The sequence below is a fragment of the Mobula birostris genome, chromosome 15 (genome assembly GCF_030028105.1).
Source record: "Mobula birostris isolate sMobBir1 chromosome 15, sMobBir1.hap1, whole genome shotgun sequence".
In the NCBI taxonomy this organism is placed as follows: domain Eukaryota; kingdom Metazoa; phylum Chordata; class Chondrichthyes; order Myliobatiformes; family Myliobatidae; genus Mobula; species Mobula birostris.
The window spans coordinates 22,109,905-22,181,993 of NC_092384.1; the positions used below are offsets into that span (position 1 = coordinate 22,109,905).

At 46.5% G+C, this 72,089-nt stretch overlaps 2 protein-coding genes across 4 annotated transcripts; one reads left to right on the forward strand and one right to left on the reverse strand.

Annotated features, from left to right (window-relative positions):
- The first annotated feature begins 1,419 nt into the window (after nt 1–1,419).
- Nucleotides 1,420–45,188, forward strand: LOC140210464 (receptor-interacting serine/threonine-protein kinase 2-like). Of its 3 annotated transcripts, none has more exons than XM_072279438.1 (11): nt 1,420–2,000; nt 7,378–7,690; nt 13,968–14,116; nt 17,547–17,596; nt 18,511–18,669; nt 19,314–19,390; nt 22,902–22,968; nt 26,948–26,986; nt 28,337–28,375; nt 30,963–31,001; nt 44,861–45,188. In XM_072279438.1, exons 1-11 carry the CDS (start codon nt 1,771–1,773, stop codon nt 44,926–44,928), a joined length of 1,230 nt encoding a protein of 409 aa, XP_072135539.1. In that variant the 5' UTR covers nt 1,420–1,770; the 3' UTR covers nt 44,929–45,188. The 3 variants fall into 3 exon arrangements, with proteins under 3 accessions (XP_072135539.1, XP_072135537.1, XP_072135538.1); XM_072279436.1 differs by lacking the exon at nt 44,861–45,188 and adding an exon at nt 38,261–41,147 and having other exon boundaries at nt 1,422–2,000; XM_072279437.1 differs by lacking the exons at nt 28,337–28,375; nt 44,861–45,188 and adding an exon at nt 38,261–41,147 and having other exon boundaries at nt 1,422–2,000.
- A 1,276-nt stretch (nt 45,189–46,464) lies between these two features.
- LOC140210446 (adhesion G-protein coupled receptor G2-like) lies at nt 46,465–54,545 on the reverse strand. The gene is made up of 4 exons (XM_072279412.1): nt 54,541–54,545; nt 53,224–53,492; nt 48,186–48,285; nt 46,465–46,747 (listed from the first exon to the last, which is right to left on the reverse strand). Exons 1-4 carry the CDS (start codon nt 54,543–54,545, stop codon nt 46,465–46,467), a joined length of 657 nt encoding a protein of 218 aa, XP_072135513.1.
- Between the last annotated feature and the right edge of the window lie 17,544 nt (nt 54,546–72,089).

Sequence of the window (72,089 nt, forward strand, 5' to 3'; positions counted from 1 at the left end):
TTGCTGGTGAATGCAGCACCTATAGGAAGAGGCACAGTTGACGTTTCGGGCCGAGACCCTTCGTCAGGACTAAGGGTCTCTGCCCGAAACATTATACCTCTTCCTAGAGATGCTGCCTGGCCTGCTGCGTTCACAAGCAACTTTTATGTGTGACACTTCTGGAAATAAGGTTTTGTTATAAGGGGAAAATACATGGACAAAATATTTACATGAGCAAGAACAATTCAAAATTCAAACATCCTGTCTAGGTTTCAAATCTTAGATATCAACAAAAGCCAAATTCCTGTTTAGTTAGAATCAGTGATATTCATTAGAATAACCTTTGTTACTCCAATTTCTCTGACTCATTAGTGTTATTCTCTATTTAAAAGATTTGAGACTAAACTTTTTACTTATCCCTACTTAGAAAACCAAATATAATTCATATTCTCAAGTATTATGGTTAACTTTAGTTTCAGTTCCAGGCAGTATATCTACAAGTTTAAATACAAATTCAAAAATTATATATACACAGTTTAATTCCTTTCACGACAATTCTCCAACATCACAACTCTTAAAGTAAATCTCATTCAGTAACTTATCAAAGTCTTTGCAAAAATAATCAGTTCTTTCAGAAAATCAAATTTGGATTCTTTGAATGAAAACAGCTTGTGCATCAAACCATATTGAATCAAACTTTGACAATCTTCTGTAGTGTGGTGGAGAGTATATTGGCTGCTGCATCACGGCCTGCTATGGAAAATCCTACAAAAAGTAGTGGATATTGTCCGTTCTATCACGGGTAAAACCCTCCCCACCATTGAGCACATCTACGCAGTCGCAGGAAAGCAGCATCCATCATTAAGGACCCCCACCGCATAGTCTATGCTCTCTGCTCGCTACTGCCACTACGGAGAAGGTACAGGAGGCTCAGGACCCACATCACCCGGTTCAGGAACAGTTATTACCCCTCAGCCGTCAGCCCCCTGAACCAGCCCATCACTGAATTGTTCCGACAACCTACAGGCTCACTTTGAAGGACTCCTTGTCTCATGTTCTCGATGTTTATTGCTTGTTTATTTATCATTATTATATTTCTTTTTACTTATTTTGTATTTGCTCAGTCTGTCTTTTGCTTGTTGGTTATTTGACGGTCCTGTTGGGTGAGGTCTTTCGTTGATTCGATTCTGCTTTCCGGATTTACTGGGCATGCCCGTGAAAGAACGGACCTCAGGATTGTATATGGTGACATACGTACCTTGATAATAAATTAACTTGGTTCTCTGTCCGAAAATCCCGACTGTCTATTCATATTCATAGGTGCTGCCTGGTTGATTATGTGGTTAATCTGACTCCAGCGAAGGGCTGTTTCCCTTGCTGAATTTCTTTCTGAATTGTCATCTGTTGGACTGTATATTTTAATGAATAATACTAAGTGTCGATTCAGACTCCTGAAGAGTAATTCTGTATTCGCAGAGAAGCGACCAAGCAGCGGGTCTGTGTGCTGTGGGAGCCAACGAGAGAACCCCGAGCGGGGAGAGAGAGAGAGGGAGAGGGAGGGGGGAGAGAGAGAGACAGACTGTGTGTGTGTGTGTGTGTGTCTGTGTCCCCACACAGACAGCTCCGGCACTCAAACTCTGCAAGCAAACTTCCTTCCTACCTGTCAACGGAGAAAGAAGGAACACATGTACACAGGGCGATCATCATGTATTTCCGCCAAGGGGCGGGATTTTGCTGAAAGATTTGCGGCAGGACTCGGCGAACGCCGGCAGTGGAGCTGGTTTGGGAAGAATGGAGAGCGAGTGCGGGCAGAAGCGCCGCCCGGGAGCTGAAGCGTACGGCCCGGAGGGGCCTGTGTGCAGGTCTGGGCACTCCTCGGCTCCTCAGTTCACTCGCATCCGTCCCCAGGATTTGCAGCTGATCACGGAGGTGGGATCTGGAGGCTTCGGCGTAGTTTACAAAGCGCAGCACGAAGTCTGGAGGATACCCGTGGCTGTAAAGTACATGAAGCTGGATGGAAGGTAATCCGGGAGCGGGCCGAGTCTCACCAGTGTAAATGGGACATGAGCAACACGCTAGCTCCCCCTCGAACGGTGAAGGGTTGTTGTGTGGACTTTCTCTGCAGTGAGAGCGGCGCAGCCCCGGTTGTCGTTTGAGTCTAATCGAAGTGGATTACGAAATCCCTCTTTCGGAGCAGGGTGTGATTGCCGGTTTCTCCTGTGTCTCCAGTTTGCGCCCCTCTTCCCATTCCCTACAACTAACTGTAGGAAAGAGTAACCCAGGTCTTCTTGTGAGATCGGTTGGTGTGAGCTTGTCCTGCACCGACCCAGGGTTTCTGCATGAGTGATTCCAAACATTTCGGTTTCTATTCTGGAGTTCCAGCATCTGTTTTTTTAAGATCTCACTTCCCTGTCCCTGGTGTGTCAAAAGTAACGGATTTAGAAATCCGAAGCAACACACACAAAATGCTGGAGAAACTCAGCAGGCCAGGCAGCGTCTATGGAAAAGAGCACAGTCGACGTTTCGGGCCGAGCCCCTTCATCAGGACTGGGAAGAAAGAGAGGTCAGAGTAAGAGGGTGGCGCAGGGGAGGAAGAAGTGTAGGGTGGTCGGTGATAGTAAGGAGATAAAGTGAGAGAGGGAAACAGGAATGGGGGAATGGTGAGGGGGTGGGGGGTTCAGTTACTGGAAGTTCGAGACGTCAGTGTTCATGCCGTCAGGTTGGAGACTACCCAGACGGAACATAAGGTGTTGCTGCTCCAACCTGAGAGTGTGGCCTCATCGCGGCAGCAGAGGAGGCCGTGGACTGACACGTCAGAATGGGAATGGGAAGTAGAGTTGAAATGGGTGGCTCCCGGGCGATCAGGCTTTTTCTGGCGGACTAAGCATAGGCGAGGATGTCCTTCACAGGGCACCTGGCTTCTCAGTGACCACCGTTCAGCTAAACTGTGAGAGCAGTAGCCTGGCGTCTGCTGCACGTTGGACAGCATTGATCACAGCTCAGAAACCGGACCACGACATCCTACCACCCCACCAGCCTCCGGGTCCAACATATTATTCTCCGTAATTTCCGCCACCTCCAACGGGATCCCACCACTAAGCACATCTTTCCCCCCCCCCCCCCCGCCTGCTTTCCGCAGGGATCGCTCCCTACACGACTCCCTTGTCCATTCGTCCCCCCCCCCATCCCTCCCCACTGATCTCCCTCCTGGCACTTATCTTTGTAAGCGGAACAAGTGCTACACATGCCCTTACACTTCCTCCCTTACCACCATTCAGGGCCCCAGACAGTCCTTCCAGGTGAGGCGACACTTCACCTGTGAGTCGACTGGGGTGATATACTGCGTCCGGTGCTCCCGATGCGGCCTTTTATATATTGGCGAGACCCGACGCAGACTGAAAGACCGCTTTGCTGAACACCTACGCTCTGTCCGCCAGAGAAAGCAGGATCTCCCAGTGGCCACACATTTTAATTCCACATCCTATTCCCATTCTGACATGTATATCCACGGCCTCCTCTATTGTAAAGATGAAGCCACACTCAGGTTGGAGGAACAACACCTTATATTCCATCTGGGTAGCCTCCAACCTGATGGCATGAACATCGACTTCTCTAACTTCCACTAATGCCTCACCTCCCCCTCGTACCCCATCTGTTATGTATTTTTATACACACATTCTTTCTCTCACTCTCCTTTTTCTCCCTCTGTCCCTCTGAATATACACCTTGTCCATCCTCTGGGTTCCCCCCGCCCTTGTCTTTCTTCCCGGACCTCCTGTCCCATGATCCTCTCGTATCCCCTTTGCCTATCACCTGTCCAGCTCTTGGCTCCATCCCTCCCCCTCCTGTCTTCTCCTATCATTTTGGATCTCCCCTCCCCCTTCCACTTTCAAATCTCTTACTAACTCTTCCTTCAGTTAGTCCTGACGAAGGGTCTCGGCCTGAAACGTCGACTGTACCTCTTCCTAGAGATGCTGCCTGGCCGGCTGCATTCACCAGCAACTTTGATGTGTGTTCCACGACATCTGTGCTGGGTGACGAGTACCAGTCCAGTCACAGTCTCCTGTGCCTCCACGGTTCAGGTGCTTTTCGTGATGCATACACATGGGTGTGACCACCTCCTACAACACGTACACGACGCCGACACTAACCACTGACTGGGTGGAAAAAACCTTACTGAAATCCGGTCCAAATTGTCCCTCATTTCCCCTTGAAATCTGCTACCTCATACTTTAAACTCACAGTATATCTACTAGTTATAGACACATTCGTAGAGTGTCTTGCTACATAATTTTGTATCTGGGAGATACAAAATCTGTTTGTGATAACCCAGCTGGTATTGTTTTAAAATAGTTTTTAAAAAAGTAAGACCATAAGATATAGGAGTAGAACAAGGCCATTCAGCACATCGAGTCCGCTCTGCCTTTCCATCATGGCTGATTTATTATCCCTCTGAATCCCATTCTCTGGCTACTTCCCATCGTCTCTGACGCCCTGACTAATCAAGAACCTATCAACTGCCGCTTTAAGTACACTCAATGACTTGTCCTCCACAGCTGTCTGCTGCAATGAATTCCACAGATTCACTACCCTGGCTAAAGAAATGCCTCGTTATCTCTGTTATCAATGGACGTCCCTCTGTTTGGAAGCTATGCCCCCAGTCCTGGACTCCCCCACTATACGAAACATCCACTCTGCCTGGGCCTTCTGTTATTCGATAGGTTTCAATGAGATCCCCTCCCCTCATTCCTTTAAACTCCTGTGAGTACAGGCCCAGAGCCATCAAACAACCCTCATACATTAACCCTTTTGTTCCCAGAATAATTCTTGTGAGCCTCCTCTGGACCTTCCCCAGCACATCTTAGATAAGCGGCCGAAAACTGCTCACAATACTCCCAAGTGCGATCTGATTAATGCCTTACAAAGCCTCAGCGTTACGTCCTTGCTCTTTACTCCAGTCCTCTCATAAAGAATGCTAACATCGCATTTGGCTTCCTTACAACCCACTCAGCCTGTAAATTAACCTTAATTTTTGAATTTTCTCCCCGTTTATCATTTCCCACTGTAACTCAGCAGTGCAGTCTGAGACAGGCCTTTCCTGTCAGTACACCTCGGCTCAGGTTTATGGTTAGCTGTGAGAAAGTGAACATGTAAGTTGGCTGCCACCTTTCTCTCTTTCGGAGACTCTCAGCTCTCGGGAAACCCCAGTGTTCAGCAACAATGACGTCTGCAAGCAGGCGGACCAATCAAGGTCAAAGAAACATTCGCCTTGGTAGTTAGTCAGACCAAATACTCAACTAACTAATTAAACATTTTGCAGAGAGTGAGCTAAAAATTGGAACAGGCGCATGAGATTACAGTACAAAGTGTAATATACATTTTAAAATAAAATAAAAACACATGTTTGTTAATTTAAAGTCCATTACTCTGAGATAACAATGTACATTTAATAATAAACTAGTTTTAAGGATCAAGAATTTGTTATGAAATAGTTATTGAGTGGCACCACAATAAACATTCAATTGCACTTCATGCAGAACTTTGTTTTAATCGGCAAATTCCTGAAATAACTGACATCTAAAAGCATCATTCCTGCAAAGGGAAAAGGATGAGGGAAAGAGAGCTTTTGGCCCATCAATTCTATGCTGGTTCAAAGTTAAAGATTTTTTTATTATCAAAGTAGGTATACGTTACCATATAGAGTACTATCTTGAAATTCATTTTCTTGCAGGTATTTTGCCGGAAAAAGAAAATACAACAGACTTTTACAAAAAAACTATACATAAACAGAAAAGACAACAAGGTAGAAAAGAAGGCCAACGGCAAAAAAAGTTATACAGAGAATGTCAGTTGTAAAGGGGCTGGAGGACTGTGTGTGTGTGTGTGTGTGTGTGGGAGAATGGAGCTTGTTTTGCTGTTGTTTTGTTGCTTGTGTTAGATGTTGTTCTGCCGAGCATTGTGGGTAATCTAGGTTGCCAACAGAATGTGTGGCGTGACGTCTGTGCTGTCCCGGCACAATGTTCGGGTGGGTTTGCTGTTAATGCAAGCATTGCATTTCACTGTATGTATCCATGTACACGCCATAACTAAATCTGATATCCTGAGTTCTTCAAAGTTAGCCTGCGGGTGGTAGAATCTGTTCAGAGTTGTAGTGACTGAAGTTTTCAACATTGCTTCAGGAGCCTGATGGTTGTGGGGTGATACCTGTTTCTGAACCTGGTGGGTGGGACCCAAGGTGTGGTGCCCCCTGCCCGATGATAGGGAGAAGAGACCATGGACTGGATGGTGAGGCCTTTGATGATGGATGCTACTTTCTTGTGACTGCACTCCAAGTAAACATAATCAGTTCTCCGGCTCGTGGAACAACCCCACTGATCCCATTCCCTGAATTTACCTTTCTGAGACTCACTCTCCCTCTCATGTATCCATCTACACCAGGAGTAACTTACTCCATGTTTAGGACATTGTAGGAAAGTGGAGCACCCTGGGGCAACCCATATGGGTATGACTCCACAGATAGCCCCAAAGTCAGGACTGGGCCTACATCACTGAAGTTATGAGCTATCAGCACTACCTGCTGAAACATCCATGTGCTCTCCAGGGGCATCAGATTTCTGCTATTTTAGTTTGGAGGAACAACACCTTATATTCCATCTGGGTAGCCCCCAGCTTGATGGCATGAACATTGATTTTTCAAACTTCTGGTAATGCCCCACCTTTACCATTCCCATCCCCTTTTCCCACTCTCATCTTATCTCCTTACCTGCCCATCGCCTCCCTCTGGCCCTCCTCCCACCTTTTCTTTCTTCCATGGCCTTCTGTCCTCTTCCATCAGACCTCCCCTTCTCCAGCCCTGTACCTCTTTCACCAATCAACTTCCCAGCTCTTTACTTCATTCCCCTGCCTCCCGGTTTCACCTGTCACCTTGTGCTTCTCTCTCCTCCCCCCACCTTTTAAATCTACTCCTCATCTTCCTTTTTTCTCCAGTCCTGCTGAAAGGTCTTGGCCTGAAACGTCGACTATGCTCTTTTCCATAGACGCTGCCTGGCCTGCAGAGTTGCTCCAGCATTTTGTGTGTGTGTTGCTCTGCTGGTTTAGCTGTGACCTTATAGCTTTGCAAGTGCCATCCACTACAAGCTCTGCCTCAATATCAAATTGGATACAAAAAGATAAGAGAGATGAATATGAAAGAAATAAATGCCAGACGGAGAGAGGTAATGGAGATGGAAAAAAATTGTCAAAAGACACTTAGTGTGAAACTATGAAATGGCAAATTTTAAGTGCCAGTTTGATTGCTTGCTGGTAGTTATGACTTAGGAATTGTTAACGACAGTATTTGTTGAAGATCTGACGATGATTAATTGCGTCAGTATGACATCTCCCTGTGTATCATTATAGCGATAACCACAAGCTGTTGGATGAAGCAAGGAAGCTGCACAATGCACAGTTTGAGTATGTTCTCCGATTGTACGGAATTACAGAAACTTGTTCGGAGCATGGAACCAAATTGTTGGGACTGGTGACCGAATTCATGGAGAATGGATCTTTGGAAAACCTTCTTCACCACTATGAAGTCCCTTTGCCGCTTCGCCTGCGCTCTGTGTACGAGATTGCTTTGGGAATGAACTTCCTACATAACCTGAACCCAGCCCTTTATCATCTTGACTTAAAGCCTGCTAACGTTCTACTGAATAAGGACTATCATATTAAGGTATAAGCTATTCTGAAAACCATTAATGTTATCAGAATCTTATCATCAGAGTGGTGTGGTGATGTCATCTCAAGTGTCAGGGGAGGTGTTGGCTCGGGAGAAGCAAACACTGCTTGCAAAGTGTCGAGTTCCCTCCAGAACCAGCACCAACAAGATAAATGGCTGGAATTCAAAACCACACAATTAGCACCTGTGAGACATTTTGGATGTGTAACCTCCCTCACAATCGACAGCAGAAACCAAGTGTAGAGAGAAAGGTACATACCAGATGTTGGGGAGAATGGGGTACATTTTGGTAACTTCACTGTACTATGTAACCCCAACAATCCGTAAATTAATATGGACAGATTCCAGAAATAAACCTCAAACCCTGATCCCCTAACACCCTGATCCCCTAACACCCTGATCCCTAACACCCTGATACCTAACAACCTGAACCCCTAACACTCTGAACCCCAACACTCCGATCCCCTAACACCCTGATCCCCTAACACCCTGTTACCTAACAACCTGAACCCCTAACACTCTGATCCCCTAACACCCTGATCCCCTAACACCCTGATCCCCTAACACCCTGTTACCTAACAACCTGAACCCCTAACACTCTGAACCTCTAACACCCTGATCCCCTAACACCCTGATCCCCTAACACCCTGATCCCCTAACACCCTGATACCTAACAACCTGAACCCCTAACACTCTGAACCCCTAACACTCTGATCCACTAACACCCAGATCCCCAAACACCCTGATCCCCTAACACCCTGAACCCCTAACACTCTGACCCACTAACACCCTGATCCCTAACACCCTGATACCTAACACCGTGATCCCCTAACACCGTGATCCCCTAACACCGTGATCCCCTAACACCCTGATCACTAACACCCTGATCTCTAACACCCTGATCCTCTAACAACCTGAACCCCTATCACCCTGATACCTAACAACCTGAACCCCTAACACTCTGAACCCCTAACACTCTGATCCACTAACACCCAGATCCCCAAACACCCTGATCCCCTAACACCCTGAACCCCTAACACTCTGACCCACTAACACCCTGATCCCTAACACCCTGATACCTAACACCCTGATCCCCTAACACCGTGATCCCCTAACACCGTGATCCCCTAACACCCTGATCACTAACACCCTGATCTCTAACACCCTGATCCTCTAACAACCTGAACCCCTATCACCCTGATACCTAACAACCTGAACCCCTAACACCCTGATTCCCTAACACCCTGATTCCCTAACACCCTGATACCTAACAAACCTGAACCCCTAACACCCTGGTCCCCTAACACCCTGATACCTAATATCCTGATCTCTAACACCCTGAGCCCTAAAACCCTGGTCCCCTAACACCCTGATCCCTAACACCCTGATCCCCTAACATCCTGATCCCCTAACATCCTGAGCCCCTAACACCCTGATCACTAACACCCTGATCCCGAACACCCTGATCCCCTAACACCCTGATCACTAACACCCTGATCCCCTAACACCCTGATCCCTTAAAACCCGATCCCTAACACCCTGATCCCCTAACACCCTGATCCCCTAACACCCTGATCCCCTAACACCCTGATCCCTAACACCCTGATCCCCAACACTCTGATCCCTAACACCCTAATCCATTCACCCTGATCCATTCACCATGATCCCCTCACACTGATCCCCTCACATGATCCCCTAACATCCTGAACCCTAACACCCTGATCCCTACACCCTGATACCTAACACCCTGATCACCAACACCCTGATCCTGAACCCTGATCCCCTAACACCCTGATCCCCTAACTCCCTGATCCCTAACACCCTGATCTCCTAACACCCTGATCTCCTAACACCCTGATCCCCTAACTCCCTGGTCCCCTAACACCCTGATCGCTAACATCCTGATCAGTAACACCCTGATCCCCTAACACCCTGATCCCCTAACACCCTGATCACTAACACCCTGATCTCCTAACACCCTGATCTCCTAACACCCTGATCTCCTAACACTCTGATCCCCTAACACTCTGATCCCCTAACACTCTGATCGCTAACACCCTGATACCTAACACCCTGGTCCCCTAACAACCTGATCCCTAACACCCTGATCCCCTCACCCTGATCCCCTCACCCTGATCCCCTAACACCCTGATCCCCTAACACCCTGATCCCCTAACACCCTGATCCCCTAACTCCCTGATCCCTAACACCCTGATCACTAACACCCTGATCACTAACACCCTGATCTCCTAACACCCTGATCCCCTAACTCCCTGATCCCCTAACACCCTGATCACTAACACCCTGATACCTAACACCCTGGTCCCCTAACACAGTGATACCTAATACCCTGATCCCTAACACCCTGATCCCCTAACACCCTGATCCCCTAACACCCTGATCACTAACACCCTGATCACTAGCACCCTGATCTCCTAACACCCTGATCTCCTAACACCCTGATCCCCTAACACCCTGATCCCCTAACACTCTGATCCCCTAACACTCTAATCCCTAACACCCTGATCACTAACACCCTGATCACTAACACCCTGATACCTAACACCCTGGTCCCCTAACAACCTGATACCTAATACCCTGATCCCCTAACGCTCTGATCCCTAACACCCTGATCCCCTCACCCTGATCCCCTAACACCCTGATCCCCTACTCCCTGATCCCTAACACCCTGATCACAAACACCCTGATCCCCTAACACCCTGATCCCTAATACCCTGATCCCTAACACCCTGAGCCCAAACACCCTGGTCCCCTAATACCCTGATCCCCTCACACCCTCTTCGCTAACATCCTGATCAGTAACACCCTGATCCCCTAACACCCTGATCCCCTAACACCCTGATCACTAACACCCTGATCCCTAACACTCTGATCCCTAACACCCTGACCTCTAAATCCCTGATCCCCTAACACCCTGATCCCTAACACCCTGATCCCTAACATTCTGATCAGTAACACCCTGATCCCCTAACACCCTCATCACTAACACCCTGATCCCTAACACCCTGATACCTGACACCCTGATCCCTAACACCCTTATCCCTAAATCCCTGATCCCCTAACCACCTGATCCCCTAACACCCTGAGCCCTAACACCCTGATCTCTAACACCCTGATCTTCTAACACCCTGATCCCCTAACACCCGATCCCTAATACCCTGATCACTAACACCCTGATCACTAACACCCTGAGCCCTAACACCCTGATCTTCTAACACCCCGATCCCTAACACCCGATCCCTAACACCCTGATCACTAACACCCTGATCACTAACACCCTGATCCCTAACACCCTGATCCCCTAACAACCTGAACCCCTAACACTCTGAACCTCTAACACCCTGATCCCTAACAGTCTGGTCCCCTAACACCCTGGTCCCCTAACACCCTGATCCCTAACATCCTGATCAGTAACACCCTGATCCCCTAACACCCTGATCACTAACACCCTGATACCTAGCAACCTGATCCCAAACACCCTGACCACTAACACCCTGATCCCTAACACCCTGATCCCTAACATCCTCATCCCCTAACAACCTGAACCCCTAACACCCTGATCCGCTAACACCCTGATCCGCTAACACCCTGATTCCTAACACTCTGACCCCTAACACCCTGATCCCTAACACCCTGATCCCTAACACTCTGATCCCTAACACCCTGATCACTAACACCCTGGTCCCATAACATTTTGGTCCCCTAACACCCTGGTCCCCTAACACCCTGATCCCTAACACTCTGATCTCTAACACCCTGATCCCTAACACCCTGATCCCCAAAACCCTGATCCCCTAACTCCCTGATACCTAACACCCTTATCCCTAACACCCTTATCCCTAAAACCCTGATCCCCTAAAACCCTGATCCCCTAAAACCCTGATCCCCTAAAACCCTGATCCCTAACACCCTAATCCCTAACACCCTGATCCCTAACACCCTGATCCCTAACACCCTGATCCATTCACCCTGATCCATTCACCCTGATCCCGTCACACTGATCCCCTCACATGATCCCCTAACATCCTGAACCCTAACATGCTGATCCCTAACACCCTGATACCTAACACCCTGATCCCTAACACCCTGATCCCTAAAACTCTGATCCCCTAACACCCTGATACCTAACACCCTTATCCCTAACACCCTGATCCCTAAAACCCTGATCCCCTAAAACCCTGATCCCCTAACACCCTGATCCCCTAACACCCTGATCCCCTAACACCCTGATCCCTAACACCCTGATCACTAACACCCTGATCCCTAACACCCTGATCCATTCATCCTGATCCCCTCACACTGATCCCCTCACACTGATCCCCTCACATGATCCCTTAACACCCTGATCCCTAACATCCTGATCCCCTAACACTCTGATCCCTAACATCCTGATCAGTAACACCCTGATCCCCTAACACTCTGATCCCCTAACACCCTGATCACTAACACCCTGATCCCCTAACACCCTGATCCCCTAACACCCTGATCCCCTAACACCCTGATCCCCTAACACTCTGATCCCTAACACCCTGATAACTAACACCCTGATACCTAACACCCTGGTCTCCTAACACCCTGATACCTAATATCCAGATCTCTAACACCCTGAGTCCTAAAACCCTGGTCCCCTAAAACCCTGGTCCCCTAACACCCTGATCCCCTAACACCCTGATCCCTTAACACCCTGATCCCTAACACCCTGATCCCCTAACACTCTGATCCCTAACACTCTGATCCCTAACACCCTGATCACTAACACCCTGGTCCCATAACATTTTGGTCCCCTAAGACCCTGGTCCCCTAACACCCTGATCCGTAACATCCTGATCAGTAACACCTTGATCACTAACACCCTGATCCCTAACACCCTGCCTGATCCACTAACAACCTGAACCCCTAACACTCTGATCCCTAACACCCTGATCCCTAACACCCTGATCCCTAACACCCTGATCCCTAACACCCTGATCTCCTAACACTCTGATCCCTAACACCCTGAACCCCTCACACCCTGACCCCTAATGCCCTGAACAGCACACTCTGAGCCCCACACCCTGCAGGCCTAACACCGATGTGTAATCTTAAACTGAATTCTTAGTTGCCTGGTATTGCTGATTTCTAAACTTCAAACTCTAGAAATGAACCAATAAAACTGACTCCCATCCCAAGCCCCTGCCCTACTTGCTAACCCTAAACCTGGAGCTGCCTGACCTGCTGAATATTTCCTGCACTTTCAGTGTTTATTCCTGATTTCCAGTATTGGTAGCTTTACATTTTCTTAAACAGGAACCTACAGCTGATCACAGGTACATAACTGACACAGCTGATCACAGGTACATAACTGACACAGCTGATCACAGGTACGTAACTGACACAGCTGATCATAGGTACGTAACTGACACAGCTGATCACAGGTACGTAACTGGCACAAATGATCACAGGTACGTAACTGACACAGCTGATCACAGGTACGTAACTGACACAGCTGATCACAGGTACATAACTGACACAAATGATCACAGGTACATAACTGACACAGATGCTTGAACCTGGAGCAACTAACAATTTGCTGGCGGGACTCAGTGAGTTAGGCAGCATCTGTGGACGGAAAGGAATTGGTTGATGCTTCAGCTCCTGATTCAGAATTTTGATACGAAACATCAACAATTCCTTAACACTAGAAAGTTGCAGATGCTAGAAATCCAAAGCAACACACACAGACTGCTGGAGGAACTCAGCAAGTCAGATGGCATCTATGCAAATGAATAAATAGCCGATGTTTTGAGCCAAGATGCTTCTTCAAGACTGAAAAGGAAGGGGGAAGATGCCAGAATAAAAAGGTGGAGGTGGCGAGGGGAAGGAGGCTAGCTGAAAGGTGATAGGTGAAGCCATGTGGGTGGGAAAGGTCAAGGGCTGGAGAGGAAGGAATCTGATAGGAGAGGAAAGTGGAAAGTAGAAAGAGAAGAAGGAGTGGGCCCAGGGGGAGGTAATAGGCAGGTGAGAAGAGGTGCAAGGTCAGAGTGGAGAATAGAAGAAGGTTGGGGGGGGAATACCATTCCCCCCACAGATGCTGCTCGACCTGCTGTGTTCCTCCATCTGTGCCGTGGCTACAGTTACATAAACTTGCTCAATCTCTTCTGAATTTTTTTTTCATCAAGTTAGGCGTCTGGTGGCCTGTACAACAAGAAACAGGCCCACTCTTGACTTTGCTTTTCAAATCTTCTGTCTTTTATCCCCTTTTCTTCCCCAGGTTTGTGATTTTGGTCTGGCAAATTGGTGGGAGCTGACAAGTCAGAATAGCGGTGACTCCAGCAAAATTCACGGCACCCTGAGTTACATGCCACCTGAATGCTTCAATGACATCAATACCAGGAGAGGCAGAAAGTTTGATGTGTACAGGTGAGTGAGTAAATGGCAAAAATGATGGTTTTGATGTTCGTTTTCAGCGTATCTCCAGAACTCCCTTTGGCTCATAATCCAGGTTAATTTAAATGACTTAGAAATGCAAATAGAAAATCTTCCTAGTCAACACTCCATCTTCTCCAGACCCAACCGATTCACTTTCCAAACTGTTCTCAAACCCCATCCGTAAAACTGTGAGCTGGAGCATTGGGATTAGTCGCATTGCTTATGTTTTATTTCATGGTAACAGGGCCTTCGGGCCCAGCGAACCTGTGCTGCCCAATTACACCCACGTTAACCAACCTACCCGCACGTCTTTGGAGGAAACCGGAGCACCCGGAGGAAACCCAGGCAGTCACAGGAGAACATAAAACCTGTTATGGACAGCAACAGGAATTGGACATGGGTTGCTGAGACTACAATAACATGATGGTGACTGCTACTCTACTGCGCCGTCCGACATTACAGGGAGCATCAGCAATATACCACACTAGAGTGTGGTCAGTGGGGCACTGCTACCCAATTGTGACCCGTTCTCGGTGGCTTGAAAGGCCAAAGCTAATTTCATAAATTGATGCCACAAGCAGAGAATCGAGGCTCAATTCAGAGGGGTCTGGAGTGGGCTGCTTGCCTCATTCTGATCTCACCACTGTCAGGACGGTTGTTAGAGGGGATGAAGGAAAATATCTTCAGACCCTCAATAAAATGGCTAGCTTTTTGAGTGGCTAATGAGAGCTAACACTGCAGGTAGTAAATTAACTCAGACAATATAATCTGCAGGGTTGTTTGTTTTTGGGAAGGGCTTAACCTTCATTCAGAATTTATAAGTTTATTACTGTCATGGTTCCTTGTTCTCAAAATTGAAGACACCAATTAATAGAAACATAGAAAGCCTACAGCACAATACAGGCCCTTCAGCCCACAAAGCTCTGCCGAACATGTACTTACTTTAGAAATTACCTAGGGCTACCTGTAGCCCTCTATTTTTCTAAGCTACCAATCCAGGAGCTCTTAAAAGACTCTATTGTATCCGCCCCCACCACTGTTGCCAGCAGCCCATTCCATGCACTCACCACTTTCTGCATAAAAAACTCACCTCTGTGATTCCCTGTGTACCTACATCCAAGCACCTTAAATCTGTGCCCTCTCGTGCTAGCTATTTCAGCCCTGAGAAAAAGCCTCTGACTATCCACACGATCAATGCCTCTCATCATCTTATACACCTCTATCTGGTCACCTCTCATCCTCCATTCCTCCAAGGAGAAAAGGCCAAGTTCACTCAACCTATTCTCGTAAGGCATGCTCCTTAATCCAGGCAAATCTCCTCTGCACCCTTTCTATAGTTTCCACATCCTTCCTATAGCGAGGCAACCAGAATTGAGCACGGTACTCCAAGTGGGGTCTGAGCAGGTTCCTATGTAGCTGTAACATTACCTCTCGGCTCCTAAACTCAATCCTACGGTTGATGAATGCTAATACACCATATGCCCTCTTAACCACAGAGTCAACTTGCACAGCAGCTTTGAGTGTCCTATGGACACGGACCCCAAGATCCCTCTGATCCTCCACAATGCCAAGAGTCTTACCATTAATATGATATCCTGCTATCATATTTGACCTACCAAAATAAACCACCTCACACTTACCTGGGTTGAACACCATCTGCCACTTCTCAACCCAGTTTTGCATCCTATCAATGTCCTGCTGACAGCCCTCCACACAATCCACAACACCCCCAACCTTTGTGTTGTCAGCAAATTTACTAACCCATCCTCCAATTCCTCATCCAGGTCATTTATAAAAATCACGAAGAGAAGGGTCCCAGAACAAATCCCTGAGGCACACCACTGGTGACCAACCTCCATGCAGAATATGATTTATCTACAACCACTCTTTGCCTTCTGTGGAGAAGCCAGTTCTGGATCCACAAAGCAATGTCCCCTTGGATCCCATGCCTCCTTACTTTCTCAATAAGTCTTGTATAGGGTACCTTACCAAATGCCTTGCTGAAATCCATACACATTACATCTACTGCTCTGTCTTCATCAATGTGTTTAGTCACATCCTCAAAAAATTCAATCAGACTCATAAGGCATGGCCTGCCTTTCACAAAGCCATGCTGACTATTCCTAATCATATTATGCCTCTCCAAATGTTCATTAATCCTGCCTCTCAGGATCTTCTCCATCAACTTACCAACCACTGAAGTAAGACTCACTGGTCTATAATTTCTTGGGCTATCTCTACTCCCTTTCTTGAATAAGAGAACAACATCCGCAACCCTCCAATCCTCTGGAACCTCTCCCATCCTCATTGATGATGCAAAGATCATCGCCAGATGCTCTGCAATCTCCTCACTCGCCTCCCACAGTAGCCTGGGGTATATCTCGTCCGGTCCCGGTGACTTATCCAACTTGATGCTTTCCAAAAGCTGCAGCAAGACCTCTTTCTTAATGTCTATATGCTCAAGCTTTCCAGTCTGCTGTAAGTCATCCCTACAATCACCAAGGTCCTTTTCCGTAGTGAATACTGAAGCAAATTATTCATTAAGACCTCTGCTATCTCCTCCAGTTCCATACATACCTGTCTACTGTCACACTTGATTGGTCCTATTCTCTCACGTCTTATTCTCTTGCTCTTCACATACTTGTAGAATGCCTTGGGGTTTCCCTTAATCCTGCTCACCAAGGCTATCTCATGGTCCCTTCTGGCTCTCCTAATTTCATTCTTAAACTCCTTCCTGCTATGCTTATAATTTTCTCGATCTCTATCATTACCTAGTTTTTTGAAACTTTCGTAAGGTTTTCTTTTCTTCTTGACTAGGTTTACAACAGCCTTTGTATACCATGGTTCCTGTACCCTACTATCCTTTCCCTGTCTCATTGGAACGTACCTATGCAGAAATCCACGCAAATTATCCCAGAACATTTGCCACATTTCTGCCATACATTTCCCTGAGAACATTTGTTCCCAATTTATGCTTCCAAGTTCCTGCCTGATAGCTTCATATTTCCCCTTACTCCAATTAAACACTTTCCTAACTTGTCTGCTCCTATCCCTCTCCAATGCTATGGTAAAGGAGACAGAATAGTGATCACCATCTCCAAAATGCTCTCCCACTGAGAAATCTGACACCTGACCAGGTTAATTTCCCAATACCAGATCAAGTACAGCCTCTCCTCTTGTAGGCTTATCGATATATTGTGTCAGGTAACCTTCCTGAACACACCTAACAAACTCAACCCCATCTAAACCCCTTGCTCAGGGAGATGCCAATCAATATTGGGGAAAGTAAAATCTTCCACCATGACAGCCCTGTTATTTTTACACCTTTGCAGAATCTGTCTCCCTATCTGCTCCTCTATGTCCCTGTTACTATTGGGTGGACTATAAATGCTTTGATCATTTTCTGTTTCTAATTTCACAGCTATGGAATTGTTATCTGGGAGATACTAACATGCAAGAAACCTTATGAACGTAAGTATGACTGTAACTGTTTTATAAAAGCTAAATGCAGAGAATGTGCGAAGCCCTGAGCAGAGCAGTCAGTAAGTGTGGAAGGTGAAACAGAGCTAATGTTTCAGTCAAAGACCTTTGTCAGAATTACATTTTAATCCCATTAAGTACAACCTGGAGAAATGATGGTTTGAAGCACCTATAGTGTATAGGATTATTAAAAATTAACAGAATCCTGCACTGAAGGATTTTATATTATCTTTCTTCTATTTACATTATGTTTTTCATGTTTCCTTGCTCCTTAGTGTTCCGCCCTAACTCACAGAACCTTTCTTGGGACTGATCGTTAGTGGATCTTGCACTCTTACTCTGGATGTGGCCCCATCTTGTAGTTCGGGTGCTTGATGTGATGTTGGTACTGCTGAAGGCTTTGGGAGCCAGCATGTAGCCTAAGGAACATTTTATGCTTTGACCTATCTGCCAACATCCACATCCTTGCATGTGTAAGATTTGTACAAGTTGGCCTGGGGGGCAGAATGAAACATCAAGAGAGATGTTTTACAGTAAAATTCCATAATCCAGCGCTTCTGAGATTTTGATGGTGCTGGATGTGCAGATTTTCTGTCCTGTTAGATGATATTCCTGGTTAAGACCCCAGCACTTTCTTGGTACGGGAGATAAAGGGAGCAGCAAATAGTTTCAACATACATACGTCAATGTGTGTGGCGTTCTTGACCCCTGACCCCTGTTCTGGCTGCACATCCCTCCTACACTCTGCACACTCATCTCACTCCGGGAGTGATCCGTGAGTCAGCTGTCAAGCCACTGGAATTTCCTGACAAGTGGGTATTGAATTATTGGAGTTTTCCCTGTGTTATTTAAGCCACCCGTCTTCCCATTTGGCGCATTGAATGAGGACATTTTCATTTCTTTAGATGCTGTAAACTCTGAGCATTTAAAACTGTGTGTGAGCAAAGGAGACAGACCTGACCTGCGGGACATCCCTGAGGATATTCTGAAATCTCATGAGGGACTCGTCAATCTGATGAAAAAGTGTTGGCTTACAAATCCTGACGATCGCCCTCCCTTTTCAGGTACTCTGGAATTGGAATTGTCAGGTGTAGTGCTTTAGTCTGCGTGCCATCCTGACAAATCATGCCATACCTACGTCTACTGAGGTAGTGGAAAGGAAAATGAAATGTGGTATATCATGTTACATTTACAGAGGGCATGCAGTGCAAGTAGACAAGTTAAGTCCAAGGCCATGTCAACGTAGGCACAGGGATGTACTGGGCCCGTGATGCATACAATATTGATGTCCCATACATCATAAGATATAGCGTATCATGGGGGATGTAAATTTAACACTAGCCCTAACACTAAGGCAGAATAATAGTTTGGCACAAACTAGATGGGCCGAAGGGCCTGTTTCTGTACTGTAGTGTTCTATGACTGTATAAACGCTTTTCTTTAATACTGCCTGTAAAGTTGATCCCTTGAGTTTATAGTGCTAGTGAGTCTCTTTGTAGAGACAAGGAGGGTGTAATAGTTATCAGGACTGGGTGGGAATTGTTCAGAAGGGTGGTGATGGAAGGGGAAGGGGTGTGGGAATGGTCTGGGGGTGGGGACAGATGGGGAGTGGGTGTTAGTCCAGAAACAAGCAGGCGCCTGGTTTCTGTGGATGGGTGGATACTGTGCCCCCTGGTGACTCTGTTTAATGTCTGCTGTTTCCTCCCAGAGTGTGTCTACAATCTCGAGGCAGAGCTGCAGAGTGAGGCAGAGCTCCGAATGGCAGTGCAGGCCCTGGCACAGCAGGTATAGCTTCCCAAGCGGGCACGTGCTTGGGAGAGAGACAACGTGTGTGAGTGTGTGTGAGAGAGAGAGCCTGTGTGTGTGTGTGTGTGTGTGTGTGTCTGTATGTGTATGTGAGTGGGTGTGAGTGTGTGTATGTGTGAGAGAGAGTGGGTGTGTGTCAGTATGTGTATTTGAGTGTGTGTGTGAGTGTGAGAGTGTGTGCAGCTATAGAACAGCAGGACACATGGGGAAAGGAGAGAGCAGTGGTTTAACTAGTAGAGCCACATCCTCATAACCCCCGTCCCCCGTCCCCCATCCCCCGTCACCCGTCACCCGTCTCCGTCCTGATGTCAGTGTGCAGTTTACACCTTCTCAAAGTAACCACACAGGTTTCCTCAAGCCCTCTAGTTTTGTCCCAAATCCCAGAGACAGACAACGTGGTAGGTTACACATCCCTGGTGAGAGAGTGAGTGGCTGAGTTTAGTACAGACTGCTGCCAGTACACTGCCCTTTATTGTTCTGGCATTTCTACAGCCTTTCTATGTTGACTGTCCTGCGAAACACCAGGTAACTCCTGACCTTTGTAATCATCACATCTTTGCATAAGGTGTTGGCGCACACTCCTGTACAGAGAACAGAGCAGTTATACGAGGCTGTTGTTGAACAGAAGGGCCTGAGTTACGGGGAAAGGTTGAACAGGTAAAGACTTTATTCCCTGGGGCATGAGAGAACGAGGGCAGATTTGATAGAGGAATGCTAAATTATGAGAGGTACGGGTAGGCCAAGTGCAAGCAGGCTTTTTCCACTGAGGTCGGGTGAAACTAGGACTTGAGGTTATGGGTTAAGGGTGAAAGGTGAAATGTTTAACGGTGACATGAGGGGTAATTTCTTCACTCATAGGGTGGTGAGGGTGTGGAATGAGCTGCCGGTGGAAGTGGTGGAAGCAGGTTTCATTTCAACATTGAAGAGAAGTTTGGATGAGTACATGGATGGGAGAGGTATGGAGGGCTATGGTCCAGGTGCGGGTTGATGGAACCAGCCAGAATGAGAGTTCAGTATAGACTGGATGAGTTGAAGGGCCTGTTTTTCTACTGTAGTGTTCTATGACTCCATATCTCCATGTATTTCTTACTGTACCCCAGCTTTACTGAGTACAGTTCAAGCATGGAGACACTTTTAACTCTCATCCATCTTCCCTTGATTCAGCTTTGTTCACTGAGGCACTGTTACAGTAGATCTCAAACTACCCCATCTGGCGCCAACAATCATTGCACAGTCAAAGTCACTTAGGTCACATTCTGATGTTTGGTCTGAACAACAACTGAACCTCTTGGCCATGTCTGCATGCTTTTATACATTGAGTTGCTGCCACGTGATTGTCTGATGAGATATTTGCATTAAAGAGCAGGTGTACCTAATAAAGTGGCCACAGAGTGTATATGATTGTGTATCTACTATATGTAATGTACATGAGTATGGCAAAACAAATAGTTTATTGCAACTGCAACTGGTAAATTTCTGTGTATGTTTTATTTAAGATAAAATCAGAAAATGCTGGAAATATTCAGCAGGCCAGGCAGAATCTGTGGAAGGGCAAATGCGAGGCTAAACTGTATCAGTTTTTGTCTTAGCAGAATGGGGGGATGGTGGCGATCTTATTAAACTGTACAAGATCCTGAAGGGATGCGATGGGGGAGAAGTTGAGAAGCTTTCACTACAGGGAATGTCTCAATGAAAGGGTCATAATTAAAGAATAATAGTAGATCAATACAGTCCATTCAGCCCACAACATTATACTGACCTGTATAAGCCTACTCCACACTCAATCAAATGCATTCTTCCGTCACAGTGTGCCTCTATTTTCATTACGTCCGTGTGCCTGGGTGGCTTTGCCATTTACAAACCTTTTCCTGCACGAGCCTGATGTAACATTCCAGCCGGTCACTTGGAGCTGTTGGGAGGATTACTAGGAAGGCCTAGTAGGAGGTGATGGAAATCCAGACTGAGCTCAGATGCAACTAAAACCAACCCTTGCACTTAGTTTACGTTTGTTTCTTCGTGGAATGAAGATGGGAAGCTGTCCCTTTGTCCTGGAATTGTATGGTAATATGGTTTCCTCCCAACTAGGCAGTTTGCCTGGTGCACAGACGTTTGAGCTTGGAGTAAGATTGGGCTGAGGGTCACTTAGCATGCCTTGTCACTCAAAGCAGTCAGTGCTAATGTGATTGTGACTTCAAATTAATATTCCCACCCACTCTCAGCGACCCTTCACCCCTGCTATCATGAACCTACTTACCTCTGCCTTAGAAAGATATGCAGTGTCTTGCTTCCACTGCCCTTTGAGGAAGAGAAATTCCAAAACTCAGCATCCCTTGTGTTAACATGCAAGACTTTACTTTTAAACTGTTACACCTTTTCCCCAGCTCTGAATACATAAACAGAAACATCCTCTTCATGTCCACCCTCTCAAGTCCTTTCAGGATCTTAAATGTTTCACTCAAGTCTCCTCTCACTCTCCTTAACTCTTCCGAAGACAACCACCCGTTCTGGAAACAGTGTCCTGTGTCTCCCGAGCACCTGGTCACTTTGCTGTGACTGCCCGTTCAGAGCGAATGGGGAAGGGTGGTAACCCAGATTCAGAGGGTATTGAGGACACTGGAGGTAATGGAATTGGAATTGGTTCATCATTACCACATACTGAGATGCCGTGAAAAGTTTACCTTGCACACTGTTCATTGCGCAGTGTGTTGAAGTACTACAAAGTAAAACGACAGCAATACAGAATAAAGTGTAACAGCTACAAAGGAAATGCAGTCTGGAAAAAAGAAGGGTGTAAGACCACTGCAAAGTAGATTGTGAGGTCAAGAGTCCATCTTATCACACAAGAGGTTCATTCAAGAGCGGTACAGAAGCTGCCCTTGAGCTTGGTGGCACGTGCTTTCAGGCTTTTGTATTTTCTGCTCGATGGGAGAGGGAAAAATGCCCAATGTCGGGATGGGTGGGTCTTTGATTATGCTAGCTACATAACTGAGGGGAGGTTGGTTTCCGTGGTATGCTGAACTGGGTCCACGACTCTGCAGTTTCTTGCGGTCACGTGCGTAGCAGTTACCATCCCAAGCCATGATACGTTCAGGTAGAAGGTGCCCAGAGGGAGCCAGATGTCAAGGTGAGGTCTCAAGGCCCATTGAGTAGACCATCCCAAAGAAATACGAAGAAAGGAGAGGAGAAGTGAAGTTGGGTTTGAAAAGTTTGTCAAGCAGGGAAGAGGGATCCCAGAGGGAAATCTTTGAAGTCTGGGGCAGAAACAAAATAGAGTGACAAACTGTGGCAACTTAGTCTGAATTTCACCACCGTGAGGGAGCAGGGGTTGGGAAGCTAGTGAATTCAGCACTAAATACAATCACAAAAAATGCAGATGATGGAAATCCGAACCAGAATGTGAAAATGCTGGAACCACATCCACAAAGGATGAGCTGCTCTGAATTGCCTCGTTATTTTCTGGCCCTGTGTGATTTTGCTTTTCTCTGTGCAGGAGTCCACTTGCGTAGACAGAGCCTGGGATACAAGACGCGATGTGAATGACAGCGTCAGCCTCTGTGGTAATTGCGAATTAGTGCTTCTTTCCTAGACTCTGACAGAAGAGCAAGATTCTTGTTCTAGCTTGGAGTTTCTTATCAACTTTTCCACATGCCAGTGGTTAACTTTTGTCTTAACCATAGAACGACACAGCACCTTACAGCACCTGGCCCACGATGTTATGCTGTGCTTTTAGCCTCCTCCAAGATCAATCTAACCCTTCCCTTCCACATAACCCTCCATTTGCTTTCATCCTTGAGTCTATCTAAGAGTTTCTTAGATCTCCCTAATGTATTGCTGTCTACCACCACCTCAGCAGTACAATCCCTGTACCCACCACTCTCTGTGTAAAAGACCCATCTTTGATATCTTCCCTATACTTTGCTCTAATCACCTTAAAATTATGCCCCCTTGTGTTATCCGTTTCTGCCCTGGTGAAAGGTTGCTGTGGCTGTCCACTCTATCTATGCCTTTTACCATTTATACACCTTTACCACTTATCCTCTTTTGTTTCAAAGAGAAAAGCCTTTGCCTGCTCAACCTGTCCTCTGAAACATGCTTTCTGACCCAGGACGTATCCTAGTAAATCTCCTCCGAGCCATCTCCAAAGCTTCCATGTCCTTCCTATAATGAGGTGACCAGAACTGAACACTGTAAGGTCTAAACAGAATATTATAGAGCTGCAACATTATCTTGTGGCTTGTGAATTCAGTCCCCCAAAGAATGAAGGCCAGCACATCCCATCACCACTTGCTGCTTGCATGGCAATTTTTGAGGGATCTATGGACATGGACCCTCAGATCCCTCTGTTCCTCCACACAGATCAGATTCCTGCCGTTAACCCTGCACTCTGCCTTTAAGTTTGACCTTAAGTGAATCAATTCATACTTTTCTAATTGAACTCCATCTGCCACTTCTCAGCCTAGCTCTGCATCCTACAACAACCTTCTACACTATTCAAAACACCAGCAACATTTGTGTCATCTGCAAACTTATTAACTCACCCTTCCACTTCCTTATCCGAGTCATTTATAAAAATCTCAAAGAGCAAATCCCCGTGGAACACCACTGGTCACCGACCTCCAGGCAGAATAAGCTCCATCTGCTACCACTCTCTGCCTTCCGTGGTCAAACCAGTTCTGAATTCACACAGCCCAGTTTCCCTGGATCCCATGCCGCCTGTCTTTCGGTACAAGCCTACCATGGAGAGCTTTATCAAATGCCTTTTGAAAATCTGTATACACTACATCCACTGCTCTACCTTCATCAATGTGTTTTGTCACTTCCCCAAATAATTCATGCAGGCTCGTGAAGCACAACTTGTCCCTCACAAAGCCACCAATGCTTGTAAATCCTGTTTCTAAGGATCATCTCCAATAGTTTTCCCACCACTGACCTGAGATTCACTGGTCTATAATTCCAAAGATTATTCCTATGACCTTTCTTGAACAGAGGAGTAGCATTTGCCCCCCTCCAACCTTCTGGTACTAATCCTGTGGCCAGTGAGGGTGCAAAGATCATCACCAAAGTTGCAGAAACCTTTTCTTTTGCTTCCTGTAGTAACCAGAGGCATATCCCATCTGGTTTTGGGGTCTCACCTATCCTAGAGCCTTGCTAAAGTTCCAAGGCAGCTGCTTTCTAAATGTCAATGTGTTCCAGCATATCAGCCTGTTTTATGCAGTCCTGCCATTCACAAAGGTCTCTTTCACTGGTGAATACTGAAATAAGGTATTCATTGAGGGCATCCCCGACCTCCTCTGACACAAGGGACCTTTCCTCTTTTAACCTGTTTCGTCCTACCCTGACTCTAATCATTGTGTTCTTCACATACGTGAAGGGGCTTTCCTTAATCTTACTCAGCAAGGCCTTCTCATGTCCCCTTCTAGAACTCCTAAATCTCTTGTTAATCGCTTTCCTGGCAACCTTTTAATTCTCCAAAGCCCTGTCTGATCCTTGTATCCTAGAACTTAACTAAGCTTCCTTCTTCCTCTTGACAAGATGTTCCACCTCTCTTGCCAACCACGATTTCCTCACATGGCCATCCTTTCCTTGTTTTTTATATAGTTTTACACATTTTTGTCTTTTTGCCATTTCCCACCTTTGGGACACCCCTGTGATTTAACCAGGGCACTAAGAGAGAGTTGGAACAGCAACACACCTTCCCCATGCTGGAATTATCAGAGATCGGTTTGGATCACTCCTCAGTCCATGCAGGCTACTGCATCACAGAATAGAGCCCCCCATTCCTCAGGGAGAACAGACCCCCCCCCGTTCCTCAAGGAGAACAGACCCCCCCCCCCCGTTCCTCAGGGAGAACAGACCCCCCCCCCGTTCCTCAAGGAGAACAGACCCCCCCCCCCGTTCCTCAGGGAGAACAGACCCCCCCCCCCGTTCCTCAGGGAGAACAGGAGAACAGAGCCCGTACCTCAGGGAGAACAGACCCCGTTCCTCAGGGAGAACAGAGCAAACAGGGAACTGACAGAAAAAAAAGACATAAGAATATGCTCTTTGACATCTAACTTTACAGTTATAAGATCTCAGTTATTCTTTTTGATCCTTAGAAGTTCTTAATTGGTCCGGCAGTACTTTTGAAGTGGGGACTGTCTGATATCCCCAAGGTGGCCTGTCACCAGCAGAGGTGTCGAGAAAAGCTCCTGTCAGGGACCCTGTCCTCCTTCGAGTGACCACCCTCTTCTCCAAGAAACAGGATTAGGCCCAAGATAAATAAATATAACTCCAGAGGAAAAGGATTTTAAAAAAACAAGAGGCCTCTGTGTTCCAGCTGTGGAAGCTGTGATAGAGTGCCTGTGGTTGCTCTGACCAGGTGCTGGGTGTCAGGTCAGCAGAGGCAACGAGGAGCTCATTTGATGATACTTCAAACAAATAAAGTCCAAGCCTGAGTCTTCCTCAATTGGGCATGAGTTTTGCTCAGTGGAATATCCTGAGCTGATTTGGTTCAGCCTGCAGGTATAAGGTCTTCGTCACCGATCGTCCAAGGCTGTACTGAGTTCCTGCAGTGTGTTGGTACTCAACTCCGCACCAAATGCTGAAACCACTCAGCAGGTCAGGCAGCATGAGTGGAGCCTGGGCAGCAACCCGCTCTTCACGTGCCAGACGTCTCCAAGGTGTCAGTGGACCTCTTCCCAGCCCGTGTAGGCTGCTGTTTCTCAGAACAGAGCACCCCAGTGAGAAGGAGGTGGCAGTGGAGGTCCAAGTACATCCTTCTGTGGATCCTTGCCATACTAGATCATGGGGTAGCAAGGGTGGGGGCCCTGAATCTTCTGGATGGGGTGCCAGGACTCAAGTTCTGAGATGATGGCCTCTTCCTAGAATCATGACTGGCTGTTTAAAATAGACAGCATCCAGTTTGTACATGGAGTTTGAGCTCAGATACTCTGTGGCTGAACTTCATTCTGTGCCTAGCTGCTCTTTGACAAAATCCACAGAGGCTGACTAAACCTTGGACCTTGATATTACCGTGCTTGCACAGATCATTCAGCCAATCAAGTCTATACCATCCCCGAGAAGAGCTCTCCCATCTCTTCATTAGAATGTAGATAATAAAACTACCTTTATCTCAATATATAAACTCAAGATCTCAGCCCGAAACAGCAACTGTTAATTCCTGTTTCTATAGATGCTGCCTGACCTGCTGAGTTTCTCCAGCATTTCATGTGTGTTGCTCTTTATCTCAGTACATTGCTATTGTATATCTAAATACACAATAATGCTGTACTTGGATAATGGCACGTGTGGTATTTTCTGTACCCTATAAACTACCTGGAAAGATTATAAGCTTGTGTCATTTTAACTTGCCTCTTTCACGTTTTAAAAAACTTTGTGCAGTTCTTGGCGCCACCACCAGATGGCATTGCAGGCTATCGTTCACTGTGGTGACCAAATCCGTGTCCTTGCACTCCGAAATACACAATTCACTCTGCTCAGTGTAATTCTTACTACATTATTCCCAGCTGATCGCTAATGGTTTCTTGTTTTGTTTAGAACCCGTTGAGGAACAGAATGAAAACTTCAACCTTGTCGGTGAGTCATCTGAACAGTGACACCTTCAGTGGTGGGAATTATTTCCCTGTTGGCTGGACTGATGCCATCTGGGGCCAAGGTGCTAGGTACCTGGAGAGTGCCCTGTTTAAGTGTGGAGAAGATGGTAGTGGAGGTGCAAGTGATGTCTACCATGGATCCTTGCCACGCGGGACTGAGGTGTGGCTAGAGGTGAGGTCTTTGGACTCAAGCTGTTGAGTCTGAATCCCCTGGATCTCCTGACTGGCTTCCGGGAAGGGTAGGAGTGACTGGAGTAACTGCAGGTGTCCTCAGTAGGTGCTGAGAAAGCTATTCACAGTGAAGTTGCTTCTGTCACCGGTGAGTCTTGTGCCCTGTTGCAGGAGGATTGGTGGGGCCACAACGTGAACCTTGACCTTTAAATTCTGAAAATAGCCTCCCTCAAGAGAAAAGCTCAGCTAATGAGCTGCTCTTTGGCTCTTTTCGGTTGTACCTTGTCAAGCAAAGGGGACCATGAAAACGCCTTCTGAAATTCAGCTGCCCAGAAATCTCTGACTGCTGTACTACATATGGGGCCTGATAATGACAAGCTGTGATCCCAACCCAGGAGACACAATTCCGCTGCACGCTGGAGTTGTGCTTGTTCATCTTCCCTTCTTCAACCTTCAAACTCACTCTGACAACTCTGCTCACTTCTGTCCTGCTGTTATCAGACTCCTGAATGAAATTCTTGTACAATAAGGCAGACTCTTGGCCTCAGAATCGGCCTCTTTTTATTTTATTTTATTCTGCATTGTACTGCTTTACCTTTGTCTAGTTTAAATCATTGTGTAATGATGAAGAGTGAATAATGTGTGAAGCAAATTTAAGATAAGCTTTTCACGGTATCTCGGTACATGAGACAATAATAAACCAATGCCCATCCCTATGTCACCTCCAAAAGGCTTCTGTCTGGACTGGATGAGCGGGAAGCCATTCAAACGTCAACTCTTGCAGTGGAGAACCAGGACACCCAAGCTGCAGTCATTGACAGAGTACTCAGCTTCTGAGACCCCCTGGTCGTGTTGTCACTAAGGAGTGCGGGGGGGGGGCGCGAGAGCAGATGGGGAGGTTCAGACGAGTACATCCAGTGGTAAGTCCCAAAAGGGGACTGGACAAGCAGTTCCAGGTAGAAAGAACAAACAGTGGGGCTAATTAGAGATTCGGAGTGCAGGAGGAGGGAAAATGGGTTGAATAGGTTTCTCAGCTCCCTGTAACAAACTACTGGGACAGTTGCCATAACCAGACTAGTCTGTGATGATGAGACTTCTGACCCAATAAAATGGGATCCACTCCTGATCTGTTCTTTCTGTGGTCTTCCCCATGATTTTTCAGAGCCCGTCCCGGAATCCGTCTGGAAGGAAGGCATGTCTGGTGAGTCTGTTGTGCTCTTTTTGTGCCAGTATGCAACTTCCGGGGGTCTTCACCAGCCTGGATTCCAATCCCATGACATGGGGCAGAGGTGACAGAAAAAGGTGACGTTAGAAGGGAAAAGATGAAATATCAAAGCAAGCTAGCAAATAATATCAAAGTGAATAGTAAAATCTTTTTCAAGTATGTAAAAAATAAAAGAGAAATGAGAATGGATATAAGACCACTAGAAAATGAGGCAGGAGAAATAATAATGGGGGAAAAGGAGATGGCAGATGAACTAAATGAGTATTTTGCATCATTCTTCACTGTGGAAGACACTAGCAGTGTGCCGGATGCTGTAGTGTGTGTAGGAAGAGAAGTGGGTGCTGTTACTCTTAAATGTCACTCCACTCTTTAACAAAGGAGGAAGACAGCAGAAAGGAAATTATAGACCAATTAGCCTGACCTCAGTGGTTGAGAAGATGTTAGAGTCAATGGTTAAGGATGGGATGATGGACAGGACAAGATAGGACAAAGTCAGCATGGTTTTTTTAAAGGAAAATTCTGCCAGATGAACCTGTTGGAATTCTTTGAGGAGATTACAAGTAGGATAGATAAAAGGGATGCAGTGGATGTATATTTGGACTTTCAGAAGGCCTTTGACAAGATGCCACACATGAGGCTGCTTACCAAGTTAAGAGCCCATGGTATTACAGGAAAGTTACTAACATGGTTGGAGCATTGGCTGATTGGAAGAAGGCAGCGAGTGAAAATAAAAGGATCGTTTTCTGTTTGGCTGCCAGTGACTAGTGGTGTTCCACAGGGGTCGGTGTTGGGACCACTTCTTTTTATGCTGTATGTAAATGATGATGAAATAGATGGGTTCGTTGCCAAGTTTGCAGATGATACGAAGATTGGTGGAGGGGCAGGTAGTGTTGAGGAAACATGCAGGATGCAGAAGGACTTCTCGATTAGAGGACAGATTAGGAGAATGGGCAAGAAAGTGGTCAATGAAATACAATGTTGGAAAATGCTTGGTCATGCATGTTGGTAGTAGAAATAAATGTGCAGACTATCTCCTAAATGGGGAGAAAGTCCAAAAACCTGACATGCAGTGGGACTTGGGAGTCCTTGTGCAGAACTCCCTAAAGGTTAACTTGCATGCTGATTCAGTGGTGAGGAAGGCAAATGTTATGTTAGCATTCATTTCAAGAGGTTGAGAATACAAGAACAAGGATGTGATGCTAAGGTTTTATAAGACACTGGTGAGGCCTCACCTGGAGTATTGTGAACAGTTTTGGGCCCCTCAACCGAGAAGAGATGTACTAGCATTGGAGAGGTTTCCAGAGGAGGCTCACAAGGATGATTTCAGGAATGAAGGGGTTATCATACGAGGAACGTTTGAGGGCTCTGGGTCTCAGGGGAAACAGATCGAGGAGGAGAGGAGTGTAGGGAACAGATCGAGGAGGAGAGGAGCGTGGGGAACAGATTGAGGAGGAGAGGAGGGTGTGAGGAAACAGATCGAGGAGGAGAGGAGTGTGGGGAAACATCAAGGAGGAGAGGAGTGTGGGGAAACAGATCGAGGAGGAGAGAAGGGTGTGGGGAACAGATCGAGGAGGAGAGGAGTGTGGGGAAACAGATCGAGGAGGAGAGGAGGGTGTGGGGAACAGATCGAGGAGGAGAGGAGAGTGTGGGGAAACAGATTGAAGAGGAGAGGAGGGTGTGGGGAAACAGATTGAGGAGGAGAGGAGGGTGTGGGGAAACAGATTGAGGAGGAGCGGAGGGTGTGGGGAACAGATCGAGGAGGAGAGGAGAGTGTGGGGAAACAGATTGAAGAGGAGAGGAGGGTGTGAGGAAACAGATTGAGGAGGAGAGGAGGGTGTGGGGAACAGATCGAGGAGGAGAGGAGTGTGGGGAAACAGATCGAGGAGGAGAGAAGGGTGTGGGGAACAGATCGAGGAGGAGAGGAGTGTGGGGAAACAGATCGAGGAGGAGAGGAGGGTGTGGGGAAACAGATTGAAGAGGAGAGGAGGGTGTGGGGAAACAGATTGAGGAGGAGAGGAGGGTGTGGGGAAACAGATTGAGGAGGAGCGGAGGGTGTGGGGAACAGATCAAGGAGGAGAGGAGAGTGTGGGGAAACAGATTGAAGAGGAGAGGAGGGTGTGGGGAAACAGATTGAGGAGGAGAGGAGGGTGTGGGGAAACAGATTGAGGAGGAGAGGAGGGTGCGGGGAAACAGATTGAGGAGGAGAGGAGGGTGTGGGGAAACAGATTGAGGAGGAGAGGAGGGTGCGGGGAAACAGATTGAGGAGGAGAGGAGGGTGTGGGGAACAGATCGAGGAGGAGAGGAGGGTGTGGGGAACGTGAAGAGAGTGAAGGAGGGGTTTGAGATCGAGGGGGCTGTGGAAGTGGGGTGGTCGGAGGGGAAGAATGTGGAGATAGAGAAAGGAGATCATTGGGAAGAGGAGAGGAGTCAGAAGGTGAAGTTCTGAGGGTCTGCTGACAAGGGAGAGGTGGGGGTGGAAGGAAGGGGTTGGGAGAGGCGGCAGTGTACATTACAATCCTCACAGCGTACCCTTCAATGTTGATTTCTCTCTCTTTCTCTGCAGAAATGTCACGGGATTCCAGCCAAGAGAGAGTTGTAAAGTGTGAGTATTTGTGACACTTGGTATGTTAAAGCCATTGGCAGCAGGACCCCTCCCCTGTCATGTCCGTCCGTCCATGAGGTGCGTGGAAGCAGTGGGGTGGAAGAGGATCTCTGCCCTGTTATTGGCTCAGAACTGGCTCAGTTCATTGGGCCCCCTCTGACCCTTTCTATGGCCTGTTGAAAGTATGGCCACCCTCTAGCTTCAGGCAGACTGTGCCTCAGCAGCAAGCCAGAGATCATTCAACACCATGACACTAGACAATAGACAATAGGTGCAGGAGTAGGCCATTCGGCCCTTTGAGCCAGCACCGCCATTCACTGTGATCATGGCTGATCATCCACAATCAGTATCCAATTCCTGCCTTATTCCCATAACCTTTGATTCCACTATCTTTAAGAGCTCTATCCATCTCTTTTTTGAAAGCATCCAGAGACTTGGCCTCCACAGCCTTCTGGGGCAGAGCATTCCATATATCCACCACTCTCTGGGTGAAAAAGTTTTTCCTCAACTCCGTTCGAAATGGCCTACTCCTAATTCTTAAACCGTGGCCTCTGGTTCTGGACTCACCCATCAGCGGGAACATGCTTCCCGCCTCCAGCGTGTCCAATCCCTTAATAATCTTATATGTTTCAATAAGATCCCCTCTCAGCCTTCTAAATTCCAGAGTATACAAGCCCAGTCGCTCCAATCTTTCGACATATGACAGTCCCGCCATCCCGGAAATTAACCTTGTGAACCTACGCTGCACTCCCTCAATAGCAAGAATGTCCTTCCTCAAATTTGGAGACCTAAACTGCACACAGTACTCCAGGTGTGGTTTCACCAGGGCCCTGTACAGCTGCAGAAGGACCTCTTTGCTCTTATACTCAATTCCCCTTGTTATGAAGGCCAGCATGCCATTAGCTTTCTTCACTGCCTGCTGTACTTGCATGCTCGCTTTCAGTGACTGATGTACAAGAACACCTAGATCTCGTTGTGCTTCCCCTTTTCCTAACTTGACTCCATTTAGATCATAATCTGCCTTCCCGTTCTTACCACCAAAGTGGATAACCTCACATTTATCCACATTAAACTGCATCTGCCATGCATCTGCCCAATCACCCAGCCTGTCCATTCTCATAACATCCTCCTCATATTTCACACTGCCACCCAGCTTTGTGTCATTGGCAAATTTGCTAATGTTACTTTTAATTCCCTCATCTAAATCATTAATATATATTGTAAACAGCTGCGGTCCCAGCACTGAACCCGGTGGTACCCCACTGGTCACCGCCTGCCATTCTGAAAGGGACCCGTTAATCGCTACTCTTTGTCTTCTGTCAGCCAGCCAATTTTCAATCCATGTCAGTACTCTGCCCCCAATACCATGTGCCCTAATTTTGCCCACTAATCTCCTATGTGGGACTTTATCAAAGGCTTTCTGAAAGTCCAGGCACACTACATCCATTGGCTCTCCCTTGTCCATTTTCATAGTTACATCCTCAAAAAATTCCAGAAGATTAGTCAAGCACGATTTCCCCTTTGTAAATCTATGCTGACTTGGACCAATCCTGTTACTACTATCCAGATGTGTCGTAATTTCATCTTTTATAATTGACTCCAGCATCTTTCCCACCACTGACGTTAGGCTAACCGGTCTATAATTTCCTGTTTTCTCTCTTCCTCCCTTCTTGAAGAGAGGGACAATATTAGCCACCCTCCAATCCACAGGAACTGATCCTGAATCTATAGAACACTGGAAAATGATTACCAATGCGTCGATGATTTCTAAAGCCACCTCCTTAAGTACCCTGGGATGCAGACCATCAGGTCCCGGGGACTTATCAGCCTTCAGACCCAACAGCCTATCCAACACCATTTCCTGCCTAATATAAATTTCCTTCAATTCATCCATTACCCTAAGTCTTTTGGCCGCTATTACATCTGGGAGATTGTTTGTGTCTTCCCCAGTGAAGACAGATCCAAAGTACCTGTTCAACTCGTCTGCCATTTCCTTGTTCTCCAAAATAAATTCACCTGCTTATTTCTTCAAGGGCCCAATTTTGATCTTAACTATTTTTTTCCTTTTCACATACCTAAAGAAGCTTTTACTATCCTCCTTTATATTCTTGGCTAGTTTACCTTCGTATCTCTTTTTTTTCTCCACGTATTGCCTTTTTAGTTATCTTTAAAAGTTCCTCAATCCTCTGGCTTCCCACTCGTCTTTGCTATGTTATACTTCTCTTTTATTTTTATACTGTCCATTACCTCCCTTGTCAGCCACAGCCTCCCTTTACTCCCCTTAGGATCTTTCTTCCTCTTTGGAACGAACTGATCCTGCACCTTCCGCATTATTCCCAGAAACACTTGCCATTGCTGTTCCACTGTCATCCCTGCTAGGGTATTGTTCCATTGAATTTTGGGCAGCTCCTCCCTCATAGCACCATAGTTCCCTTTGTTCAACTGTAATACTGACACTTCCGAGTTTCCCTTCTCCCTCTCAAATTGTAGATTAAAACTTATCATATTGTGGTCACTATCTCCTAATGGCTCCTTTACCTCGAAGTCCCTGATCAAATCTGGTTCATTGCACAACACTAAATCTAGAATTGCGTTCTCTCTGGTAGGCTTCAGTACAAGCTGTTCTAAGAATCCATCTCGGAGGGACTCCACAAACTCCCTTTCTTGGGGTCCAGTACCAACCTAATTCCTGCAGTCTACCTGCATGTTGAAATCCCCCATAACAACTGTAGCATTACCTTTGCGACATGCCAGTTTTAACTCTTGGTTCAACTTACACCCTACATCCAGACTACTGTTTGAGGGCCTGTAGATAACTCCCATTAGGGTCTTCTTACCCTTAGAATTTCTCAGTTCTATCTATGACACCTAGGGTAACCCTGATGGAATTTCACCAAAACTGGGAATTATGGAACAACATTGCTGGAAACACTCAGCAGGCCAGGCAATGTCGGGTTGCAGAAACAGAGCCAATATCTGAGGCCAGTGACTCTTCACTGAAACTAGTCCAGCCATCAGAAATCATAGCTTGAAAGAGATGGGGCATTTGTATTACTTGGGAGAAGGACGCAGAGGTATACAAATGAGGCAAACCAGCAGCAAGGTCATGGGCCTTATACGGATTACAGAGGAGGAGGTGTTTGTTGTCTTGAGGCAAATTAGGGTGGATAAATCTCCAGGGCCTGACAAGGTGTTTCCTCGGACCCTGTAGGAGGCTAGCGCAGAAATTGCAGGGGCCCTAGCAGATACATTTAAAATTTTCTTAGCCATGGGTGAGACACTGGAGGATTGGAGGATAACTAATATTCTTCTGTTGTTTAAGAAAGGCTCTAAGCATAAACCAGGAAATTATAGGCTGGTAAACCCGACATCAGTAGTGGGAAAGTTATTAGAAGGTATTCTAAGGGACTGGATATACGAGTATTTGGCCAGTCAACATAGCTTTGTGCATGGTAGGTTGAGTCTAACCTATCTCAGAGGGTTTTTTGAGGAAGTTACCAGGAAAGTTGATGAAGGGATGTTGTCTATGTGGACTTTAGCAAGGCCTTTAATTATTTGGATGATAATGTGGTAAACTGGGGGATCAGCAAATTTGTGGATGACACCAGGATTGGGGGTGAAATTTTCAGCAAGGAAGGCTATCAAGGCTTGCAACAGGAAAATCCTGCCTGACTAACCTACTGCAAATGTTTCTGAGGAAATTACAGGCAGGGCAGACAAAGGAGATGCAGCAGATGTGGTGTACTTGGATTTTCAGAAGGCCTTTGACAAGGTGCCGCACATGAGGCTGCTTAGCAAGATAAAAGCCCATGGAATTACAGGGAAGTTACTAGCGTGGGTGGAGCATCAGCTGATCGGCAGAAAACAGAGAGTGGGAATAAAGCGATCCTATTCTGGCTGGCTACCGGTTACCAGTGGAGTTCCACAGGGGTCGGTGTTGGGACTGCTGCTTTTTACATTGTATGTCAATGCTTTGGACTATGGGATTAATGGAATTGTGGCTGAATTTGCCGATGATACAAAGATAGGTGGAGGAGCGGGTAGTGTTGAGAAAACAGAGAGCCTGCAGAGAAACTGAGATAGTTTGGGGGAATGGACAAAGAAGCGGCAAATGAAATACAATGTCGGAAAGTGTATGGTCATGCACTGTGGTAGAAGAAATAAACGGGCAGACTATTATTTAGATGGGGAGAAAATTCAAAATGCAGGGATGCAAAGGGACTTGGGAGTCCTTGTGCAAGATACCCTAAAGGTTAACCTCCAGGCTGAGTCGGTGGTATCGAATATAAGAGCAGGGATGTGACGTTGAGGCTCTATAAGGCATTCATGAGACACTTGGAGTACTGTGTGCAGTTTTGGGCTCCTTATTTTAGAAAGCACATACTGACATTGGAGAGGGTTCAGAGAAGATTCTCGAGAATGTTTCCAGGAATGAAAGGGTGACCATATGAGGAACGTCTGGCAGCTTGTGGGCTGAATTCCCTGGAGTTCAGGAGAATGAGGGAGATCTCATAGAGACATAGATCTCATAGAATGTTAAGAGGCCTGAACAGATTAGATATGGCAAAGTCATTTCCCATGGTAGGGGAGTCTAGGACAAGAGAGCACCACTTCAGGATTGAAGCACGTCCATTTAGAACAGAGATGTGGAGAAACTACTTTAGCCAGAGGGTGGTAAATCTGTGAAATTCGTTGTCACAAGAGGCTGTGGAGGCCAAGTCATTGGGTGTATTTAAGGCAGAGATAGATAGGTTCTTGATTAGCCAGGGCATCAAAGGGTATGGGGAGAAAGCAGGTTAGTGGGGATGACTGGAAGAATTGGATCAGCCTATGATTGAATGGCAGAGCAGACTCAATGGGCCAAATGGCCTATTTCTGCTCCTGTATCTTATGGTCTTATATGGACTAGATGCAAAAGTGGCAGATGGAATTTAATGCAGACAAGTGTGAGATGTTGCACTTTGGGAGGACAACCAGGGTAGGTCTTACACAGTGAACGGTCGGGCACTGAGGAGTGAGGTAGAACAAAGGGATCTGGGAATACAGGTCCATAATTCATTGAAAGTGGCATCACAGGTAGATAGAGTCATAAAGAAAGCTTTTAGCACGTTGGCTTTCATAAATCAAAGTGCTGAGTGCCGGACTTTGGGATGTTATGTTGAAGTTGTACAGGTTGACCTTCACTGATCCGGCACCACTGGGACCTGAGGAGTGCCGGATTAGTGAAAATGCCGAATTACAGAAGGATCACATTAAGCAATAGCTAACCACCTCATCATACCTTTAAACTACCATGTAAATGAGTACAAGTTAGATAATAATGAAACAGAAATATTAAAGTGAAATTTTAATAAAGTAGTATGTACAGGCACAGATAAAATAAAGGGTAGAGGTAAATGTACAGGAATTAACATATTCAGAACAGTTGAGCACTTCCACTTCTAAAGTGAGACATTTAATATACCTTCAGGCAAAGTTACATGTCTGCAAGTGTGGGGTTGTCAGGATCATCAACATCTCCATCTTGAAAAATGAGCAATGTTACATGATCTCTCGATGCCTTACACCCTGTTGGCGATTCTGCATCTGCTGTTGTTAAAGTGTTCTTCTTGGTATACATCTCCAGTACAAAGCAGTCTCATCAGCATTGTACACCTGCTTGGGGCTTAGTTTTTCATCGGAGACTAACTTGGCGAACTCGTCAACAAACTCTGCTGCTGCTTCCTTGTCTGCTGAACGTTTTTCACCACACACTGCACAAAACTGTAAGCCCTGACGCTGCTTGCACTGATGAAGCCAGCTTTCACTATAGTCACACTCATAATCTAGTTCTAGTTCTTCATGAAACACTTTTACTTGTTCCTTCACCATACCTCCAGATAGTTCAACACCTTCACTTACACAAAGATTAAACCACATTATCAGCACTTTATCTAGTTCCGAATTTCTTCCGTCTTTCATTGCTTTTCTTACACACTTCTGTTTCTTTGAGCCACTATCAGCAAAAAAATGTACCTGTTTTTCTTTCTGTTTCTTTATATCGTTCACTGTGGAAGAGCCAATGTTGTAACATTCGCACAAGCTTTTCACCGATACACCACTGTCCAGTTTTTTCAAGAGTTCAACCTTATCTTTAATGGATAATGAGCGGTGTTTCTGCTTCACAGCACGAGGTGCATTTCCTTTACTCACTGGGGCCATAATTGGGGCTAAAAAAGAGCCAATGATATTAATAAATGCAGAAATCGGCTGTCTGTGCTTACAAGAGCACGCCAACACGTGAATAGATCTAGCGCAATCAAAACAATGTGCAGCAGATTGGTACGGTGGCCCAGGAAATTTGAAATGAGTACCGGATTATCGAAGGAACCGGATTACAGGTAGTCGGATTAGTGAACGTCGACTGTATAAGATGTTGGTAAGGCCTAATTTGGAGCATTGTGTGCAGTTTTGGTCACCTAACTATAGGAAAGATGTGAATAAGTTTGAAAGAATACAGAGAAAGTTTAGAAGGATGTTACCAGGACTTGACCTGATTTATAGGGAAAGTTTGAATAGGTTAGAACTTTATTCCCTGGGGCATAGGAGTTTGAGAGATTGACTAGAGCTGTACAACATTATGAGGGGTATAGACAGGGTAAATGCATGCAGGCTTTTTCCACTGACGTTGGGTAAGAGTAGAACTAGAGGTGATAATAAGTGTGAAAGGTGAGAAGTTTATGGGGAACATAAGGGGAACCTCTTCACTTTGGGTAGTCAGAGTGTGGAATGAGGTGCCAGCAGAAGTGATGAATGTGGGTTCAGTTTCAACATTTAAGAGAAATTAGATAGGTACATGGATGGGAGAGTTATGGAGGACTATGGTTCAAGTGCAGGTCGATGAGAATAGGCAGTTTAATGGTTCAGCACAGACTAGATGGGCCAAAGGGCTTGCTTCTGTGCTGTAGAGTTCCATAACTCTATAGGTAAACAGAAGCAGAAGAGATTCTGCAGATGCTGGAAATTTGGAGCAGCATACACAATACGCTTGGGGAACTCAGTTGGTCAGACGGCATCTATGAGGAGGAATAAACAGTTAATACTTCAGGCTGAAACATTGACTCTTATTCCTTCCCTTGATGCTGCCTAACTTGCTGAGGTCTCCAGCATCTTGTGCAAGTTGGGTCTGCTACAGAGTTTCATCCTGACCTGCCCTGTTGAGAAAAGGTGCAGCAAATGTATTGGAATGCTTTATTTCTGGTCTTTGTATCTGATTGCAGCTCCTTCATCAGTGGTTACCATGAAAGAATGTGTGGAACTGGCTGAACAAGTCAATGTCAAGTGGAGAGGACTGGCCAGATGCTTGGGCCTGACCAATGGGGAGATCGACACCATCGACTATGATTACAATGTGGATGGCTCGACTGAAAAAGCCTATCAGATGCTCTGCAAGTGGAGACAGATTCAGGGGCAGAAAGCAAAACGAGCAGAGTTAGATAAATTCCTGAGAAATATTAGGATAGAGTATCTGTGGAAGGAATGAGTCCTGGTGCGTTATTTGACTGCCTGGATTCCCTAGTTAAATCCCTAACTGCTCGTCAGTTAAAGACTTGTTATACTTTGTGCGAATAGACATGAGCGTAATAGGTGTTGGAAATAGAACAGTCTCCCTAATTGGGAATGGTAGACCATCCACAAGAGGGAGGACTTCCTGGTGACCAATCATTTTAATTATGCTCTCCAATCCCATTCCAATATGTCACTCTATGGCCTTTTCTATTACCAAGATGAAGCCACTCTTGGGTTGGAGGAGCAACACCTCATATTCCATCTGGGTAGCCTCCAACCTGATGGCATGAACATCAATTTCTCTAACTTCCAGTAATTTCTCCCCCCTCCCCCTCCCTTTCCTTTCCATTCCTCATTCTAGTTCTTCTCCTCACCTCCTCGGAACCTCTGTCTGGTGCCCTTCCTCCTTCCCTTTCTCCCATGGTCCACTCTCCTCTCCTATCTTCCTAAGCCTTTTCCACCTATCACATGCCAGCTTCTCACCTCGTCTCCCCTCCCCCACCCACCCACCCACCTGGCTTCACCTACCACCTGCCAACCTGTGCACCTTATCCTCCTCCTGCCTTCTTATTCTGGCTTCCCCCCCCGCTTCCTTTCCAATCCTGATGAAGGGTCTCGGCCTGAAATATCAACTCTTTATTCTTCTGCATAGATGCTGCCTGATCACCTGCATTTTGTGTGAGTGCGAATGGGAGACTAGTCATCTGAGGAAGGCCGTGTTCAGTTTTGTCCCGATTTGCTGGCATTAGGTGAACCTTTGTAAGCTGATATACAAAACCACGTGTTGGGCTTGGTTAGCTGTAGACACTTCTCTGTCTCATGAGATCATGGGTTCAGGCAGATGCCCTGATGGCTGTACTAACTGCTTCTTGGTGAGAAACTGAACTCATCTTTTAAGCAACCTCAGTGAATTCCCTCGCACCACTGACAGCAGGATGTGACCTGACCACAATACAACGATAACGATGTTGGCTCGGCCAGCGTTCTTCCTTCAGGCATCAACCCCATGCATTCACTCGGACCTTGGTGGCACTTTGAAGATTAGCCTGCGGAGCAGCTCTCCTGCTGGCAGTGGGCAAGCTACTGTTCAGCAGCTCCGAGAGGTATTGCGTCAGACCCAACCACTGTGCCTACATCAGTCCTGCTATCCCGGCAACCGTGTCACTGACCAACCCTTTGCATTCCCTCACTCATCTGTTTTACTTCGCTATTCGCTGGGTTTATTCCTGGTGAGGTATCCTGCGGTCTTTGCCACATATTGTACAAAAGGGATCCAAGACTGCCTGTAGCGAACTGCAGAAACAGAACTCATATGTGCAGAGTCCTCAGTATGCATCCAAAACTGGGTCTCTGTCAGGAACCCATCTATTCTAATCCATCTAGTCCGTAACTAGTAAGCCTTAGATTTCCTCATTAATCACAGGTACATCAAAACATCCTGTGAAACGCACCATTTAAAAGGACCAGAGTCTTTTCCATGTCCCACTGGTTATTGATCTGGAGGAACAACACTGAGTGGAATGCTAGCACAGGTTCAATGGGCCAAGTAACCCGTTCAGCGTAATTACAGAAAGTTATTTCGAATGTACAATCGATAGTGACTGAGGGCTCATGCACTAGAATTTCTCTGCCTTTTTAAAGAACTGTCGTGCCGGACTGCAGAGACTTTGTCACATTGTGCAAATGTTTAGTATGCTGGACCTGGCCAGGCTCGTCATTAATGGGTCTACATGGCAGGCAGTCAAAGGTTCTGCCTGAGCTGGTTGCCTGCCTCTCCTCTAGGGTTACGTCCATGCCTGCGTGCACCCACAGAAGGAACACGTGGTGTCCGCAGGTCGAATGAGAGATCTCTGGGACAGGTGGGCACCTCAGAGGCTCAATAGTGATAATTTGAAATTGTAAATGGTGCTTCTCGATACAGCTATTGTATTGCAATAACCTTGTAATTTCTGAATAGATCACCTTTGGAAAAGAAGATATAAATTTGCTGAACGTGCTGCCAGTTCTGCATTTGGTTTCATCAAAGGGGTTGCATAGAAACTCAGGAGTGCAAAAGATTTAGGGCAGTTGATGTACCCAGAGAGAGTTAGAGTTCTCCACTGCATCACATTTCCCGATCCCTTCCCTCACCAGAAACACATCCAGCTCCCCCTAGAACTCACTTGGATTAACCATTTATCTCATAATACTTTGAAAGGAAGCAGTTAATTTTTACAATAGTATCTGAACCTTTTCACTTAATAGAGACGTTGGAAGCGTTTATACTTCCCTTTAGGAAATACAATCCTATTCCTTTTTTAGAGAAGAGTAGCAGTTAGTGTAAGGCTATTACAGAGCCAGTCACCTGGATTCAGTTCTGCTGTGGTCCATTAGGAGTTTGAACATTCTCTCCGTGACTGCGTGGGTTTCCTCTGGCTGCTCCAGTTTCCACCCATGTTCCAAAGATGTTGGGTTAGTAGGTTGATTATTCACAAGGCAATAATTGAGTGGTGTGATCTCATTGGACCGGAAGAACTCGCTATGGTGCTGTATCTTTAAATAAAATAAAATTTATAATACTGTAAACTTCTATTCAAAATAAAATCTCCTGCAATTTTCTCAATCCCTTCCTGAAAATTAATTCTTGTATGTTGTGCTGCCTTTCTTGGTTTCATGGCTACCTGGAAAAGAATTTCAAGTTGTATACTTTGTTGGTATCTGGGCTTTGCCTGTGTCAAGGCCAAGACCAACGACTAGATAGTTGTACACAAAATCTCTGATTCCTCGCCACGTGGCCTGTTAGCTTATTGCATTGATCTTATACTATTGGGCTAAATTGTCTATCATGTTCAAATACACAGTTCCTAAACAGCATTTTCTGCTATCAGGGGCATACTCTCTCTCTTGTTCATGGTTTATTTAAACCCATTTGTTACCCAGTGGCTCAGTTTTATTTAGTTTATTTGAAAACTAAAGATTTTGAATCTGCCCACATTGCCAGACTATTTTCCAAGCGTCTCATGCTTCTACTTTCAAATCTTCTCAAGAGTGTTGATTTTCCAGTTTGAACACCACTGAATACTTAGGCACCACAAATACGGCATTTTCTGCTTATAATTTCTTCTAACTAGAAAATTTCCTATCACGAGCCTTTCCTGTCATCAATCAGTTCGTTCTCTGTTCAATATTAGACTTACATTCTCTCTCACAATTTATGATGTCAATTACTTTCTGTTGTGGCACCTAGAGTCTAAACTAATCTAGTGAAGCTCCCCACCATAATATACACCAGGAACTTAAACTCTTTAGTCACCCATTGTCCACCTGCATCAAGGACTAAGTTGAGTCCAGGAATAGTGTCTGGTTCAATTTCTAATATGCCAGCCTGCTATTAATCATGTTGTTTCTTCTCCCTCATTAGGACAGGGTAATTGATTCTGCAGTAACACCTAATGGAGATCTGCAGAATTGTCTGTGGAGTGGACAGGAGGGGGTAACTCGATAAACTAGAGGTGTTGTCACTTTGCTGCAGGTTATCGCTGTACCTAAACACCTCAGCCTTCTGCAGGAATCCATCCCTCTTCACCTCTGGCAGTAGGTTCCCCAGTTAGGAGATCAGTGTTTTTGTTTTAAAATAAACATTCAAAATCTCTTTGTGCATTTAGCCATTTTCCAACTGAAACCTGGCAATAGGATTCACCTACATCCCGTTCTGTTTTAAAAAACGCAAACAACAGGAATTCTGCAGATGCTGGAAATTCAAGCAACACACATCAAAGTTGCTGGTGAACGCAGCAGGCCAGGCAGCATCTCTAGGAAAAGGTACAGTCGACGTTTCAGGCCGAGACCCTTCGTCAGGACCGTCCTGACGAAGGGTCTTGGCCTGAAACGTCGACTGTACCTCTTCCTAAAGATGCTGCCTGGCCTGCTGTGTTCACCAGCAACTTTGATGTGTGTTGCTCCTGTTCTGTTTCTTGTGTTACCTGCAATCACAAACCCACTCTCAGATGGAACAGGAGCATCTGTTTGATGGGCAATCTGAGGTCAGCATCTTCCTTGCAATTTCATCTTTGACAAGATCTACAGAAGCTCACCGTGTAACACACTTCAGAATCCTGGCCCCTCCTCATTCCTGCCCCTCAATATAAGTGTAGCCTCCTGGTGAGCCTCATGCTCGCTCAGCTCACTTTCGTCTAGGGGGAGCAGCCTTCGGCCCCGCCAAACTGGGTAATCAAGTCTGTGTGGATGCCGTGTGATGTACCCTACCACGCCAAATAACAGACAGTGCACAATGTATGATTTACAGATTACACTTTATAGATCTTACTGGAACTATGTAATTAACAGAGATACAATATAAAAGGAAAGTAAAGTGCATCAAACTTATCAAAGTTCAACCACTTTGTGCACAACCATTGAAGCTCAATTAATGGAGTCTTCTTTCCACCATTCCTCTTCGGTTCTCCTCCCGAAAAGTCCTGGACCTCGGACTCCCTCTTGGGTCCGATCCTCACCCAGCTTACAGCATCTCTCTCATCACGTCTCCTCTCTCTGTCCCCATCACGCCTTCTGCCCAAAGCCCGCGAAAACAATAGCTTACAGACACACAAGAGAGAATAACATCTATCCCAATTGGTTAGCAAATGAATACAATTCCCGTTATCAGTAATTATAACCCAAACAAGCTGCTACCATTAACTCAGCAGTTAACATTACAGAGAAGCCATTTTATTATAACATAACAAAGAAGCCACTTTATTAGCCTTAGCAAATAACATAAAAGAAGAAACCCCTTACATAAGATTGCTGTTGCCACCTGTGGCTCAGCAGGTAGTGTGACTACCTGACGGTACCAGCTACCCAGGCTCAGCCCTGTCCTGCAGTGCTGTCTGTGTGGAGTTTCCAGTCTTCCAGTGACTGCTGGAGTTTCCACAGAATACTCTTAAGTTGCTCCCACATCCTAAAGAAGATTATGTCGGTAGGCTAACTCGTCACTGTAAATTGCCCTGCGGGAGCTGAGTGGAAAAAGAATAAGGGTGGCGTTGGCAGACATGTGTGGGAGGCACGATACACTGAAATAAGTGGGGAAATCGGATTTATGGGATTGTTCAAAGAGCTGGCAAATTCTTGATGGGCCAAATGGCCTCCTTCAATGTAGTGAGAAAATACAGTAGATGACATATCCTCAGGTCCATATTTGTAACCGAAAACCCTGCAGAAACTTTAGTATATACACTTTATTGCAATTGCAGAAAGAATCTGCCATACACAAAATGAGATAAATTACAATGTTCACACATTCTCTCCATTGGAATGGCAGTCATAAGGATCAAACTCATTCTCTTTACAAACCACCCGATCAGACTCAGTTCCACTCCGAGTCACGATCTAATGTGTATGTATATGTCAATCAGTCTTAACACCAAACGAAATTTTCCTCCAGTCACATCAAACTGGGTCCCGGCAATGAAGTCCATTTTGAAGGGCAGTCACTATTATCAGGCAATGTGACACAGAAAGACACAGCAGTGTGTTAGTGGCCAAATCAGAGAGGTTGCCCGAGTGATGAATATTGGTCAGAATCCAGGGATACCTGTCCTCTTCTGTTAGAGACAGTAGGGGGTGGTGGTCCTTTATTCTGACCTGGAGGGGCTGCTTGGGCCTCAGTTTCCCTTCCATCCACAACAGCTGCAACCCCCCTCCCCACCCCTGGACACTGAGGGACTGGGCCCTGTGGAACATCTCATCCATGTAATGTTCCAGGGGGAACGTGACTGGTGTTGATCAATTCATTGTAAGAGATGGTGCTGTAGATATGACATACCCTGATTGTATTCACTGCACAGGTTATGTATGAATTGTATAAACAAAGTACAATGTTTGGGAGAAAACTCTCAATTAGCTGGCACTTTAAATCAGCGCTCTCTGGTAACTATTACTGCACTGGAAATGCCCGGACAGCCGTGAGCGAGTCCCAGGAATACTGGGACAGGAGTCAGAGTCCCAGGGCAGTGGGGCAGCCATGGGGGTATCTTGGGGTATTGGATGGGAGTGAGAATAATGGGAGTAGCAGGGTCCTACAGCTTCTTTGAAAAGGCACAGGAGTGACAACTGGACTGTAATCCGTGTAACACTGAGGAACGGTCCAGTCCGACATCGAGGCGGAAATGAGGGAGGGCCCAGTCACCCACTGCTACTGTATACCTCCTGATCTTTTATCTTTCTGACTGAGTAAAGTCGAGTTACCCTTTCTGCCACTCACTAGGGTGGGGGTGTCAAACTCTGTTCTACCATCTAATTCATATCACATTGTCCTGTTTAATTTCTCCCAGTTGCCAATGGAGGGGTTGATGATGAAACCGTGAAAGACCATTGGATAAATGTTAGTCGCCAAAGATGAATTGTATTACCCAACATACATTGGTTCTTCAGCAAAACACATCACCAAATGTCCAGACAAGGCAGGAGAAAGGCACCACATCTAAAGACCTCATCTGAATCAACTGTTATCCTGCACATTTTCAGTCCTGAACTCTTGGTTGGCCTGAAGCAGGTTATGAAAAAAATTAAATCTTAATATTACAGCAAGTTGTATGTGGAATGGTTATGATAAATAAATATCATTACAACATAGAATTAGATACAAAATGACCATGTAAAATCTCAATGCTTTGCATAAATATATGCAACTGTCACCAGGAAGTCATTCATAATAAAACATGAAAAAATATATTTAAAAAGTATATTTCTTGTGAATTTGCTCAAATAAGACAGAGGATATAAGGTAACTGCTATGCTGTAGCACAATCTGATGTTAATTTTGCAGAATATTGGATGCACTTTCTGATTCCACTGTCTTCATGGTGGAAAGCTGAAAGAGATGATTGGTGAAGACAATCCACAATGGCATTGGCCAGTTTGTGGATGACAAAGAATTCAACCTATCAGGAGGTTGTAGAAAATGATACAAAACTTAAACCAAGTATTCCGACAAATGAGGGAACATTTGGGAATTACAGTAGTAGGTGATTTTGGTCATAGAGATGTAACCAACTAAATACCATAATTATTGCTGTTAGCCATAAATGATCGTTTAAGTGTAAAATTGGAAATGGGATTTGAAACCCAATTCAGTATTAGTCACTATCTGATCACTTCTAAGTCAGTTATACCTTTCAAACACATTGAGCAATTTGATTCCTCAGACTTTGAGTACTGTCGAAACTTACACACCAAATGGTATTGACTTTGATTGTCCCATTGTAGCTCACCAATTGGATACCTGAATAACTTTTTGGTTCAATCAATTCTAATTAACCTTTTTATCCTCCAAGTGTAAAATATAAGTCACCCGTACAAAGATAAATCAAAGATATTAGTTCTCATTTTTAGGGCAAATTGAAATAACAAATTCTGCTCTAATTAAAGTTTATAATCAGCAGGGTCTTTTCCAGCAGATCCAGTTTCATTTCCATTCCTTCTTTACTTATCTGATGTATAATTTGTAGTTTGCTCTTTGGATGGTAGTTTTTTGGTGCAGTACCACAAGAATATAAAAAACCCTGCAAAAAATTCAAGAAGAAAATGGCATTGAGATTTTAAACATTATTTAGTAATTGTCTACAGCTACAATTGGATAACATACTTGTTTTCAAATGGATAAAAATATGAGAAGTATCAAATATACCCTCTGGGTATCCTACAAGGGTTCCCAACCTGAGGTCCATAGAGTCCACAGTTAATGGTCAGGCTCCAAGGCATAAAAAGGTTGGGAACCCCTGCTAATATCTAATAAAATGTTGCAATTAATTCCCATAATTATTAAAATAAATAATTGAAACAATAAGTTAATAAAATTGCACATGCACTAGAAGATTTGTTACCATTTTATAGCCACTAACTTATATTTGTCACAACATACCTGGTAAATCTCTCACTAACCTTGCAGGGAGTTTAAGATGCAAAACAGGTACGTTTGAACCACGTACACTGGTCCATGTAAAATCAACGGCAAAGCCCACGTGATGCCCAGCAAATAACTGAGGCCGAGGACCATCCACAGATCCTTCCACACAGATCTTGACACAGTATTGATTCCTTTTTTCATCTGAGCTAACTTGACACAGACGGTGATTAGCATTGTCAGGTTCCAAAGCCATATCATGCCGAAAAAGCCACAGTTTGTAACATAATGCACTTTATCATTTGTTATCCAGCACCTGTGTGAAAATATATAAACCATGAAGTATTCAATTTGCAGATTTTGTTTGGAAATAATTTCCCATTGCATCCAGTGTTCTGATCCACTGCCTAACCAGCTCCAACACTCTGGAGAAATGTTTTAACACCACGAGGTCTCTGAACACTGAACACAGACCAGCACAGAAACAGACCCTTTGTTCCACAATGCCTGTATCAGCGCCAATGTCAAATTAGATTAATCCCATGTCATTGCATGTGGAACATATCCCTCTATTCCTTGCCTGATCATGTGCCTGTCTGAATGCCTCCAAAATCTTACCATCTTATCTGCCTCCATCACCTCCCATGGCAGTACGTTCCAGGCGCCTTCTATCCCCGTCTCTAAAATCTTACCTGTTAATATCCATTAAAGTTTCATGTCACTCCACCCCATACACACACCCTCCAGAAGTCTAAGCCCTCTAGTATTAAACATTTCTGCCCCAAGAAAAATGCTCTGATATTGATCCTGTTTATATTTCTTGTACTTTTATTTTATATCGTTCTATCAGGTTGCCTCTCAGACTCTGATGCTCCAGAGAAAATAATCTAAGTTTGTTCAACCTTCTCCTTGTATCTAATACTCTGTAACCCACGAAACAGCCTGATGAACTTGTTTGCACCCTCCCCAAAGTCCACTCATCCTTCCTGTAATGCAGCAACGAGAACCGCCTATCATTCTCCAAATGAGACCTCATCTTCTGCAACGTGAGTGACTTCCCAATTTTTTTATGCTTCATGCCCTGACCAGTCATTGCAAAGTGACATCCAGTCCAAAAATGATCCTCTATGCAAGTAAGGCTTTAACTTAATCCCTTTCAGATCCACCATTTGTGATGGGGTGGGGGTGGTAGGGAGAGAAGAGAATTGGTTCATTGCAGTGAGTAATTGAAAAATTGAAAAACAACCTTCTGAGATAACATGCCACATGCTGTTTCTTGTGTAAGTCATGGCAACCGTTTATCTTCTTTGTCCATGGAAAGGAAATGGCAAAAATCGTATGATGTTTCTCTATCTAATACTGAGTTACTGAAGTATAATCTGTTGCTGTTTCACACGGCTCTTTAATTGTATCAACTCCATTATTTCTCTGCCCGTCCTGCTCTCTCCAGTACCTCTTCCCAACAGTCAATGATGCTTTACCGGTCTGCTGGCCACCTCCCAATGTCTCTCCATGATAAAGAGCGTCAGTGGGATGTTTGATAGTTGGCTGCAACGTAGTTAACCTGCTCCTGATCCCTGGCAGAGTCTCCTCTCCTCACCGTGGACTGCCCAGTGTCAGCTGACTCAGAACCTCAGAGCACCCTTGCCTGTTTGGCTCGATGCACATCTAGCTCAGCTGAAATTCTAGTCACAGACTGAGCAATGGAGATAAATATCAACATTATTGCTGTTGGCATGGTTAACAAGACCTACATGGAAACAGAGCTGTTATTGTCCTGCATTTTGATTTGAAACTGTCCATAATTGTTCTTGTCCACTGCAATGCACAAAGACACCACCACAGCAGGGATGCCTGTCAATAGAAGAAAATGACACATATCATCACATAATCAATGCTTATCACAGATAAATATAGAATCATAGAAAAGTACAGCACAGAAACAGGACCTTTGGCCCATCTAGTCTGTTCTGAACCACTTAAGTTGCCTAATCCCATCAACCTGCACCTGGACCATAGCCCTCCATACCCCTCCTCACCCCTCACATCCAAACTTCTCTTAAGCATTGAAATCAAGCTTGCATGCATCACTTCCACGGGCAGCTCGTTCCACACTCTCATGACCTTCTGAGTGAAGAAGTTTCCCCTCATGTTCCCTTAAACATTTTACCTTTCACCCTTAACACATGACTTCTAGTTGTAGTCCCACCCAACCCTAGTGGAAAAGGCCTACTTGCATTTACTCTATCTATACCCCTCAAAATTTTGTATGCCTCTATCAAATCTCCCTGCAATCTTCTACTTTTCAAGGAATAAAGTCATAACCTATTCAATCTTTCCTTATAAATGAGGTCCTCCAAGTATCCCTGTGGCACACCCCTAGTCACAGGCCTCCAGTCAGAGAGGTAACCATCTACTATCACTCTCTGGCTTCTGCCACAAAGCCAATGTCTAATCCAATTTAGTACCATTAGACTGAACCTTCCTGACCAACCTCCCATGCGGAACCTTGTCAAATTCTTGCTAAAGTCTATTTAGACAACATCCACTGCCTTGCCTTCATCAATATTCCCGGTAACCTCCTTGAAAAACTCTTAAGTTTGGTTGCACATGACCTACCACGCACAAAACTGTCCATGTCTATCCAAATACTCATATCCAGTCCCTTAGAAAACCTCCCAATAACTTTCCCACTACTAATGCCAAGCTTACCGGCCTATAGTTTCCTGCTTTATTTTTAGAGCCTTTCTTGAATGGGGAAACAATATTCAATATTCTCCAATTCTCCGGTACCACACCTGTCACTAAGAGGATTTAAATATCTCTGCTAGGGCCCCTGCAATTTCTGCACTTTCCTTCCATGAGGTCTAAGGGAACATTTTGTCATGTCATGGGGGTTTATCCGTCCTAATTTGCCTCAAGAAAGCAAACAGCTCCTCCTCTGCCATCTGTAAAGGGTCCATGACCTCACTGCCGCTTTGCCTCAGTTCTATAGACTCTGTTTATCTCTCCTGAATAAATACAGATGCAGAATACCGGTTATAGATCTCTCCCATCTCATTTGGCTCCACATGTAGATTACTATTCCGATCTTCTGGAGGACTAATCTTGTCCTTTGCCATCCCTGCGCTCTTAACATCTCTGTAGAATTCCTTAGGATTCTCCTTCACCTTGTCTGCAAGGGGAACCTCATGCCTTCTTTTAGCCCTCCTGATTTCTCCAGTATTCCTCTTGCAATTCTTATACTCCATAAGTACCTCATTTGTTCTTACCTGCCTATACCTGCTATGTACTCTGTTTTCTTAACCAGGGCCTCAATTTCTCTTGAAAACAAAGGTTCCTGACACCTGTTATCTTTACCTTTTATTCCGCCGGGCAAATGCAAGCTTTGTAATCTAAAAATTTCACTTTTGAAGGCCTCCCATTTACCGATTACACCTTTGCCAGAAAGCAGCCTATCCCAATCCACACTTGCCAGATAATTGCTGATACCATCAAAACTGGTCTTTCTCCAATTTAAAATCTTAACCCACAGACCAGATCCATCTTTACTTTGAAACCAATGCTCCCCTACACAAACTTCTGTCACCTGTTCTATCTCATTCTCTAGTAGGAGATCAAGTATCGCACACTCTCTCATTGGGACTTCTATGTACCGATTAAGGAAACTTTTCTAAACACATTTGTCAACTTTATCCCATCTAATCCTTGGGAGTCCCAGTCAATCTGTGGAACGTTAAAATCACCAACTGTTACAATCTTATGTTTCTCGCAACAGTCTGCAATCTCTCTACAAATTTGTTCCTCTAAATCCTGCAGTCTGTTGTGTAGTCTATAATATAGCCCCTTTAATGTGGTCATATCTTTTTTATTCCTCAGTTCCACCCATGAAGCCTCACTAGATGAGTTCTCCAGTCTGTCCTGACTGAGCACTGCTGGGACATTTTCCCTGACTAGTAACACCACCTTTAATCCCTCCCGTTCTATCGTGTCTAAAACAACAGAACCCTGGAATATTGAGCTTCCATCCGACCTCTCTTGCAACCAATTCTCATTAATGGCTATAATACCATAATTCCAGGTGTTGATCCATGTCCTGAGCTCATCTGACTTTCCTACAGTACTTCTTGCTTTGAAATATACGCAGCTCAGAACATTAGTCACACAGCACTATCAAAACTTCCTGCTGGGATTTTAGTCCCTCTCCTGTTCAGGTGCAAAGTACCTCTGCTATACAGGTCTCACCTTCCGTGGAAGAGAGCCCAATAATCCAAAAATCTGCTTCCCTCCCTCCCTCCCTCCCATACCAATTCCTTGGCCCTGTGTTAAACTGTATGATCTTCCTAGTCCTGGCCTCATGTAGCATGAGTAGCAATCCCGAGATCACAATACTGGAGGATCTGTCCTTTAACTTAGCAGCTAACTACTCCCTGAACTCACTTTGCAGAACCTCATCACTATTCCTGCTTATGCCATTGGTAGCTACACGGACCACAACCCCTGACTGCTCACCCTTCCAATGAAGAGTGCTGAGGACTCGATCTCAGAAGTCCCGGACCCTGGCACCCGAGAGGCAACAAATCATCTGAGAATCTTGTTCTCCTTCTCAGAACCTGTTCCCCCAACTAATGATTCCCACTTACTACACCTCACCTCACCTCTTCTCCCTCCTTCTGAGCCACAGAGTCATACTCAGAGGCAGAGACCTGACCGCTGTGATTTTCCTCTGCTAAGTCATCCCCCCAATAGGAGCCAGAGTGATATACTTGTTGTTGATGGGATGGCCACAGGGGTGTTTCACCCCTCTTCCCTTCCTGATTGTCACCCAGTCTCCTTTGTCCTGTACCTTGGGTGTAACTACCTCCCTATATGTTTTGTCTCAGCCTCCCGAAAGATCCACAGTGCATCCAGCTCCAGCTCCAACTCCTTAACGTGGAGCGTTAGAAACTGCAGCTGGACGCACTTCTTGCAGTCGAAGTCATCAGGGAAATTGGAAGTTTTCCCACATCCCACAAGAGGAGCATTCCCTGCCTGGCATCCCTACTGTTCTAACTGTGTAAATATAAATGAGGAAGCAATAAATGGATTGGAAAAAATCTACTCATAGCTTTTTTTGCCTTCTTTCCCTCAAGCCTGCCCTCACTGAAGCCTTAAAGAGCTAAATCCTCAAATTACCACTCTGACACTGTCCACTCCAACAACAGCTGTGCCACTTGCCCCTGCCTTATTTTAATTTGTTCTTGCCAGTCAATCCTGATCACTGATTGGCCACAGTTCAATTACCAAACTGCCAGGAATCAATGCCTTATGTACTCAATTGGTGAATGGGAGTGAGCTATGCCTTCTCACACTCCCAAATGGCTGCTATATCATTACACTATCTACCTTATTGTGAATGTTAAGGTATAAGTACTTTATCATAGATTTGCAGATTAGCATTAGGGATAAACTATTTTCCAATTATACACTCAATTCAAATTCAAGAACAGTAGATGTGAAATGAAAAATTACGCCCTCTAAAAAAGATACTTTAAATGCATTTTTAACCAGGCACCAAATGCTGAATTCTGGGCAGTTGTGTGACGCAGACCACAACCCCAACGGAAGTTAGTTCGATCTGCCCAGAAGTCGTTTACCAATTTTGCAACATTAATTTGAAGGTTGTTTGAATTTGATAATGAAAGGTGGTGATGGCAGTGTCTGATCAGGTTACCCACCTGAGCGCTCATGGTTTGACAATCCAAGAGGCACCTGGTATTTCAGGAGGAGATTTGTAGATCAGTTACACTGAAGTTCGAATGCAGGAATGTTTAATCAACACTAATTAAAAGATTGATTACTGATTAAAAGTTTGATTTCTCCAATACTGACAGAAGCACAGTTCAGCTGTAGTTGGTTTCATAAGGAGGTTTTGTCTTCATGCCAATGTGATATTTGCTGGGAACAGTTGTAGGTATTGCTCAGCTGATCGGAGACATACCAGTGAGATTCACAGTGGTCCAGGAGCAGCTGGCTCAGCACCCTTCCCATCGAATGTTACACTGCTGCAGGCCATATGGGCAAAAGGTACCTGGGCTCCTGCGCAAAATATACCACACACTACAAAAGAGACAAGTTCCTGCTGTGTCTGGGGCTCATCGGTTTCCTCCTCTCTTGTCAGGATCTTTCCAGCTTTTTGTGAAAGAGATTGTGTGATTCCTAGGTTAGAAACTTTATGCCTGGGAAGAAGACAGAGAGACTGAAAAACTCCTTCAGTTCTATCTCTGTAATAATGGGAATCTGCACCAAACAGATGGCTATCCATTCAACGTCTTTGTAGGGAGGGTACATTGGGGAAAATTATAACAAATGTGACAGAAGTTAGAGAAAATCTGTGGGTGCGGGAATGTGAGAGAGGTACAGAAAGAGAGAACGAGGGGGTGGAGAGGTGGGGTGAGAGGGAGAGTGATAGGAGATAATAAAGCTACTAGAATATAAAATAAAAACTGCAATTACAATAAGTAGAAGGCAGCATAAAACAAAGGATAAAACTTCTGGAAAAGGATGGAGAGTGTCTGAAATGTGTAATTCGTGTTGCAGAAGTGCTTTAACATATTCGGCATGGGAATGAAATAAAAATCAGTCTCAGCATCTCAGGAGGGAGTGGAAACCATTGCCATGTGTGGAAAGCTGCTGAGACACGGAGCCCAGGGCAAGTGCATTGGATGTTGTCAGAAATGTTCAATTCAATCTGCCAATGTTCCATGTGTAAAGCAGTGTCATCAAAAACAAAATAAATGGCCTGATACTCACCCCAACCCATCAAAGCCAGTTTTTGTATGTAGCGTTTGACATAGATGTTGAACACTTTGATCAGCATCAAGTAGAGATGAAGTCCTTCAATTACCATCCATGTTAAAGTGCACAGTAATGAATAGTGAAGGAACACAGCGATCATCTTACAGACACCATCAACCATCAGCTTACTAATCCACTCATTGGTCAGGAAACTCGTATTCAGTAGAAAGCAAGCAATGCAGAGGTTAATGTGGATCTGGGTGGTGTGATCACCTTTATTCTTCCTAAAGCAAAGAGACAACCAGATACCAACATTGTGAACTACAGTCATACTTCAAGAACTTTTCTGATCCTACTGAGATAATATCACATGGAAACAGACAATTCAGCTTCACACAACTGTTTTAGTCATTTTCAAAGGGCTTGGTGACTGTCAGAACAAGAGGGAAGTTACTGTGGGAACGGTGGTGGAATGGAGAACCAGGATTCAGAACTGTGTTTACAGAAGGGACAGTCTGAATTCCAGGCAGAAACGTCTTTCAACATTGACTCTGAATGTCCTTTTCCTGCCACTCTTCCCTTCTCCTTCTCCTGCCCTGCTTCTCTCCCCTTTCTCCTCTCCCTCCCTTGCTCCCTCTGCTTGTGGTCCCCAGCCCTTTGAGACTCTCTGATTTGAGAGGCTGAGCTGCATTCTGTAGAGTGCAGTGACCACGAGCCACTGTGGTGCCAAGCTCCTCCAGACTGCTTCACACACTGAAACGCTTCATCAGCACGCCTGGAGCTATCACCGAGGCTTTTGTTGTGCTTTGTGGATCCACACTGGAATCAGGAGCCAGGTGGTAAGGGAATCGATCACCCCTTTGGTTTAACAGTGACCCAGGAAAGGGGGGCACAGCTGGGTTACAGGCGATGGAACACAAGGAATATGCCATCGGAAGTAACCTTATTCCGATGCGGATTACCTCAATTAACGTCGTGCATCCAGTAAGTAATGAGCATTCAGCTTTTAACATTGAGGACACCACTGTCAACATCCCTGTGTTGTAAGAGAATCAGCTTAGCTGTCAACTGGTTGGTAAAGTAGTGTTGGAGCTGGGTAATCTGTAGTTAGTGTCAGGGTCATTGTTGGGTAATTTGTAGAGATAGTTAGTGATGGTGTGAGTGATGAATAATCAGTGGCCATTTCTTTACTGCTCCATGGAGAGATAATTAGAAGGTTCACAGAAGAGACTGATCTGTGAAACACACAAGCTGCTGTGTGGACTGAGGTTACGACAGGGTGCAGTTTGATCAGTGATACTCCCACAGAACTCACTGGATGGGGTCACTCACCTCATCGCACAGTAAAGGAATACTGTGATGGCTGAGAAGACGGCAGAGATTGCACAGCCAGTCACTGTGATGTACATTAATGATATCACATCTTTTTCATCCAAACCGTTGCTGTCCAGGTGTAAATCCTTTGAGAAATATTGGTGATTGTGAGCAATGATTAAACCTGTTCTAAGTCTGAACTGTTTATTCACGGAGTTGATTTAAATTATTGTAATTACAGTTAACTGAATATTAACAATGCCTAAAGTGTATGTGATGTAAACTGGAATTGTTAACAGGAAACAAGTTCCAGAGAGCAACTCTGAACACATCTACCGTTCATGCTGAAATAAAGCCCATAAGACCAAAAGACGTAGGAGTAGTATTAGTCCGTTTGCTCCATTGTGTCTGCCTCAACATTTGATCATGGTCCATCTATCTTCCTCAACCCCATTCTCCCACCTTCTCCCTGCAACCTTTGATAGCTTCACCAATCAGGAACCTATTAACCTCTGCTTTAAATATACTGTATCCAATGACTTGGCCTCCACAGCCATCTGAGGCAATGCATTCCACAGATTCACTATTCCTTGGCTAAAGAAACTGCTCTTCATCTCTGATTTAAAGGGGCATCCTTCTATTCAGAGGCTTTCCCCTCTGGTCCTTGACTCTCCCATTATTGGAAACATCCTCTCCACATCCACGGTATCCAGTCCTTGCAATATTTGATAAGTTTCGATGATACTTCCACTTCTTCTAAATTCCAGTGAGCCATCAAACACTCCTCATACATCAATTGTCTCTTTCCTCTTATTTCCAGGATCATTCTCATAAACCTCTTCTGGACTTTCTCCAATACTGGCACATCCTTCCTTAGATAAGGAGCATGAAACTGCTCACAGAACTCTAAATGTGGTCTGAGCAATACCTTGCAATTCCTCAGCATTACATTCTTGCTTTTATATTCTAGTCCTCTTGAAATGAATCCCAACAATTCATTTGGCTATCATACTACTGACTCAATCTGCATATTAACCTTCAGGTCTCCCAATTCTGTTTGCCACTTCACCTAGAATAGTCTACATCTTTATTCCTCCTACCAAGGTACATAGCCATACACTTCCCTAAACTGCATTCTACCTGCCACACCTTTGCCCATTCTCCTGATCTCTCCAGGTCCGTTTGCAGACTCCCTGCTTCCTCAGCACTTTTCCTCCTTTGACAGACCTTTGCCTCATTGCAAACTTGGCCACAAAACCATCAGATGCTTCATCCAGATCGCCACATATAACATGAAAATTACGCACCCAACACCAACCCTTGCAGAACACCACTAGCCTACAGTGGCTAACCAAAAAAGCTCCCTTTATTCACACCATCTTCTGCCACTCAGTGTAATGTTCATGCAAATACTTTTCCTGTAATACTATATGCTAGTTTCTTGTTTAGCAGCCTCCTCTGTGGCACCTTGTCAAAGACCTTCAGAAAATCCAAGTAAACAACATTCATTGCTTACGCTCATTACTACTTCCCTCATGTCATTATCTGGTGTCCACTCGCCTCACTTTTACTTACTATAAATCTGAAAAATTTTTTGGTATCGCTTTTTATATCATTGGCATACTATATATCTGCGAAAACTTTTGGTATTTGCTTTTATTATTGGTTAAGTTATCTTCATATTCGTATTTTCTCCCTTATTGCTTTTTAGTTGCCTTCTGCAGATTTTTAAGATCTCTAGATTCTCACTAATATTGGCTTTGACTTCCCATGTCAGCCACAATTGTCTTATTCTCCTTTTAGAATTCTTCTTTATCCAGATGATATGATCCTGTATATTTTGAAACTCTTCACTTTGCTCCTCTACCATCATCCCTACTAGTGCCCCCTTCCAATCAAGTTTGGCCAGCTCCCCTCTCACACCCCTGTAGTTATCTTTACTGATACATCTGATTTTAGCTTCTCCCTCTCAAATTCCCCACAGATGTACCCACACTTCCCAGTGAGTGGGCCAGATGTAAATGGGATCAGTGTGAATGGGTGCTTGATGGTCAGCATGGACAGTGCAGCCACTGACCTGTTTCCTTGCTGTGTGACCCCATGGTCACTGCTGTGCCCATCACGGAACAGCAGCTGCAAGTTCCAAAGGCAACACAAATTCCAGTGGCTATTCTCCCTTATGTCATTGAAGGTCACCATCGATAAAATTCTGTCTTGGGCTGGACCTTGTTGGTATTCATGTCTTCTCTTGGAGTGGCACAGAGCTGCTCATGTTTCTGGCCAAGTGCAAAAATTTGCTGTACCATTAACCATGTAGGTGCCAGTTCTCAGTACCAGAATGGCTCCATCCTGACCAGGGATGGGAGATTGATTCTATATGCTGTGTGGTGGGGAGACTTTTTCAGGTCAGCAGCTGAACTTGAGGACTTTCAAGGACAAACAGGACTGGCTGAAGAAGGTGAAGTGTTGGAAAGAGGAAAGGAGGAAGGGGACAGCTCAGGGATGGAGCTGGTAGATCCTCTGTCTCATAGCTCCGGCAACCCAGGTGCAATCCTGACCTTGGGTGCTGTCTGTGTGCAATTGACATGTTCTCCCTGAGGCCACACGAGTGTCCACTCGTTCCCCTGGTTTCCTCCCATGTCCCAAAGTCCTGCAGGGTGATAGGTTAATTGGCCACTCTGAAATGGCCCACTGTGAAGCGACTGAGTAGATTGTGGGGGTTGTGGGGAGGGCAGTTGAGTGGATATGGGGAGAATATAACCAGATTACTGTAGGATTGGTGTAAATGAGTTCTTGTTGGTCATATCAGACTTGGTGAGCTGAATGGCCCGCTGTGTGCAGTAGATGTTAGATTAAGGGACAGACAGTGATGCATTGTACACGTGACAGACATAGTGTTATCACTTATCTTGGGGGGGGGGGGGGACAGCAAGTATAAAACTTACCAGCAGCACAGCAAAGAAGGTGAGGTGGTTACACACGCAAATGGTTTGATTAGCCTCAACTGTTGTCTTACAGCCCGTGGAATTCCAGCAGTCTGGGATGTTCTCTGTAACGTTAATTCAAGGGCTAAAGATTACATTGTAAGTGGGTTTCCAACATTGACTGAAATATTTGAACTGGTTTTCAGCTTACCGTTGTCATTTTCAAACAAGAATACACATCGATGTGATCCATTCTGAAAGATATGGATTTGTTTAGTTAGTTTGTGTGTTACCAGAAACCTGTTGCAATGACTGTTCAGCAATCTATGTACCATTGTGGGCACCAGGGTCTGTACAAAAGAGTCTTAGTGCTATAAGGAGTTTCTTGTATTGAAACATACACAGCTCAGGACATAAGTTGCTTTATGCTCAACCTTTCGATGCCTGACTTTGTCTGAGGATTTAGCAACATCTGCCTCCACAAAGTCTCCACTATCTGTTCTGGCACTCTGTTCCCATCCCCCTGCAACTCTTGTTTAAACCCCACCATGCAGCATTAACAAATCTTTCCACAAAGATATTAGTCCCCTCGAGTTCAGGTGCAAACTGTCCCTTCTGTATAGGTCCCATCTTCCTTGGAAGAGAGCCGAATGATCTAAAAATCTTAAGCCCTCCCTCCTACACCAACTCCTTAGCCACATGTTAAACTGTATAATTTCCTAGTTCTAGCCTCACTAGCACATGGCACGGGTTGCAATCCTGAGAGCACAACCCTGGCGGTCCTGCCCTTTAACTTAGCACCCAACTCCCTGAACTCCCTATGCAGGACCTCGTCACATGTCCTACCCATGTCATTGGTACCTACATGGAGCACGACCTCTGACTCTTCACCCTCCCACTGAAGAATGCTGAAGATCCAATCCGAGATGTCCCAGGCCTTGGCACCCAGGAGGCAACATACCATCCGGGAATCTGATTCTCACCCGCAGAATCTCCTGTCCATTCCTCTGACTAACATATTGCCTATCACTCACCACAATGTGCTTTTTCTTCCCCCCACTCCCACTTCCCTTCTGGGTCACGAAGGTGGACTGAGTGCCAGAGACCCGACCACTGTGACTCTGTTAGGTCAACCCCACCAATATCCAACCTGTTGTTGAGAGGGGTGGCCACAGGATTTCTCTGCTCTGGCTCCTTAACCCCTTTCCCCTTCCTGACTGTCACCCAGTTTACTGGCTTTAACTACCTCTCTATATATCCTATCACCCCTTCAGCCTCCCGAACGATCTGGAGTTCATCCAGATTGTTAGAAGCTGCAGCTGGATGCACTTCTCGCAGTTATAGTTGTGAGGGGAACTGGAGGTCTCTCTATCTTCCCACATCCCGCAAGAGCTTTTCTTTGCCTTGTTTTCTCTGACTGAAGCCTCGAGGAGCTAAAGCATCAGGATTTGATGATCATCCATGAACCCGTCCTTGTGTTTCTTGAATGATACTATAGTACTTGATTCAACAACTTCCTCTGGGAACTCATTTCATGCACTCATTACCCACTGCATGAGAAAGTTGCCCCTCAGTGCATTTAAGATCTTTCCTGTCAACCTAAATCTCGTTTTAGACATTCCTGCCCTGGAGAAAAAGACTGTTACAATCCAAGATGATAGCAATCATGTAGAAATGAAGTTTAACTCTCTAAAGGATGCCTTGGTAGAATCAGCAAAGTCAGTGATTCCTAAAAAAGAAAAAAGCACAAAGAATAAAGGAATGACAGATGAAATCAAAAATCTAATGGAAGAAAGGAGACGGAAGAAAGCAAATCCTATAGAATATAAGTCCTCAGATAAAAAAGTTAAAAGCTTATGTCAAAAAGCCAAAGAAGAATGGTTAATCCAGGAATGTTAGCAAATAGAAAGAATCCCTATTACTGATCCAAAAAGGTTACATCAACAAATCAAGAATATCACTGGTAAAAAACTCCTCTGTTCTTCAGGTGGATGTTTGAAAGCAAAGGACGGTACCATTATCATGGAAAAAGATGAGATTATGAACAGACGGACTGAGTATATTCAGGAGTTGTTTGAAGACGATCGAGGCGAGAAACAAGAAATTAAGGAAAACATTGAAGGTCCAAGTGTTTTAAAATCTGAAGCTCATAATCCAATAAATAAGATGAAGAAAGGAAAGGCAGCAGGTCCTGAAGAATGAGTAATAGAACAAATTATCGCCCTTGAAGATTATGGAATTGAAACACTTACTGATTGAATCAATGACATTTGTGAGACTGGAATAATACCAGAAGAGATGAAAAAATCAGTATTTATCACTCTTCCTAAGAAAGCTGGAGCAATAGAATGTGAATTACACAGGACATAATTTAATAAGTCATATCACCAAGATCCTTCTAAGAATTTTGATGACAAGAGCTAAAAGTAAGATACAAGCTAAAATACGTAAAGAACAACGCAAACACGAGGAATTCTGCAGATGCTGGAAATTCAAGCAACACACATCAAAATTGCTGGTGAACGCAGCAGGCCAGGCAGCAGCTCTAGGAAGAGGTACAGTCGACGTTTCGGGCCGAGACCCTTCGTCAGGACTAACTGAAGGAAGAGTGAGTAAGGGATTTGAAAGTGGGAGGGGGAGGGGGAGATCCAAAATGATAGGAGAAGACAGGAGGGGGAGGGTTGGAGCCAAGAGCTGGAAAGTTGATTGGCAAAAGGGATATGAGAGGATCATGGGACAGGAGGTCCAGGAAGAAGAAAAAGGTGGGGGGAACCCAGAGGATGGGCAAGGGGTATAGTCAGAGGGACAGAGGGAGAAAAAGGAGAGAGACAGAAAGAATGTGTGTATATAAATAAATAACAGATGGGGTACGACGGGGAGGTGGGGCATTAGCGGAAGTTTGTAAAGTCAATGTTCATGCCATCAGGTTGGAGGCTACCCAGACGGAACATAAGGTGTTGTTCCTCCAACCTGAGTGTGGCTTCATCTTTACAGTAGAGGAAGCCATAGATAGACATATCAGAATGGGAATGGGATGTGGAATTAAAATGTGTGGCCACTGGGAGATCTTGCTTTCTCTGGCGGACAGAGCGTAGATGTTCAGCAAAGCGGTCTCCCAGTCTGCGTCGGGTCTCGCCAATATATAAAAGGCCACATCGGGAGCACCGGATGCAGTATATCACCCCAGCCAACTCACAGGTGAAGTGTCTCCTCACCTGGAAGGACTGTCTGGGGCCCTGAATGGTCATAAGGGAGGAAGTGTAAGGGCATGTGTAGCACTTGTTCCACTTACAAGGATAAGTGCCAGGAGGGAGATCAGTGGGGAGGGATGGGAGGGGGTACGAATGGACAAGGGAGTCGTGTAGGGAGCGATCCCTGCGGAAAGCGGGGGGGGGAGGGAAAGATGTGCCTAGTGGTGGGATCCCGTTGGAGATGGCGGAAGTTACGGAGAATAATATGTCTGACCCGGAGGCTGGTGGGGTGGTAGGTGAGGACAAGGGGAACCCTATTCCTAGTGGGGTGGTGGGAGGATGGAGTGACAGCAGATGTGTGTGAAATAAGGGAGATGCATTTGAGAGCAGAGTTGATAGTGGAGGAAGGGAAGCCCCTTTCTTTAAAAAAGGAGGACATCTCCCTCGTCCTGGAATGAAAAGCCTCATCCTGAGAGCAGATGCAGCGGAGTCGGAGGAATTGCGAGAAGGGGACAGTGTTTTTGCAAGAGTCAGGGTGAGAAGAGGAATAGTCCAGCTAGCTGTGAGAGTCAGTAGGCTTATAGTAGACGTCAGTAGATAAGTTGTCTCCAGAGATAGAGACAGAAAGATCTAGAAAGGGGAGTGAGGTGTCGGAAATGGACCAGGTAAACTTGAGGGCAGGGTGAAAGTTGGAGGCAAAGTTAATAAAGTCAATGAGCTCTGCATGCGTGCAGGAAGCAGCGCCAATGCAGTCGTCGATGTAGCGAAGGAAAAGTGGGGGACAGATACCAGAATAGGCACGGAACATAGATTGTTCCACAAAGCCAACAAAAAGGCAGGCATAGCTAGGACCCATACGGGTGCCCATAGCTACACCTTTAGTTTGGTGGAAGTGGGAGGACCCAAAGGAGAAATTATTAAGAGTAAGGACTAATTCCGCTAGACGGAGAAGAGTGGTGGTAGAGGGGAACTGATTAGGTCTGGAATCCAAAAAGAAGCGGAGAGCTTTGAGACCTTCCTGATGGGGAATGGAAGTATATAGGGACTGGACATCCATGGTGAAAATAAAGCGGTGGGGGCCAGGGAACTGAAAATCATCGAAAAGTTTAAGAGTGTGAGAAGAGACACGAACATAGGTAGGTAGGAAGGGATTGAACAAGGGAGGATAAAACCGTGTCGAGGTATGCAGAAACGAGTTCGCTGGGGCAGGAGCAAGCTGAGACAATAGGTCTGTCAGGACAGGCAGGTTTGTGGATCTTGGGTAGGAGGTAGAAACGGGAAGTGTGGGGTGTGGGAACTATAAGGTTGGTAGCAGTGGATGGGAAATTCCCTGAGCGGATAAAGTCGGTGATGGTGTGGGAGACAATGGCCTGGTGCTCCTTAGTGGGGTCACGATCGAGGGATAAGTAAGAGGAGGCATCCGCGAGTACTGGTGAACATGTGACTGAGGAATAGAGCGACGGTACCGGTGAACGTGTGACTGAGGAATAGAATGACGGTACCGGTGAATGTGTGTCCGAGGAATAGAATGACGGTACCGGTGAACATGTGGCTGAGGAAGAGAATGACGGTACCGGTGAACATGTGGCCGAGGAATAGAATGACGGTACCAGTGAACGTGTGGCTGAGGAATAGAACGACGGTACCGGTGAACGTGTGACTGAGGAATAGAACGACGGTACCGGTGAACGTGTAACTGAGGAATGGAACGACGGTACCAGTGAACGTGTGACTGAGGAATGGAACGATGGTACCGGTGAACGTGTGGCTGAGGAATGGAACGACGGTACCGGTGAACGTGTGACTAAGGAATAGAATGACGGTACCGATGAACGTGTGGCCGAGGAATAGAACGACGGTACCGGTGAACGTGTGACTGAGGAATAGAACGACGGTACCGGTGAACGTGTGTCTGAGGAATAGAATGACGGTACCGGTGAACGTGTGACTCAGGAATGGAACGACGGTACCGGTGAACGTGTGACTGAGGAATAGAATGACGGTACCGGTGAACGTGTGACTGAGGAATGGAATGACGGCACCGGTGAACGTGTGACCGAGGAATAGAACGACGGTACCGGTGAACGTGTGGCCGAGGAATAGAACGACGGTACCGGTGAACGTGTGACTGAGGAATAGAATGACGGTACCGGTGAACGTGTGACTGAGGAATAGAATGACGGTACCAGTGAACGTGTGACTGAGGAATAGAACGACGGTACCGGTGAACGTGTGTCTGAGGAATAGAACGACGGTACCGGTGAACGTGTGACCGAGGAATAGAAGGACGGTACCGGTGAACGTGTGACTGAGGAATGGAATGACGGTACCGGTGAACGTGTGACTGAGGAATAGAATGACGGTACCGGTGAACGTGTGGCTGAGGAATAGAACGACGGTACCGGTGAACGTGTGACTGAGGAATAGAACGACGGTACCGGTGAACGTGTGGCCGAGGAATAGAAGGACGGTACCGGTGAACGTGTGACTGAGGAATGGAACGACGGTACCGGTGAACGTGTGTCTGAGGAATAGAACGACGGTACCGGTGAACGTGTGACCGAGGAATAGAAGGACGGTACCGGTGAACGTGTGGCCGAGCAATAGAATGACGGTACCGGTGAACGTGTGGCTGAGGAATGGAATGACGGTACCGGTGAATGTGTGACTGAGGAATAGAAAGACGGTACCGGTGAACATGTGGCCGAGGAATAGAATGACGGTACCGGTGAACGTGTGACTGAGGAATGGAATGACGGTACCGGTGAACGTGTGACTGAGGAATAGAACGACGGTACCGGTGAACGTGTGACTGAGGAATAGAACGACGGTACCGGTGAACGTGTGACTGAGGAATGGAATGACGGTACCGGTGAACGTGTGACTGAGGAATAGAACGACGGTACCGGTGAACGTGTGGCTGAGGAATAGAACGACGGTACCGGTGAACGTGTGGCTGAGGAATAGAACGACGGTACCAGTGAACGTGTGACTGAGGAATAGAACGACGGTACCGGTGAACGTGTGACTGAGGAATAGAACGACGGTACCGGTGAACGTGTGTCTGAGGAATAGAACGACGGTACCGGTGAACGTGTGACTGAGGAATAGAACGACGGTACCGGTGAACGTGTGACTGAGGAATAGAACGACGGTACCGGTGAACGTGTGGCTGAGGAATAGAACGACGGTACCGGTGAACGTGTGGCCGAGCAATAGAATGACTGTACCGGTGAACGTGTGGCCGAGCAATAGAACGACGGTACCGGTGAACGTGTGACTGAGGAATGGAATGACGGTACCGGTGAACGTGTGACCGAGGAATGGAATGACGGTACCGGTGAACGTGTGACTGAGGAATAGAACGACGGTACCGGTGAACGTGTGGCTGAGGAATGGAATGACGGTACCGGTGAACGTGTGACTGAGGAATAGAACGACGGTACCGGTGAACGTGTGGCTGAGGAATAGAACGACGGTACCGGTGAACGTGTGTCTGAGGAATAGAACGACGGTACCGGTGAACGTGTGACTGAGGAATAGAACGACGGTACCGGTGAACGTGTGTCTGAGGAATAGAATGACGGTACCGGTGAACGTGTGACTGAGGAATAGAAGGACGGTACCGGTGAACGTGTGACAGAGGAATGGAACGACGGTACCGGTGAACGTGTGACTGAGGAATGGAACGACGGTACCGGTGAACGTGTGACTGAGGAATAGAACGACGGTACCGGTGAACGTGTGGCTGAGGAATAGAATGACGGTACCGGTGAACGTGTGACTGAGGAATAGAACGACGGTACCGGTGAACGTGTGACTGAGGAATAGAACGACGGTACCGGTGAACGTGTGACTGAGGAATAGAATGACGGTACAGGTGAACGTGTGTCCGAGGAATAGAACGACGGTACCGGTGAACGTGTGACTGAGGAATAGAATGACGGTACCGGTGAACGTGTGGCTGAGGAATAGAACGACGGTACCGGTGAACGTGTGACTGAGGAATAGAACGACGGTACCGGTGAACGTGTGGCTGAGGAATAGAACGACGGTACCGGTGAACGTGTGACTGAGGAATAGAACGACGGTACCGGTGAACGTGTGACTGAGGAATAGAACGACGGTACCGGTGAACGTGTGACTGAGGAATAGAATGACGGTACCGGTGAACGTGTGGCTGAGGAATAGAACGACGGTACCGGTGAACGTGTGACTGAGGAATAGAACGACGGTACCGGTGAACGTGTGACTGAGGAATAGAATGACCGTACCGGTGAACGTGTGACTGAGGAATACAACGACGGTACCGGTGAACGTGTGTCTGAGGAATAGAATGACGGTACCGGTGAACGTGTGTCTGAGGAATAGAATGACGGTACCGGTGAACGTGTGACTGAGGAATAGAACGACGGTACCGGTGAACGTGTGACTGAGGAATAGAATGACGGTACCGGTGAACGTGTGACTGAGGAACGGAATGACGGTACCGGTGAACGTGTGACTGAAGAATAGAATGACGGTACCGGTGAACGTGTGACTGAGGAATAGAATGACGGTACTGGTGAACGTGTGACTGAGGAATAGAACGACGGTACCGGTGAACGTGTGACTGAGGAATAGAATGACTGTACCGGTGAACGTGTGACTGAGGAATAGAATGACGGTACCGGTGAACGTGTGACCGAGGAATGGAACGACGGTACCGGTGAACGTGTGACCGAGGAATAGAAGGACGGTACCGGTGAACGTGTGGCCGAGGAATAGAACGACGGTACCGGTGAACGTGTGTCTGAGGAATGGAAGGACGGTACCGGTGAACGTGTGACCGAGGAATAGAAGGACGGTACCGGTGAACGTGTGGCCGAGGAATAGAATGACGGTACCGGTGAACGTGTGGCCGAGGAATACAACGACGGTACCGGTGAACGTGTGGCCGAGGAATAGAATGACGGTACCGGTGAACGTGTGACTGAGGAATAGAACGACGGTACCGGTGAACGTGTGACTGAGAAATAGAACGACGGTACCGGTGAACGTGTGACTGAGGAATAGAACGACGGTACCGGTGAACGTGTGACTGAGGAATGGAATGACGGTACCGGTGAACGTGTGTCTGACGAATAGAACGACGGTACCGGTGAACGTGTGACCGAGGAATAGAACGACGGTACCGGTGAACGTGTGGCCGAGGAATAGAATGACGGTACCGGTGAACGTGTGACTGAGGAATGGAACGACGGTACCGGTGAACGTGTGACTGAGGAATAGAATGACGGTACCAGTGAACGTGTGACTGAGGAATAGAACGACGGTACCGGTGAACGTGTGACCGAGGAATAGAAGGACGGTACCGGTGAACGTGTGACTGAGGAATGGAATGACGGTACCGGTGAACGTGTGACTGAGGAATAGAATGACGGTACCGGTGAACGTGTGGCTGAGGAATAGAACGACGGTACCGGTGAACGTGTGACTGAGGAATAGAATGACGGTACCGGTGAACGTGTGGCTGAGGAATAGAACGACGGTACCGGTGAACGTGTGACTGAGGAATCGAACGACGGTACCGGTGAACGTGTGGCCGAGGAATAGAAGGACGGTACCGGTGAACGTGTGACTGAGGAATGGAACGACGGTACCGGTGAACGTGTGTCTGAGGAATAGAACGACGGTACCGGTGAACGTGTGACCGAGGAATAGAAGGACGGTACCGGTGAACGTGTGGCCGAGCAATAGAATGACGGTACCGGTGAACGTGTGGCTGAGGAATGGAATGACGGTACCGGTGAACGTGTGACCGAGGAATAGAAAGACGGTACCGGTGAACGTGTGCCCGAGGAATAGAACGACGGTACCGGTGAACGTGTGACTGAGGAATAGAACGACGGTACCGGTGAACGTGTGGCCGAGGAATAGAAGGACGGTACCGGTGAACGTGTGACTGAGGAATGGAACGACGGTACCGGTGAACGTGTGTCTGAGGAATAGAACGACGGTACCGGTGAACGTGTGACCGAGGAATAGAAGGACGGTACCGGTGAACGTGTGGCCGAGCAATAGAATGACGGTACCGGTGAACGTGTGGCTGAGGAATGGAATGACGGTACCGGTGAATGTGTGACTGAGGAATAGAAAGACGGTACCGGTGAACATGTGGCCGAGGAATAGAATGACGGTACCGGTGAACGTGTGACTGAGGAATGGAATGACGGTACCGGTGAACGTGTGACTGAGGAATAGAACGACGGTACCGGTGAACGTGTGACTGAGGAATAGAACGACGGTACCGGTGAACGTGTGACTGAGGAATGGAATGACGGTACCGGTGAACGTGTGACTGAGGAATAGAACGACGGTACCGGTGAACGTGTGGCTGAGGAATAGAACGACGGTACCGGTGAACGTGTGGCTGAGGAATAGAACGACGGTACCAGTGAACGTGTGACTGAGGAATAGAACGACGGTACCGGTGAACGTGTGACTGAGGAATAGAACGACGGTACCGGTGAACGTGTGTCTGAGGAATAGAACGACGGTACCGGTGAACGTGTGACTGAGGAATAGAACGACGGTACCGGTGAACGTGTGACTGAGGAATAGAACGACGGTACCGGTGAACGTGTGGCTGAGGAATAGAACGACGGTACCGGTGAACGTGTGGCCGAGCAATAGAATGACTGTACCGGTGAACGTGTGGCCGAGCAATAGAACGACGGTACCGGTGAACGTGTGACTGAGGAATGGAATGACGGTACCGGTGAACGTGTGACCGAGGAATGGAATGACGGTACCGGTGAACGTGTGACTGAGGAATAGAACGACGGTACCGGTGAACGTGTGGCTGAGGAATGGAATGACGGTACCGGTGAACGTGTGACTGAGGAATAGAACGACGGTACCGGTGAACGTGTGGCTGAGGAATAGAACGACGGTACCGGTGAACGTGTGTCTGAGGAATAGAATGACGGTACCGGTGAACGTGTGACTGAGGAATAGAACGACGGTACCGGTGAACGTGTGTCTGAGGAATAGAATGACGGTACCGGTGAACGTGTGACTGAGGAATAGAAGGACAGTACCGGTGAACGTGTGACAGAGGAATGGAACGACGGTACCGGTGAACGTGTGACTGAGGAATGGAACGACGGTACCGGTGAACGTGTGACTGAGGAATAGAACGACGGTACCGGTGAACGTGTGGCTGAGGAATAGAATGACGGTACCGGTGAACTTTTGACTGAGGAATAGAACGACGGTACCGGTGAACGTGTGACTGAGGAATAGAACGACGGTACCGGTGAACGTGTGACTGAGGAATAGAATGACGGTACAGGTGAACGTGTGTCCGAGGAATAGAACGACGGTACCGGTGAACGTGTGACTGAGGAATAGAATGACGGTACTGGTGAACGTGTGGCTGAGGAATAGAACGACGGTACCGGTGAACGTGTGACTGAGGAATAGAACGACGGTACCGGTGAACGTGTGGCTGAGGAATAGAACGACGGTACCGGTGAACGTGTGACTGAGGAATAGAACGACGGTACCGGTGAACGTGTGACTGAGGAATAGAACGACGGTACCGGTGAACGTGTGACTGAGGAATAGAATGACGGTACCGGTGAACGTGTGGCTGAGGAATAGAACGACGGTACCGGTGAACGTGTGACTGAGGAATAGAACGACGGTACTGGTGAACGTGTGACTGAGGAATAGAATGACCGTACCGGTGAACGTGTGACTGAGGAATACAACGACGGTACCGGTGAACGTGTGTCTGAGGAATAGAATGACGGTACCGGTGAACGTGTGTCTGAGGAATAGAACGACGGTACCGGTGAACGTGTGACTGAGGAATAGAACGACGGTACCGGTGAACGTGTGACTGAGGAATAGAATGACGGTACCGGTGAACGTGTGACTGAGGAACGGAATGACGGTACCGGTGAACGTGTGACTGAAGAATAGAATGACGGTACCGGTGAACGTGTGACTGAGGAATAGAATGACGGTACTGGTGAACGTGTGACTGAGGAATAGAACGACGGTACCGGTGAACGTGTGACTGAGGAATAGAATGACTGTACCGGTGAACGTGTGACTGAGGAATAGAATGACGGTACCGGTGAACGTGTGACCGAGGAATGGAACGACGGTACCGGTGAACGTGTGACCGAGGAATAGAAGGACGGTACCGGTGAACGTGTGGCCGAGGAATAGAACGACGGTACCGGTGAACGTGTGTCTGAGGAATGGAAGGACGGTACCGGTGAACGTGTGACCGAGGAATAGAAGGACGGTACCGGTGAACGTGTGGCCGAGGAATAGAATGACGGTACCGGTGAACGTGTGGCCGAGGAATACAACGACGGTACCGGTGAACGTGTGACTGAGGAATGGAATGACGGTACCGGTGAACGTGTGTCTGACGAATAGAACGACGGTACCGGTGAACGTGTGACCGAGGAATAGAACGACGGTACCGGTGAACGTGTGGCCGAGGAATAGAATGACGGTACCGGTGAACGTGTGACTGAGGAATGGAACGACGGTACCGGTGAACGTGTGACTGAGGAATAGAATGACGGTACCAGTGAACGTGTGACTGAGGAATAGAACGACGGTACCGGTGAACGTGTGACCGAGGAATAGAAGGACGGTACCGGTGAACGTGTGACTGAGGAATGGAATGACGGTACCGGTGAACGTGTGACTGAGGAATAGAATGACGGTACCGGTGAACGTGTGGCTGAGGAATAGAACGACGGTACCGGTGAACGTGTGACTGAGGAATAGAATGACGGTACCGGTGAACGTGTGGCTGAGGAATAGAACGACGGTACCGGTGAACGTGTGACTGAGGAATAGAACGACGGTACCGGTGAACGTGTGGCCGAGGAATAGAAGGACGGTACCGGTGAACGTGTGACTGAGGAATGGAACGACGGTACCGGTGAACGTGTGTCTGAGGAATAGAACGACGGTACCGGTGAACGTGTGACCGAGGAATAGAAGGACGGTACCGGTGAACGTGTGGCCGAGCAATAGAATGACGGTACCGGTGAACGTGTGGCTGAGGAATGGAATGACGGTACCGGTGAACGTGTGACCGAGGAATAGAAAGACGGTACCGGTGAACGTGTGGCCGAGGAATAGAATGACGGTACCGGTGAACGTGTGCCCGAGGAATGGAATGACGGTACCGGTGAACGTGTGGCCGAGGAATAGAATGACGGTACCGGTGAACGTGTGACTGAGGAATGGAATGACGGTACCGGTGAACGTGTGACTGAGGAATAGAACGACGGTACCGGTGAACGTGTGACTGAGGAATAGAACGACGGTACCGGTGAACGTGTGACTGAGGAATGGAATGACGGTACCGGTGAACGTGTGACTGAGGAATAGAACGACGGTACCGGTGAACGTGTGGCTGAGGAATAGAACAACGGTACCGGTGAACGTGTGGCTGAGGAATAGAACGACGGTACCAGTGAACGTGTGACTGAGGAATAGAATGACGGTACCGGTGAACGTGTGACTGAGGAATAGAACGACGGTACCGGTGAACGTGTGTCTGAGGAATAGAACGACGGTACCGGTGAACGTGTGGCTGAGGAATAGAACGACGGTACCGGTGAACGTGTGACTGAGGAATAGAACGACGGTACCGGTGAACGTGTGGCTGAGGAATAGAACGACGGTACCGGTGAACGTGTGTCTGAGGAATAGAATGACGGTACCGGTGAACGTGTGTCTGAGGAATAGAATGACGGTACCGGTGAACGTGTGACTGAGGAATAGAACGACGGTACCGGTGAACGTGTGACTGAGGAATAGAATGACGGTACCGGTGAACGTGTGACTGAGGAACGGAATGACGGTACCGGTGAACGTGTGACTGAAGAATAGAATGACGGTACCGGTGAACGTGTGACTGAGGAATAGAATGACGGTACTGGTGAACGTGTGACTGAGGAATAGAACGACGGTACCGGTGAACGTGTGACTGAGGAATAGAATGACTGTACCGGTGAACGTGTGACTGAGGAATAGAATGACGGTACCGGTGAACGTGTGACCGAGGAATGGAACGACGGTACCGGTGAAAGTGTGACCGAGGAATAGAAGGACGGTACCGGTGAACGTGTGGCCGAGGAATAGAACGACGGTACCGGTGAACGTGTGTCTGAGGAATGGAAGGACGGTACCGGTGAACGTGTGACCGAGGAATAGAAGGACGGTACCGGTGAACGTGTGGCCGAGGAATAGAATGACGGTACCGGTGAACGTGTGGCCGAGGAATACAACGACGGTACCGGTGAACGTGTGGCCGAGGAATAGAATGACGGTACCGGTGAACGTGTGACTGAGGAATAGAACGACGGTACCGGTGAACGTGTGACTGAGAAATAGAACGACGGTACCGGTGAACGTGTGACTGAGGAATAGAACGACGGTACCGGTGAACGTGTGACTGAGGAATGGAATGACGGTACCGGTGAACGTGTGTCTGACGAATAGAACGACGGTACCGGTGAACGTGTGACCGAGGAATAGAACGACGGTACCGGTGAACGTGTGGCCGAGGAATAGAATGACGGTACCGGTGAACGTGTGACTGAGGAATGGAACGACGGTACCGGTGAACGTGTGACTGAGGAATAGAATGACGGTACCGGTGAACGTGTGACTGAGGAATAGAACGACGGTACCGGTGAACGTGTGACCGAGGAATAGAAGGACGGTACCGGTGAACGTGTGACTGAGGAATGGAATGACGGTACCGGTGAACGTGTGACTGAGGAATAGAATGACGGTACCGGTGAACGTGTGGCTGAGGAATAGAACGACGGTACCGGTGAACGTGTGACTGAGGAATAGAATGACGGTACCGGTGAACGTGTGGCTGAGGAATAGAACGACGGCACCGGTGAACGTGTGACTGAGGAATAGAACGACGGTACCGGTGAACGTGTGACTGAGGAATATAATGACGGTACCGGTGAACGTGTGACTGAGGAATAGAATGACGGTACAGGTGAACGTGTGTCCGAGGAATAGAACGACGGTACCGGTGAACGTGTGACTGAGGAATAGAATGACGGTACCGGTGAACGTGTGTCTGAGGAATAGAATGACGGTACCGGTGAACGTGTGGCTGAGGAATAGAATGACGATATCGCTGAATGTGTGACTGAAGAATGGAATGACGGTACCGGTGAACGTGTGTCTGAGGAATAGAATGACGGTACCGGTGAACGTGTGTCTGAGGAATAGAATGACTGTACCGGTGAACGTGTGGCCGAGGAATAGAATGACGGTACCGGTGAACGTGTGGCTGAGGAATAGAACGACGGTACCGGTGAACGTGTGACTGAGGAATGGAACGACGGTACCGGTGAACGTGTGGCCGAGGAATAGAATGACGGTACCGGTGAACGTGTAA

Bases quoted from the DNA above. Each gene is read 5' to 3' on its own strand.
- LOC140210464 (XM_072279436.1), top strand. From the start codon at position 1,771: ATGGAGAGCGAGTGCGGGCAGAAGCGCCGCCCGGGAGCTGAAGCGTAC. The intron at 18,670-19,313 runs GTACTCTGGAAT...GTTTCCTCCCAG, and splicing joins CGATCGCCCTCCCTTTTCAG to AGTGTGTCTACAATCTCGAG. The intron at 22,969-26,947 runs GTAATTGCGAAT...TGTTTTGTTTAG, and splicing joins TGACAGCGTCAGCCTCTGTG to AACCCGTTGAGGAACAGAAT.
- LOC140210446 (XM_072279412.1), bottom strand. The intron at 48,286-53,223 runs GTGAGTATCAGG...TTCTATTGACAG, and splicing joins ACTGGCTTTGATGGGTTGGG to GCATCCCTGCTGTGGTGGTG. The intron at 46,748-48,185 runs GTAGGTCTTGTT...ATTTTCACACAG, and splicing joins AATAACAGCTCTGTTTCCAT to GTGCTGGATAACAAATGATA.